General features: G+C 40.4%; 3 protein-coding genes across 8 annotated transcripts; 2 read left to right on the top strand and 1 right to left on the bottom strand.

Moving 5' to 3' along the window:
- Positions 1-11,955: 11,955 nt before the first annotated feature.
- ca8 (carbonic anhydrase VIII) lies at positions 11,956-56,930 on the top strand. Of its 3 annotated transcripts, none has more exons than XM_062404702.1 (9): positions 11,956-12,242; positions 15,976-16,167; positions 16,442-16,566; positions 19,744-19,839; positions 20,519-20,581; positions 20,668-20,716; positions 21,061-21,173; positions 55,599-55,652; positions 55,977-56,930. In XM_062404702.1, the coding sequence occupies exons 1-8, from the start codon at positions 12,101-12,103 to the stop codon at positions 55,644-55,646; spliced, it is 828 nt and encodes a 275-aa protein (XP_062260686.1). In that variant the 5' UTR covers positions 11,956-12,100; the 3' UTR covers positions 55,647-55,652; positions 55,977-56,930. The 3 variants fall into 3 exon arrangements, with proteins under 3 accessions (XP_062260686.1, XP_062260685.1, XP_062260684.1); XM_062404701.1 differs by lacking the exons at positions 55,599-55,652; positions 55,977-56,930 and adding exons at positions 30,202-30,394; positions 32,343-33,813 and having other exon boundaries at positions 15,982-16,167; XM_062404700.1 differs by lacking the exons at positions 55,599-55,652; positions 55,977-56,930 and adding exons at positions 30,202-30,394; positions 32,343-33,813.
- Positions 39,739-44,406, top strand: LOC133968571 (uncharacterized). Of its 4 annotated transcripts, XM_062404696.1 has the most exons (8): positions 39,739-40,104; positions 41,407-41,440; positions 41,793-42,478; positions 42,574-42,619; positions 42,701-42,792; positions 43,103-43,213; positions 43,516-43,789; positions 43,992-44,406. In XM_062404696.1, the coding sequence occupies exons 2-8, from the start codon at positions 41,408-41,410 to the stop codon at positions 44,379-44,381; spliced, it is 1,632 nt and encodes a 543-aa protein (XP_062260680.1). In that variant the 5' UTR covers positions 39,739-40,104; position 41,407; the 3' UTR covers positions 44,382-44,406. The 4 variants fall into 4 exon arrangements, with proteins under 4 accessions (XP_062260680.1, XP_062260681.1, XP_062260682.1 ...); XM_062404697.1 differs by lacking the exon at positions 39,739-40,104 and having other exon boundaries at positions 40,700-41,440; positions 41,793-42,469; XM_062404695.1 differs by lacking the exon at positions 39,739-40,104 and having other exon boundaries at positions 40,702-41,440.
- On the bottom strand, positions 52,225-55,262 carry LOC133968572 (zinc finger MYM-type protein 1-like). The gene is made up of 3 exons (XM_062404699.1): positions 54,065-55,262; positions 53,480-53,579; positions 52,225-53,231 (listed from the first exon to the last, which is right to left on the bottom strand). Exons 1-3 carry the CDS (start codon positions 54,886-54,888, stop codon positions 52,776-52,778), a joined length of 1,380 nt encoding a protein of 459 aa, XP_062260683.1. The 5' UTR covers positions 54,889-55,262; the 3' UTR covers positions 52,225-52,775.
- Positions 56,931-59,406: the final 2,476 nt, after the last annotated feature.

Raw genomic sequence — 59,406 nt, 5'->3', positions numbered from 1 at the left:
CAACTTGGAAAATCCCCGCTGGATATGAAGGGGTTAATATGCAGCGCCGACTGACAGCTGGAGGAATCCCTCCTCAGAGCGTTACCTGGGAAATCCGCGTCATTGCGTCACCTGACCGGAAAGGACAGAAAGGGGAAGAGAGACTCTTTCAGGAAACGCCAGGGGCAAACAAATCAGACAGCGTTCTGTCCAGCAGCAGCAAAGCTGCGCTAGAAAACGTGGAAAAAGCAGCGCTGGTACAGCCATAAAAAGTCTGGAGAAACGGCCGGTAAGAGAAAGATTTTGTTAGCGTAAGGATTGTAAAGTTGCGCAATCGCTTGTAGCGCACGTTAAAACGTGTGTTTAAGCGTGGACAATTGTTTGGTGTTTGATGCCACATGATTGTTTGACTGCAAATTGTTTGAAAACAAATGGGGTTTATATTTTGATCTGTAGATGGATAGAAATGATCTGAATACTGCTAAAGTTATTTCTATTTGACTTTATTGATCTATTTATATTTACATTTCAAATGAGTGATTATATATATAAAAAAAACCCAGTTAAGATGAATTTGTGCATTTAAAAATGAATTGATATTTAAAGCAGTTAAAAATGGTTTCATATATTTAGAACAGAATTCATGAAAATATGCTCAGACATTGAAAAGTATTAATAATATTTATATTTATATTTATGTATTTATATTTATAAGTATTTAAATGCGTATATGAAAAACATTTTTGTATTTACTATTTCATTCTGCACTGCATTTACTGTAGTTATTTTTGGTTTCTTTAAAGGTTTTTTACCTTGCAGTATACCTAGCAGTTTACCACTTGCAACCCACTTACAACTGTACCCACAATACCTACCTGCTACAACTTACCTGTACCTGTGAAAATACAAAAAGAAAAGTAAAGAGGAGTTAAAGAAGGAAAACGGTGTGGTCATTGCATGAGTGGAACCCAGTTAAACCTCCTACGGTCTGTACCAATCCCTTTCAAGCAGGGAAGCTGCACAAACACTATATAGCTTGACAGTAAAAAACCGCTGTAAGCTGGAACAGCAAGACAGTGGGAAAAAAAAACGGGACTGTAAGCTGGAACAGTGAAAACAGTGACCTGGAAAAAATAAAAGCACCCTGCAAACAGCAGGTGGACCCAAAACATCCAACATGGCTGAAACCATTGAGCAGCTCAAAAGTGAGCGGACAGTAGCCAAACGATCCTTCACACGACTAAGGAACAATATCATCAGAACTCACGACAGCATGTCAGAAGACCAGCTCCGAGATAGCTTCAGTAAAATCACCATTGCAGCCGAGAAAGTCATGGAAACCAATGACGAAGTCATGGCAGGTGTCATTGAAGAAGAGGAGGTAAAGCTGGATGAAGGAGGATCAGTTAAGCTGACCGAACAGCAAAGCGCTGACGTAGCTAAGACCATCAGTGAATGTAATCAGAAGCTGAAGGAAGTTAAAGAGCTACTTGGAAAAGCACTCTGGACAAAGTTTGGAGATGAACTGCGCACAGCTGTAGAACTAGCAGAAGCTGAAGCTGAGCGTGTTGGAAGAGTACACTCACCTGAAAACACTTGTGGTTTCCGCAAAGAAAGCGCACTGCAAATGGCAGCAGTGGGTTCCGGTGGAAGACCAACGAGAGTTCTGTGGTCGGCTGAAAGAGCTGGAACACCAGTCAACCAGGCTGGTCTCTAGAAAGGCTGACTTCATAACGGCAAGACTACCGGAAAACACAACTGACACTGCCAGCAATCACAACTTTACTCCAACCATTAGGCTGAAACCCACAGCTCTCCCGAGATTCTCTGGCTACAAGCGTGATTTTCACAGGTGGAGAAAGGACTGGGAGTCGCTCCAAAAACAGGGAGAAGTAACCGGCTCCAAAGAAGTGAAAAAGATACAGTTACTCGACAGTCTCGATGACAAGTTCAAAAAAGACTTTCGCCTGACCACCTAAAACACTGCAGATGACATTCTCCGCGTCTTGGAGAACCGCTATGGAAATCGAACGGCTATCGCCATTGAAATAGTGGAAGACCTACAGAAGATGCCATCTGTCAAAAGTAGTCAACCAAGGAAAATTGTGGAGTTGATTCAAGCCGTGGAGAAAGCACTCGGGGACCTGAGTGACCTCGGAGACACAGGCGCCATAAAGAATCCCCTTGTAACAAAAGCAATCGAGAGTAAACTCCCTGATTCCCTCAAAAAAGAGTGGCTTGTCTATGTAGCCGATCCAAATAATTGAGTAACGCTAGACAAACGGTTTGATCATCTCTTGGCATTCCTCCAGAAGCAAGAAGCTATCTATGAGGAGCTTGAGCAGCTACGAGATGAGGAGCCAAGTAAGCCAAGTTGGAGAGACAACAGGATTGAGCAGAAAAGTGCAAGAACCAAGTCTACAAAGTCAGCTGATGACCAAGGCTGTGTAGTCTGTGGTGATGCCAAACACAAGACAAAACTCTACTTCTGCAAGCAATTCAAGGCTCTGACTGCAGCCGAAAGGAAGTCTTCAGTAAAGAAGTTGGGAGCGTGTACAAGATGCCTTGAGGTTCACGATGACCGGTCATCCTGCAAATCCTGGCTTTCTATGCAAAAATCAAGACTGCAGAGAAGAACAGGCTGAGCATCACTTCTACCTCTGTCCTAAATCTATGTCAAAGAAGTCTGACAAGTCGGAAAAGGATAAAGGCAGAAGGAAGTACACAGAGGGTCAAGAGGATTTCATCAAAAATCTCCCACCCGACCTAGCAAAGCAGTTCAGGGAGGTCTTCTCAAACGTTGCCTCCAAAGTCTTCACAACTTCAAATGACCAGCAAGGTCTACTTGAAAAAAACGGGATGCAGGAGCTTCCAGTGATCATGATGCTACTCGTCGTCACAGCTAACGCCGGAGAGAAAGTCGGAACACTCATCGACTTAGCATCTGACACCAATTACATCACTCACAGAGCAGCAAGCCGTCTGAATCTGAAGAGTGAAGACATCATACTCATTGTCCATGGAGTAGCCGGAATGAAGGGCCAAGTAAAGACAAAGCGCTATCTCCTCAAAATCTGTGTATCCACTTCCAAGGACACACTGAGAGCACATCAATTGGTTTGCTATGGGCTTGAGAACATCGCAGATGTCCACAAAAGTGTAACACCTGGACAACTGCAGCCATTCTTCCCAGATGTACCTCTTGATGAGCTTGTGAGGCCCAAAGAGGTGGAGCTTCTCATTAGCCACAGAGAAGGCCGGCTAGCTCCACAGAGAGTCAAAGTTGTGGGATGGACCCCTCGGGAAAACGGTTGGAGGAACCCACCCCAAACTGTGCGAGGAGGTTGAAGTGTCAGCCCACATGTCAAAGACGCATTTTGCAAGATCAATGAGAGCGGCAGCTGTGAAATATGAAGAGCTCACTTACAGTCCAGAACAGAACATCTCAAACAAAGAAGTATTCGAAACACAAGGATCAACCGCTTCAACCAGCAAACAAAGCTTCCTGGAGTGGTGGAACTGGGATAGCATTGGCGCCGCATGCGAGCCCAGATGCGGCGGCTGCCGTTGCGGAAATTGCCAGCCCGGTGGCAAAGAAATGACCCTTGCAGAAGAAAGGGAGCTTGAGGTGGTAAAAGAAGGACTCACGTATGTCATGAGCGATGATCACAGCAGACAACCACATTGGCACGCAAAGTATCCCTGGCTAGAGGATCCAGCCTCACTGCCGAACAACAGAGGAGCAGTGGAAGCAACATTCCTGAGGACAGAGAAGCAGCTAGCCAAAGCACCAGAGTGGAAGTCTGCTTACAAAGCTCAGGTGCATGACATGGTGGAAAGAGGAGCTGCAGTCAAGTTGACTGAAGAACAGATCAATACCTGGAAGGGACCAGTATGGTTTGTAAGTCACCTTATAGCACCAAACCCACACTCTGTAACAACCCCGGTAAGACTCGTCTGGAATAGCAGTCAAAAGTTCAAAGGATCCAGCATGAACGACCTACTGATGAAGGGGCCAGACGTCCTCAACCAGATACGTGCTGTCCTCCTGAGGTTCAGAGGGGGAACCAAAGCTGCCTTAGGGGACATCACAAAAATGTACAACTCAGTATGGTTGGAAGACCGTGAGATGCACCTCCACAGGTTCCTCTGGCGAGACTCAGAAGAGGAGGAGATGGAGGAGTACGCTATCACCAGAGTCATCATTGGTGATAAACCGGCAGGCTGCATTGCACAGCTCGCCATGTGAGAAACAGCCAACCTACCTTCCTTTGCCCACCTCGAAGAGGAGCGAGGAGTACTTCAGAATGACAGCTATGTCGACGACATCCTAACATCTCACAATGACCTTGAGAAACTGAAAACCATCACAGCGAATGTGGAGCTAATCCTGAAAGCTGGAGGTTTCCTGTTGAAGCCTTGGGTCTTCTCAGGCCAAAGTGGGAGGAAGGTGAAAGACGATGCGAGCAAGACCAAAGGTAACAACATGGTTCTCCCGAATCAAATGAGGGATGACGAGAACAAAGCACTTGGTCTCGGTTACCTCGTAGAAGAGGATAAGCTCCATGTCATGTCATCCATAAACTTCTAAAAGAGAAAGTAGAAGATGCGACTTGGCCAAGACCTTCGACTAGACCAAGTAAGAGCGCAGACCCCCAACCCTTTGACAAGAAGGGACCTCCTGAGTCAAGTCTCAGGGTTATATGATCCAGTTGGCCTGGTGACTCCTGCCAAGCAAAAGGGTGCCATCCTTGTGCGGAGAGCATTCCAGGAGGCAAAGAGTGTCAACTGCCCTGTCAAAGACACCTGGGACACAGCATTGTCAGACAGCCTCAGAGAAGATGCAGTCCGGCTCTTCGAAGAGTATGTGCAACTCGGGTGGATTACATTCACCAGGGCCATAATGCCTCCAAGCTTCAGTGGAGAACCTTGGGCAATAACATTCTCAGATGGAAGCGAGCAGGCCTACGGCGCAGTGATGTACCTCCGGTGGAACACTGAGCAGGGCCCAGTCGTCACTCTAGTGGAGTCCAAGGCAAAGCTAACTCCTTTAGACCACAAAGGTGATGCTGTCAAAGCAGAGATGTGCGGAGCAGTGTTTGCCTCACGGCTCAAAAAGTACTTCGAACAGCACATCAAGAGCCGAGTTGACAAGTGGTTCCATATCATTGACAGCCAAACAGTTCTCGGTGCAATCCAAAGAGAGAGCTATGGTTATCAAACCCTCTTTGCAAACAGGATCGGCGAGATCCAGAACACAACAGCAACCCGAGATTGGTGGTGGATTCCTGGTCCTCTCAATATTGCTGATATCATAACCAGAGGGGCCAGTCCTCAAGACCTGGATGAAAGTTCAGAATGGCAGAACGGACCAACATTCTTGAAGCTACCAGTGGATGAGTGGCCAGTTAAATCTGCCAAAGAGTTGGTGATGGCTGCCAGAGACGGTGTCAACAGATTACAGAAGAAAGCGTTTGTTGCTGCACTGACCCGAGCACAAGCCAAGGCACAACTGCTGCCGGATCCAAAGGATACTGACACGCAGAAGCCTTCTGAACTAAAGCAAGACCAGGAACCAACTCAGACCCAAACACAACAAAAGAGGCCACCAGCAGGATCAACTGTCCAAGAACTGGTGGATGTCAAGCGGTTCAGTAACCTAAGCCGACTTGTCAAAACAGTCGCCTGGATCCGGAGAGCAGCAAGGATGTTCATGAAAGGGAACAAGCGAACTGCAAACAATCCAAAGTGGGAGGCAGTGTTGTTTTCAAAAGTCATCTCAGTGACAGAGAGGGAAGACGCCCTAAAAGACATCTTCCTTGCGGCACAGCAAAGTGCATCCTTCCCAAGCACAACCACAGACAGGCTGGTGGTGTACAGAGACCAAGAGACTGGATTGTTGGTCTGTGGGGGTCGTGTGCAGATCTTCAATGAAGATAAAGTTGCTGTCCCCATCTTGCCTTACAAAGCCTGGGTGTCGACACTGTTAGCACGAGAAGCCCACGAGGAGAACCACGATGGAGTGGCCGGGACCTTGCTCAAGATAAGAAGAAGAGCATGGGTCGTGAAAGGTCGGAGAATTGCTCAAAAAGCGGTCGAAAACTGCATGTTCTGCAGGAAAACTAAAGCAAAAAGATGCCAGCAAATAATGGGTGATCTACCTCCAGAGAGGACAGAACCAGCTGCCCCATTCCACTACACAACAGTCGACCTCTTCGGACCCTACCAAGTCAGGGATGATGTAAAGAAAAGAGTGTCACTGAAGGTTTGGGGAATTGTGTTTTGTTGCATGGCCTCCAGAGCTATTCACACCGAGCTGGTGAACTCTCAGTCCACAGAGAGTTTTTTGTTTGCCTACCAGAGGTTCACAGCACTAAGAGGTCATCCAAAGAAAATCTGGTCAGATCCTGGGACCAACTTCATTGGGGCTAAGCCAGTCCTAGAAGAACAGTACCGATTCCTTGCCAATCTTGACAAAGCTACCCTGGAGGAGAGAGCTGCCAAGGATGGCACAGAATGGTCATGGAAGATTCATCCAGCCGATTCTCCACACCGGAATGGTGCCGCAGAAGCTGCTGTGCGCATTGTCAAGAGAGCACTGCAGAGTCTTGGAGGAGAGTCCGGCCTAAGTTGGAGTGAATTCCAAACAACTCTCTACATGGCTGCCAATCTTGCAAATGAAAGACCAATTGACGCCAGGACACAGAGCCGAGAAGACAGCGTCCAGTTCATCACTCCTAACTGTCTCCTGCTCGGACGAGCATCACAGGGTGGAGATGTCAGAACATTCGACTTCGGTGACTATCCCTACAAAAGGCTTAAAGAAATGCAAGCGCAAGTTAACAAGTTCTGGAGGAACTGGAGTCAACTTGCTGGTCCTAACTTATTCGTAAGAAACAAATGGCATACCGCCAAGAGAAATGTCGCAGTCGGGGACATCGTCTGGATGGCGGACCAAAACGCCCTTAGGGGTCAGTTCAGGATTGCAAGAGTGGTTAGCGTCAACTCGGACAGCAAAGGAGTTGTGAGGGACGTCAATGTCAGAACCTTCCCAAGCTTCCCCGTTCCTGTCACAAGGCCTACCGGGGCAAAAGTAAATCACCGAACATCTAAGAAATTCAAAGAAAAAATCCCAGCAGTAGTTCTTCACAGAGACGTAAGGCGACTAGTGGTCTTGCTTCCCACAGAAGAACAGAACTAAACATCTGACCCAAGCTGCACCTGTAACATGCGACCTCCCAGGTGTCTCCACTGGAAGGTCGAGTGGGAGGTGTGAAGTCAACTTGGAAAATCCCCGCTGGATATGAAGGGGTTAATATGCAGCGCCGACTGACAGCTGGGGGAATCCCTCCTCAGAGCGTTACCTGGGAAATCCGCGTCATTGCGTCACCTGACCGGAAAGGACAGAAAGGGGAAGAGAGACTCTTTCAGGAAACGCCAGGGGCAAACAAATCAGACAGCGTTCTGTCCAGCAGCAGCAAAGCTGCGCTAGAAAACATGGAAAAAGCAGCGCTGGTACAGCCATAAAAAGTCTGGAGAAACGGCCGGTAAGAGAAAGATTTTGTTAGCGTAAGGATTGTAAAGTTGCGCAATCGCTTGTAGCGCACGTTAAAACGTGCGTTTAAGCGTGGACAATTGTTTGGTGTTTGATGCCACATGATTATTTGACTGCAAATTGTTTGAAAACAAATGGGGTTTATATTTTGATCTGTAGATGGATAGAAATGATTTGAATACTGCTAAAGTTATTTCTATTTGACTTTATTGATCTATTTATATTTACATTTCAAATGAGTGATTATATATATAAAAAAAACCCAGTTAAGATGAATTTGTGCATTTAAAAATGAATTGATATTTAAAGCAGTTAAAAATGGTTTCATATATTTAGAACAGAATTCATGAAAATATGCTCAGACATTGAAAAGTATTAATAATATTTATATTTATATTTATGTATTTATATTTATAAGTATTTAAATGCATATATTAAAAACATGTTTGTATTTACTATTTCATTCTGCACTGCATTTACTGTAGTTATTTTTGGTTTCTTTAAAGGTTTTTTACCTTGCAGTATACCTAGCAGTTTACCACTTGCAACCCACTTACAACTGTACCCACAATACCTACCTGCTACAACTTACCTGTACCTGTGAAAATACAAAAAGAAAAGTAAAGAGGAGTTAAAGAAGGAAAACGGTGTGGTCATTGCATGAGTGGAACCCAGTTAAACCTCCTACAGTCTGTACCAATCCCTTTCAAGCAGGGAAGCTGCACAAACACTAGATAGCTTGACAGTGCGTTCATTGAGGTAGGAAGAGAGCAGGGAGAGAGCAGAGCCTGAGACACCGAGGTCCTGAAGGGAGGTTATGTCCGATTAGTGAGGGATGGATAAAATGTTATGTAGATAGGCTCAACTAAACAGTGTTTGGAGTTGGGATTTCAACAGTCCAATGTTTGCGGTTGCATTACTGTAAGCATGGAACATCTTATCAAGTACTTTGAAAAAATGAATAGGATAACTGGTTAGGCCTAGCAATGAGAGCAAAAACCAATAAGATAAGATACATTTATTGATCCCAAACACATGCACAATCACACGACATGCAGATTAGGGAAATTTGTCTTCTGCTTTTGTCCCATCTGGTGAACATCACAGGAAACACAGAGCAGTGGGCAGCCATGCACAGCACCCGGGGAGCAGATGTTGGGGGAGTAAGGTGCCTTGCTCAGGGGCACTTAGACAGTGGGGGTAGGGAGAGGGCTCTTTGGACTTTGGAACAGATCCAGGTGTTGTCCTGGCAGGTATGTTGTATTGTCACCGCAAGGAGTCGAACCAGCGACCTTCCAGTGCTAAATTGTCTGCCCATAGTCCAATTATTCAAGCATTTAATTATACCTAACAATTCCCCTGCCCTGAGGAGACCAACAATGACATTATCCTGCTGACAGGTTTAGTCTCTGTTCAGTTTGAGGTGAAATACTTGCTGACAACATGTGATTGAAAGCTTAACAAGGTTCTCTTACTGGTGTTTGCATAGTTGACCTTCATCTTCCCTGGCCAGTTGCCATGGTTACAGCACTGGACAAACCTTGCCTTTAATTTCATGTGTCGATCCCTCATCAAGACGGTTTAAGTTATGAAGACGGTTAGTTTTGTTTTGCAACCTGAGCAAATGTCTCTAAACCAACTGTTACTGTAACTGCTGAGCCAGATGTGACATTAGAAGAGACTTTAACGTAATCAGTGTGCAAATAGATGAACATATATAGGTTCCTCAAACAATAACTCATTTCACTCTACTCTATGATTTCTATGGCATGCATTAGATATTCTGAATTATGAAAAGTGACCTTGTTAATGTATATTTAATAAAGGTGTAAAACAGCATGCATTTGCTTTGTATATAAAATATTTTCTTCAATGCCACTTGACAGCAGAAAATATAGGTAAATATATATATAGAAGTGTTAGTCATGGTGACAGAAAGTGTCAGTAAAGTAGAAACAAATTAAACTTCTCATAGAGATAAGCAAACAGAAATAATGCTTAAGGCACTGATGGAGCTGTAGTAGCTCATTGTTTCCTAAAGGGGGCAGCAAAGTGGCACATTTTGTTAGATAGGGTGTTCTGTGATGACAGTAGCCCACACCCAAATCACTGGCCATTCTAATGCAAAAAGTTAAAAAGACGATAGATATGCTGTATGTGTCATATTCAGAGTTAGTACACGATGCAAAACATGTATCTAATCTGGTTACTAAATCTAATACTTCATAGACAAGACAAGGGACAATTGCCCTTGTCACAAATTATACACTGCTTCATTGTGCCAAGGTATAATCAATGTATCTGTAATATCCATTCATATAGAAGTCATTGTATATTGTATGTTGCTTATTCTTTGAATGATCACTGGGGGAGAGCGTGGCCTAGCGGTGCAACAAGAAGGTCGCTGGTTCGAATCCCACTCTATCCCATCTGCATGCCTAAGTGTCCTTGGCAAGATACTGAACCCCTAGATGGCCCCTCATAAAATGATGAGTGTTCTAAAAATGTAAGTCGCTTTGGATAAAAGCGTCAGCTAAATGACATGTAATGTAATGTAATGAGACATTTGGGTTAAAGCCTGGACACGTCACCAGTCGGTTGCAGGCTGTTCCAGAGACACCATCCAGTGATATTACCTGATCAGCCTTCATTAAACATACCGAACACAAATAAATGACTCTATGGATACGTCAGCTGGTTGGTGTAGCTTTTGATCCAGAGAGAGATAACTTCACTCAATTGTTGCCATGACCTTTGTCCTTCTTCAGGACGAATTGTAATACCTATGGTGACACTGAAACGTTTCATCTAGCACCATTATGAGGTCACTGACCACCTGCTGAGGTAGTCAGCTTTGTTTCCATGCCTGCATTATCAAACTCCAAAAACTATTACAGACTTTACTCCTCACAAAACACTTCTATTATCAAACTTATTTTAACTTAAATCAATCAATCAATCAAATTTTATTTGTATAGCCCATATTCACAAATCACAATTTGTCTCATAGGGCTTTAACAGGGTGTGACATCCTCTGTCCTTAACCCTCAGCAAGAGTAAGGAAAAACTACTAAAAACCCTTTAAAAGGGTAAAAATATGTGGAAACCTCAGAGAGAGCCACATGTGAAGGATCCCTCTCCCAGGACGGACAGAAGTGCAATAGATGCCACATGTAGGAAAACATCATCAAGATTAAAGTTTTTAGCAGCATTGATGAGGGTAAACATTTTGAAGGATAACTTCAATACTATATGTCAAGCAGTCCAGGGACAATCATAGTCTAAATAACACCTGGCATTGGTTACATTTCAATCAAAGATTACTGAAGAACACATAGTATATGTAGAAAAGCACAATCTCAGTTTGGCACTACCTATCTGAACATACATGTGATCAGTTGTAATCATTTGACTTGACTTTTACCTTTTTAATACTGTTAAGTTGTACTTTGGTGCTCTCTGACGGAGGGTTGATGAATCTTGGCCCTGTTCTCTGTGTGACTTGCTCAGATGTGGATCACAGACACTGCAGTCCATGTTCTGCTTTTAGATCCACAGTGTGGAAACAGGGGAGCTCACCTGAATTTAGACGGCTCCGAGGACAGTTTCCTGATAAAGCATGTAGGTCAATTAACATAAGCTGCCTGGAGGATAGAAATTGTCAAAGAGAAAAAAAAGAGTGAAGGAAGAATAATAGGGACTGTGAACTATTTGTCCCCCTCGATGTTTTCCTGCACATGCTTTTCTACAAAATAGCAAAATACATCTTGTCTTGTTTAATTCAGCCCATGTGGAAGTTGAAGAATGTGAAAGTGTAACAGTGCCTACAGCTTTATAGTCCTCTCAGTGTGTTTTATATACAGTACAATGTTTGAGAGTTTCGCTGTCCATCTTGAAGTAATCAAGGTCGTAGAACAGTTTGGCCTTTCGCTCTGTTGTCCCGCTGTTTCATGGCTGTTTTCTCAACCTCTGCTGTTTCCTACATCCAAGGGTGGATCTGTGGCCTCCAAAAGAAACACTGGCATGATTTCCATGCCAGCATTCCAGCCAACGGGCTACCAAAAACAACCAAGGGAGAAAATAACATACAGCTAAGAAAAAATATTAATAATATAGTAGAGACGAAAAAAAATAATTAAAGCTGAATCATTTGAAAGTTAATTGTCAGTCATGAGCAGGGGCAGCGTGCAGGTGAGGGCGATGAAAACGAAACACTGATCTGTCATTATTTGGAAGATAACCACTGTGAGCAAGTACACCTGCAGGCTGCAGAGAAAAGAGAGAGAGAGAAAGAAAGAAAGACAGAGAGGAAGAGAGAGAGAGGAGGAGAGATAACAGTGTAGAGAGAGAGAGAAAGGAGGAGCAACTTAGAGAAAAGAGCACTACAGAGGCTGAGAGCTGCACACACAGCAGTGAGTAGTTTCAGGAGAGGACACAGGCAGAGGACAGGAAACAAGAAGAAAAGTAAGAGAGAGGGAAAAAAAGAGGTAAAGAAGACAAAAACACTCTTGGCTGGGAATCCATCCATCCCATCCGGCCGACTGCAAAAGCTCCAGTCTGCAGTGAATGGTCAAAACCAGTGTGACTGGGCGCCTACTGGGAGAACTGACCACAGTGAGCAGACTGCAGAACAGCATGGCTGACGGCGTGAGCGAGGAGTTAGAGCATAACCTGGAGAAAGATGAGCTGAGCTGGGGCTACGAGGAAGGTAGGCTGCTCTTCAGCAACATGGAGGGATGCTGGGAAAAAATGTCAAAAGCTACTTTAGGCAGCATGAGTGGAAATTACTAACTGTGTCAGCATGTTTGTTATTTAAAAGGAGTTTTGCGCTGACATATGGTTCACAACCTGGTTGTCTGTTGGTGAAGTGTAAGACAATAATTTATCAGAAATCACTGTATTTTTTGCCAAGGATTGGTTGGGTTTAGTTGGAGCATTTGCTGTAAACACTGATGCTGTTTCCTCTTAAAATGTCTTTAATTGGGCGTTTCTTGCTGTGATGCATGCTGTATTTGAAACCTGACATGCATGTATACCATCTTTTATCCTCCATTATTTTTAACCCTAACCCGAACAATCTCGGCGTCATTCTCTAACACATTGTGAATGCTTGGAAGTGATAAATCAGCCCACACCAAAGACATGTAAGATTATATATAAAAAACAACTACTGGGGTTTTCTGTCTGGAACCAGGGGCCACTTCCACCTTGTTACCTCTACTATTAGATATAGTTTCTCATGCTGGATGTTCATTTTAAACAGCTGTAGCCTAAGGAAAGATGACACTAATAACTACTAAAAACACACCTGTTCTCCCAGGCTTTCTCCTCGAGTTGAGTATGGTTCATCGCAGCTGATTTTATTTTTCTTATTGTATTTCTTAAATTTTATTTTTATTATTTTTTATTTTACATTAATAATTGTATTTGATCTGTATTACTTGCACTATAATGTATTAAGTTTTTACTGTCCTTTGGTTGTACCAATTAACCTGTAAAGCACTTTGGTCAACCAAGTTGTTTTTAAATGTGCTATATAAATAAAATTGACATTGACATTGACTAATACAATGCAAATGATACAAATAACTAATCATAATACAATAATAACATTATGAGTGTTATTTTTGTGATGTCGACATGATCAAAAGACCACAGATGACTCAGACTGGTATAGGCTTAGCTAAGGTCAGTCAGCACATGTCAGACTCAACTACATAATTTTGTGAAAAGTGAAAGCATCCAGCAGTGGTGGGAGCTGATTGGTTGTTAGCAACAATTCAAACCTTTTAAAGAAAAATCGTCATCATTTTCTGCACTCTATGTCAGTTTACTGATACTTTTCCAAGACATTTACAGACATATGGAAATATTATAATAATATATCATAACTGTCACTCGTTTCATATATGTATATACGTTTTCTCACTGTGTTTTCCTTTTATTGCTGCCTTTACTGAGCACTGAGGGATGTGCTGTGTTACTGAACTGTAAAATCCTTACTGTAAGTATACTGATGGTGTGAAACTGTGTGTAAGCATCGATTAGATGCTGATCAATAGCAAATACCTGAACAGTAAGTTGTTGAGAGGCTAAGCAGAGTCAACTGCGTTTGTTGTTACCATCCGACAAACAGGCAGCACCATGGTAACAATGTGTAGACCAGCTGCTTGTGACCATGGGCAGGGCAACGCAAACGTTGTGATTCAGTGCTGTATGAAGTTATCGTAAGAATAATTTCTGCTCCATAATAATCCATTGCAATATATCACTTTACACAAGGATAGCATCGACACCAAATGGATTACTTATTGTAACATGATATTCAGAAAATGAACGTCAACACAGAGTGAGGAGACAACATGACTAAGAAATATGGATAGAGCGATACAAATAACTGTGTGTGAGAAAAATGCAGGCTGACATGGATGTGGGCAACATTTCCACCAATTGTCCAAAAGTGAAGCCAAAATATCCCAGATATGGATGCTACCATGTTGTGATGGAGTAGAGTGGTCCCACTAATACAATTGCACAACCAATCCTGAGTCAGTCTCCTCTGTCAGTCATGAAATCTCACTCCATTTTTAAGCATCAAATAAGGAATTGGAATCCGAAACATGAAAAGTGAACTACTTAAGATCAGTGGTGTAGTGGGGCCTAGAGAAGTGGGTAAACTCTTACTTTCTATTTTTTTTTAAGTAGTACGCTCAGGAAAGGATAAACGTTGTGTATTATAAACAGTAACAAGTCAAACTAAATTAACATTTAACTTAATTATTAGTTCACCCAATACTGGCCCACAGGTGATTCAACCACATGATTATACCTTTTGAGTCAACTACATATGGGCCTGTAGGGTCTTTTGTACACTGTTGATTTTGCAACAGACAGCGTGCCACCATTATAAATTAACATTACTTGTCATGGTACAGGGAAATATTAATATATCATAGTGTGCAAATAGGCCTATCACTAGATAAATATCTTCACTGCATGTTATTAACATAATTTACAAGGTTCTACCATTAAAAAGTAGTCAGCTTGGTTGATGTCTTCACTTTAAATTGTTATACAAGAGGTAGAATCTTTGATGCAGCCAGCCAACAGAGGGCAACGAAGGTGTATTCACTATATCATTGCTCTCAACAATATCACAAGCTAATTGCTAGCTTTGAGATTGTTTTTCTAAATGCAGAGTAAGATTATGGCTTACTGTGCACAGTCACCAGAGAGCTATGAAACACAGACACAGTTTGCCTTTATGTTGTTGTATAACTGCAGTCAAGCACTCTCTGCCTTTAGTAAATCGTTGTCAAGGTTATAGTTGCTGAGGAAAAAGGGAATGCGATCAGGCCCCTCACTTCTCTTTGCCATGGAGTGAACAGTCAGCCAGTGTGGTGTGTGTGTGTGTGTGTGTGTGTGATGTGCAAGCAGTATAAGGACAGACTGTGAGCACTGGAGTTGGTTTTCTTGGAGGGATATATGGGTACTGGACTTTCCAGAACATGATACTCAACAAATGTGTTGCTTTCCTCCTTTAAAACACACATTGGGTGCCACACATCTTACAATGTTTGCATTCTACCATTGGAGTGACTTTGGTCAGCAAAAAGCTGAAATGAATCCAGATTTGTGTGCCACTTTTATCCCGCTAAGTATCACTTTCAATAGACTGAGATAGTTCTCTCTCTGCTGTCGTTCAACCAAAAATTAAAATTATAATCTCTTACAAATACACACGCTGCTTATATTCTGATTCTGTATCCCCCTGATGTCGTATGTTATGCTGATCCTTTCCCTACAACATCAACCTGCTTAAAAATGACTAGATAAATAAATGTGATTATTATTATTGATAATAATAATAATAAGAATCTTGTCTTCTTCCCTTCTCTTCTCCCCTCATTGTTGCAGTCACATTCAAACAAAACACTGAACAATGACTAGATTTATACGAATACCAATAATCTGAATGTCGATTTGATTCTGACTACAATGTTAATTTGATTATGATGTTTAACTGAGCTGCTAATAGAATATTCCATTCACATTCCCATTAACATGTTGCAGAGCATAGACTGGGTTTGACTCGTAACGTATGGGACTAATTGCGATTAGTGAATACGGGCTATACAAATAAAATTTGATTGATTGATTGATGTTTGAAAAGTATGTCCACATCATATGTCCGACATTGTCACCTGAACCCCAACCTGAAATAGTTAAATGTTAATGTAAAGTGTTTGAAAATGGAAATCTATTTTATTGTGATTCAGCTATACTTCACATCATATTTTAATTTGTACGTCTATATATGTTTTTGTGTGTGTTTAATATTGTTAAATCATCACATTGCACATGCACAGATCAATAACAGTACAGACATGTACAGTGTATGTAATGTGAATTTTTGTGTCCCTGTCCCTATTATCACTCAGGTGTAGAGTGGGGACTCCATTTCCCAGCAGCCAATGGCGAGTATCAGTCTCCAATTAACTTAAACTCCAGGGAGGCCCAGTATGACCCGTCCCTCCTAGACGTAGGCTTATCACCAAACTACGTGGTGTGTCGAGACTGTGAGGTCATCAACGAGGGACACACTGTCCGCATCCTTCTCAAGTCCAAGTCAGGTGACTCTCAGTAGACATGACATCATGTCAACACACACACACACACTACTCGCTGATTTGGGAAGTGCTAAAAAAGCAGGATGTGTGTTTGGTTTTTGATGTTAGTCACTGAGGTCTATAGTAGTTAGTGACATATTCATTCTTAATAAAAACATGTAAAATCAATTATAAATCTAACTCACTCACTTTTGGTCTTGACATCTTTGATTTGTCCTCTGTTTCCTGTGTTGAGCTTGCTAACAATACCCCGGGGTTTCCCACTCTGTGTTGCCAGTGGTTACCGGGGGGCCGCTGCCCAGTGATCACGAGTTTGAGCTTCATGAGGTTCGATTCCACTGGGGCAAAGAGAACCAGAGAGGATCAGAGCACACTGTCAACTTCAAGGCTTTCCCTATGGAGGTACACAGGCAGTCATGCACGCCCACACACACACGCACGCACGATTGCACGATTTTTGAACAAAAATCTGGGGATGAGAAGCAGAGTATTAAGTACTGGAATGACGAATGGAAGGCAGACTGGGCGGAGTTGCTGAGCTGATCACAGGGAGGAAAGAATTATGACTATGAAGCCCGAGAATGGAGACCATGTCTGCTAACACACACACACACACACACACACACACACACACACTCACACACACAGACACACACACACACACACACACACACACACACACACACACACACACACACACACACACACACACACACAGCCCATTAACCATTAAGGCCATGGCCATGGAGTGTGGGGGGGTGGTTGTTACCAGACCAACAGTGATGATATTTAGACTTCTGGCACTGTTGTCCTTCAGCAAGAGAAAGAACATAGCTTTTTGAGTTCTTGAATACCTGTTTTTTCTTCTCTGACAAGTAACACTTCTATACAAATGAGTATTAGGATCAGGTATAATGGGTACACAAATGTAAGACAGAGTTCTTGAGGCATTTAAGTGTTAGAGTTGGATAATAAACTTAAGAATAATGCTAAACTCTTTAAATCCCCCAATTAGATTAAGTTATAAGAGTGAATGACAGCTCTGTGAGTTACCATATTTCATGCTTTTTCAGTCTGCATGAATGTGGCCACATGTTGCAAGCTTGTGTGGTGGCTCATCTGGATGGAGAAAGATTGTATAGTAATTAAAATGATAATAATAATATTAATTGAATTGAAACTAGTGATTGAGACTATAAACTCCTTAGGAAAATGTTGATAATGATGTTATAATTAAAGTGAGAAGTGCAATCATTTTCTCTTAGACCTCTAGAGAAACTGACTTCTTCAATGGGGTCACCTTCTGCCGGTCATTCACGTTTTGTTGATTAAGATCATTTACAGTCTATGAGAATGAGTCGGATATAAGTAGGTCACCAGGCGAGTGGAGATACTTGTCAGATTGATCTCAGACATGCAGGTAGATTAAAAGCCACTCTCCACAAAAAGCACATACAGGCACACTCAGACAGTACCAGGGACACATTAGGAAGAAGCAGCTTTAGAATGAGGAGGTTCAAACTGACGCTCGGGATATTTGACAGCTGTACCTGTTTATCTGAGTGTTGATAAAACAAGGGCAAAACTTGCAAAAATCTGCACATGAAGATCTAAAACCCTCAAATGAATGACCTCACTCATGAATAAAGATAGGAGAGAAACTACATAGTTTCATTGTCTGACATCAGAAATAGAAAAAATATGAGAACAAGTTGCTGCCACAAAATTATTAGGTGTACTTCAAGATTACAGACTATAGCGATGCTAAAATATGTGTTTTTGAAACTGAAGAAAGACAATGGAGATTTTAGACTTCGGCCTCCAGCATTTGAGTCAAGCAAAGTTGCTTCTTACCTCCAGCTCTGCACTGAAAGTACAGACAAGACAATGGTGTCTACCTTCTCATCTGTCTTTCTCCCGCTCATAAGGGACCTAAATGAGTGTGTTTCCTGTTGTTGAACCATTTCTGTTCATAGTCTGGCCCTATCATCTGGCATTTAGTTGATATTATATGCTAAAAGCGAAACGTTGGAAATGGTAAAACTGCCTCAGCAGCACACTGACTTTGATGATAATCAGTGCTTCACTCTTCATTGGTTCATTCGTGGGTCATCATTTTGCACTCTTAATTATATTTTTGCTTAGATACATTATTTTTGAAGGGAGGCTATAACTTAGCGTAACTTATCATCTTCCCAGTTCTTAATATTGAATCAAGACTATAAATTACCCAATTGTTTCTATAATCCTAGACAGAAGTTTGAATACTAAACTTTCGTTAACCCTCACTCAATACTCAGGTTTGGTAACTGATTGGTACTATTTGAAGGTGGCTTATATTAGCGTGTTCAAATTTCCAATACTATTCTTTTAAGTTACCAGTTGTGGGCATCGACTGTGGAACCAGCACCTCCTGTTAGAGGTACTGTGCTATTTAAACAGCAAGGTGGACAGTAACGGAGCAGTCATGTGCTTCTACATGGAGAAACACACGCCGTGTTGGACGCATCAATCACCTTGCTCATTCACCTTGAATGTGGTGAGGTCATGTGGTGCGTAACTTCCAATCAGTTGTCTTGTTTTACTGCCAGCGGTAGAAAAGAGAAAAGCTCAACTTTGAACGTTCATTTGATCAAATACCAAAGTGCAGGCCCTATAGCCAATCAAATCATATTAATGGACATACAGGTCCTGCCTGACATGAGAATGAGCTTTAAAGGGATAGTTCACCCAAAAATGTGCGGCACATATGTGAGTGATCAGTAAAGACGAGGTCAGGGTGGTTGACCAAAATCATTTAGAAGAATTGTTCTTGCTACAAAGTTAGGTTGTGACATGTTTCTCTCTCAACAATTGGTGTTGGAGTTCTTTTGAGCACAACTGCGATCTTCTTCTAAACTCAAACAAATACTTTTACATTTCAACATTGTAAGCACACCTTGAGGTGGAAGATCACAATTATTTTCATATATGCTTTTTTGTAACTCGGTTGAAGGGCAATAACGAACTAAAAGTATTTTATTTTTTAGTTAGGAGAACATATTAGGCACATATAGCTTAAAGTATAAGCCTGGTGGTTCTTATTGTTAATTGTTAAGACTAACTATTGTTACTGTTGTTAACAGATGCCAAATAAAAACATCTGTGGTTGATAGTACCCTCTTCCTCTCTTCAGAACATATCAATGAGCTACTGAGTGATGGGCTTCATCTGTAAGACATACAGTGAACTGTTAATTTGAATCAGTCATACATACTTTGATCTGTTACAAGAGACCATCAATCAATCCACAGCTGATTGAGGGACTTTTGCTTAAAACTACAATACGATTTTTTACCAGTAAAATATTAACCTTTAAATAGGAGAAATACACTCTAGATCTGTTTGGAGTTGAGTACCACAGGCAACTTGCTCTCTCCTCCCTCTGTTCACATTAACTTGACTTAAGAGCCCATAGAGAAAACCTTCAGTCACCACCAGCTGCTGGTTTCTTAAACTCTGACTTACCACTGCTCCCTACACCTGTTTACAACAATGGCCTTTCAAATACAAGTTGTGTTCTGTTGTGTTTTCATGCAGCTCCATCTCATTCACTGGAACAGCACTCTGTTTAACACTGTGGAGGACGCCCTGGGGAAGAAGAATGGAGTCCTCATCATAGCTTTGTTTGTGCAGGTAAACTTTAACTAAGTCAAGACATAACAGCATCAAAGGCTCCATGGAGTCTCCATGGTTCGAAGGCTGGCATCAACGTTATATATTCATGTGCTAAAAAATAAAATCACACATGACGATCGAAAAATAGTCCCTTAACACAAAGATAATAGCCCTTAAAGGTTCTTGTTGAGGTCCAGACATCTCGTTGTGCTATGGAGCTATTTTTAGAGGGTCCTTGATACTTTTTTGTTGTTGACACACATTAGGAAAACACTACCAGCTGGTAAACAAGAATGTAACATTAGATAAAATATTTTATATATATTATATAACAACGCCTTATAGTGGCTTAAAAATTACCATTAAGCTGAATTAACTCATCAAAAAAACCTTGATGAAGAATTAATTGCAGGTTTTTTCTAGATGGTCTGAATAAACCATTAACTGAGTAGGATAAGCAGTGTGTGCTTCTCCCTTCGGGGCCCCAATTTATTAACATTGACTTTCTCAGCACGTCAGTGCTCATGCATCCTGTTTGTGACAGCCTCTTTAGTTTTGACCTCCGGTTAACTTCCTGTGAAGATACAGCAGATATAAAGTAAGATCTGCTGTCTTCCTTCACACAATCACTGACGACATTGTTTGTATCAGATTCATGGATCAGTCCTCGACTGACTGCTGACACTCTTTTTGTCAGATTGGGAAAGAGCACCTGGGTCTGAAGGCCATCACTGAAGTCCTGCAGGACCTACAGTACAAGGTGAGATTGAAAAACCTGGATGGATTTGATGATGTTAAACTGGAAACAAGATGAACATAATTAATGTTGTGTTGTGTTTCCATCAGGGGAAGAGCAAAATAATCCCATGCTTTAACCCCAATACTCTGTTACCTGGTGAGTAGGAAACAACTTGATTTCAAATACTTGAATACAAGCAGCTCTTGAAACTATCCTCAAAGAAATGATAAAAATTATATATTTATGTAATAGTGTTCTGTTTGGATTTTGGAGTGGTCATATGATCGTTGACTGCAGCACCTAGTTTACTCACAATTGAATTGCCTCTATTATCAGTAATGAGCACATGACAGTATTCTCACTGCATTCTGTGAATATCTTTATCCAGCTGTTTGTAATCGTATATTGTTCTGCAAGTACAGCACAGTCAGAATCAAAGCTGCCTTCACTCACACAATTTTTTTTATACTTTCTAAAGATAATGTTTGATCATCCCACAGACCCATTGTTGAGGGACTACTGGGTGTATGAAGGATCTCTGACCACCCCACCCTGTAATGAAAATGTGACCTGGATCCTCTACCGCTATCCTCTCACCATCTCACAGCTGCAGGTAAAACATGCACGTAAAAAAAAATCAAAAGCATTTAAATTGCTTTCTTCCAAAGGAATTGAAATTGTTATTACTATTCTGTTTCTATCTTATCAATATATTACATTAATCTACCCATTTTGTTGATGACATGCAATGTATGAAAAAATATGTGGTAAATCTTTCAAAGTTATATATAAATCACACTCGTGAACAGTAATAAAGGAAATTTAGTTTAATTTAATAAAAAAAACCTTAACTATAAAATCAGGTAGGATGAACACAAAATTCACTCAGCACAATAAACTGTTTATGAAAAAGCTCTGGATGCAACGTCCAGCAAACAAACAATAAAAAAGTTATAGTATATTATCATAGCTATATACTAGTATATATAATAGTGACAGTAAAATGTTGGCCTGTTTGAAGAGGACTCACAAATAAAAAGCGTAGTAATTGTGAAGTTGCCACGTAGCATTACCACAGGCCAAGAGAACAGCCCATTCCAAACAGGCAGGTATAGAAAGGGATGGGAACAACAAAGGGAGCAATGGATGGTGATATATAATGGTTGTATTTAAAGTGATAATTCTGTTTGTCTATCGTGACAGACAAACAGAATTATACCAGAACGCTTCACTTCACCTCAGCCTGACTGAGTGTTTTAGCATCTTTCAACTCACTATTTGGCCTGTCAAGCCTACAAACACTGCAGGCAGCAGTTCACAGTGAGCATTAGAAACTGACACAACCTGTCCAGCAACAACTGTGTCACAGTGTTGGTGACATAGTGGAGCAGTTAGCTGCTGAAGAGCTGGGTTCTTCTCTTAGATACTTGTGGAGGGCAAAACAAGGATCAAAGGAGAGTGGTGTTGGACTTCATCTGTTTATAAACAAGGATTAGTTAACTCGTTCACTCTATCTGTTTAGTGCAGTTTGTTCAGCTGTACCTAGGTCGCCACAAACAAAAAAAGAACAGAAACTGTGAACATGGAGTGGTTTATTTAGAAAATCATTTTAGATTTTCATCTAATTTATGTGAGGAAACAAGCACATCTTGTTGCTCCTTCACAATAAAAGCTTTGCAATGGTGCATTGTTGAAAAGTATATACAGAGCAACCAGTCAAAGCACACACACATTCATACAGTACTTCTCTCATCCAATCACACCCCATCGGCACAGCTGCCAGGGGCTATTTGGCACTTGTTATCTTGCCCAAGCACACCTGGGAATGTAGACTGGAGAAGCCAGGGACCAAACTGCTGACCCTCTAGTTAGTGGACGACCCTCTCTGTCATACCCTCTTCTAAAATCTAGCTCTCAGCTGCTCACGATAGAAAGAAGCTGAAAGGGAATTTAAAAATGTCATGCTTTAATAATGCTTGGCAACAGACCCTTCCTCATTGTTATTTATTTTTTACCGCTGAAAGTTCTACTTATGTAGTAGTTAAACCACATGGATAACTAATACCATTAATGATGGCTGCATTCCATTCAGGTGTATTCCATTCTCATGGTATTGTGCTTGCTACAAACCATAGCAACAATAAGATCATCAATTAATAGAAAATAAGTACATGTTAAGCATGGTCATCCTGTAAGATGCAGATGGCTTGTAAGTTTGTATAACTGAAGAAGAACAATCAAATTCATGTTGCATATATTTGTATTTAAAACATCTTCATCACTCCAGAGTTGATGATACTTCTAGCATGCATCAGAAAAAAGAAAAACATGATGAAAGAGAAGACACCGAACAATGATGTCAAGAGAGTTTGTGATGACAACAGACGCGTTGATGTGCCGTAAACAAAAAGACATGAACTCCCCAGCAAAATGAATATGCCTTTAAATAACAGGGAGGGCTCATTAGCCTCTGCTAATATATCTATATATCTATATATCTATATATATATATATATAGATATATATATATCTATATATATCTATATATAGATATATATATTTATATTTATGGTCCTCATGATCTTTTGCACCTCTGGCCCTATCATCTGTGCTGGTACTGGCGATAGGGTCCTCATGATATGCTGGGCCCGTGTCTCACTCCCTGGATCTAAAAACTATACTCCTAGAACTGAAATAAGTTTTTTTTCCGTACTTATAACAACACAATTCACTAATGTCTTTACAATTTACAAGTCTTAATACAAGAGCGCGTTTACATCATAATTCTGAGACAAAAACTAGCAAATTTACCTGTGAGTATATGCCTCTGTCTGATTGTCCCTGCCTGTCTGTGCTCAGCTCATCTCTCTGAATTGCCTTTCCTTGATGAGCTCATTTGTGAAACATTTCCATAAGCACTTTATTACTTTCTTATATCAACTTGCATTTGATATCACCGGTGTCCTTACACTTACTTGTTGTTTTGGTGCAGTGAAAAAATATTTGTTATCTTTTTCTTCAAAGGTTATTTACAGTTACAAAAGAGAAGCAACACACATCAACCAAGCTAGAGCTAATATTATGCCTAATTAGATTTAATTTTTTATCTGAAGAAGCCGATCTCTAAACTTTTGCGGTCACTGTGTAAAAGTCCACAACATAATGAAGCTATAGACATTGAACTTTTATAATAGTGATCGTTGAGTCAATGAATTGAGAATTCCTTTACTTCCAAAATGATACAGAAAATCTACAGTGTCAGCCCTTTTGCATGCAGTAAGAAAAAACAATGCACTTACAACCTTACTCTTTTGGGTAAATTTATCTTAAATATCATAAAAATATTACTACAAATGATCACATATTTTTGTATCAAACTTTAATAGTTAATGTAACCGAGCATTCTGTTATACGACATAAACATTTATACATGTCCGACATCTGTAACAAAGGAAACAGCTTCAAAATGGGTAGAGAATTCACTGAGTTATGAACATTTTAGTTGTGGATACACCTCCTGCCTCACATGTACTTTAGAAGACGCAGCAGCACATATCAAGGTGACAGATGCGGTTCAGTTTAATGTTAAATTTAAAAAAAATCAACGTGTCTGACTCATCATTTGTTTTTACTATTGCAACTAACTATTGCAGAGCTGTGACTGACAGGAAGTCAGTAAAAACTGAGATCATATCGCTCTGAGAGAGAAATAGAGAGAGGAGAGTGGTGAACAGTGGACCAAACCACCGGGAGGCAAGGAGAGGGAGTGCAATCTGTCGAAGCTTAAGAAGGTTTTATTTTGCATTTATAATTACATGCATTCAGTGCATATTGTGTTTCTATTTAAAGGTAGGTCTGCAATATCATAGCTTATATTTGCACTGATGTCGCTGGGGACAGGGTGTTCCGGACCCCCGTCAAGACAGTCATCCCACTCGGTAGCCTTCAAGTGGACCTCTGGCTGGATCCACTTGAAGGCTACCGTGGACACCAACATCAAGAGACAGTGTTTACACCCGACAGAGGCAGTGAGACTCTTCCTACAAATTAATTCTATGAGGAGGAAGAAAAACCTCCTCTGAGGAGGGAACTCTGGATTTATAAGAGGGGGTTAATTATTATGTTTCAGGCATAAACACAGGATTTGGCCTCAGACTGGCAGGACTGTGTGGAGGCTTGGCTGTCATGCTCATGGAGAACCATGCACTGTGTGTTTACATGGGAAACAAACAGATCCACCTCTGCTCTCCTGTCCCACACAAAGTGATTGAGGGCAGCTCCGATGCCTCGGTCCAGCAGTGTTCTCACTCTGAGATGACGTTACTGTCTCCAGCACCCTGCGGATTGGAGTATATAACTTTATAATTTGTTCATGAAAATCTGCCACTCCCTCTTACACGACCAGATAAGCTGGGCCGAGCAACAGACTACGGGGGCAGTGAGTTGGGGACCACTAATCTGTGGTTCTCTAGCATTCACTGCAGTACAGGAAGTGCCCCATCTGCCTATGACAGATTTAAACTATAACTCATCCTTTTTCTGACTAATTTCTCTCTCTTGGAGCAGACTGCTGTGGAGAATGGGCACAGTAATCCTCTGACATTTATATCAGTCTTTCATCTGTGCCATCAAGCAACGTGCTGGCCCTTTTAAATGCTAACACAAACAAAGACCTCTGACTGTCCTCCTGCCTCAGGCCATGTCCATACACTGTTAAATTAGACAAGTTGACTTTAGTTTAAAAAACTGAGGAAACCTATTGCCACTAGCTTCTCCAAACGGTGCACCATCCACCAAATAATCAATATAAAGATGTTACCAACTTTAGGCCAAACAAAAGAACTATAAATAAAGTTTGCAGGTCTAAACCCCTAATCTCTGTCCCCATAGGCCCCTCTACTGGCCAGAGCATACCTGTGCGACTGGCCCTCCTCAATGTAAGCCATTTAAACTAAATGATCAAATTTTTTTTGATCCAATTTAGACTTTTATTCCTAACTGAGACCGATTTGTCTCCTTGCAACACACCCAACTGTTAGAGCTTTGCCCTTCGAACTTTGAATGTTTTATAACTCCCAGGGATAATGGCCCGGGGAGGTGGCCAAAATTAAACCAAAAGTTAATTTTGCCTCTGAATTCTCTGAACTTTAATCTATCTCTGTTTTATACTATGACATTCATTCATTTTAAGATCCACTTTGATGACCCAACCAAAGGTTTAGCAATGGAAGTTTGAAATATTACAGAATATTTTAATCTAGTTAAACATGTGAATGGTCCAACTCATAACCGCGGCCACACATTGGATCTAGTCTTCACCCTCATGCTTAGCATCAATTCCTTGATCTTAGAGAACTTATTCGTCTTTGACCATCTCTGTGTTAAGTTTGACTCTCTGCTCCACGTTGCCCCGAAATACATCAAAAGTTCAAAACTCTCACGCATTTTAAATGAAAATTCTCATCTAACTTTTCTTGACCATATCCCTTACGAGTCATCCGATCCGAATACTTTACTCAATGGCTTCAAGAATACCTGTCAAACCACATATCATATGTATACCATACATACAAGATAACATAGCCCTTATTAAAACAAGAATGATCCACCTGTTAACACTTCTCCATGGGTTGATGACAGGCCTCAAAAGGCTGTGCAGAAAAAAACGAACGGAACTGGAAAAGACTTAACTGCATGACCACTCTTTTTATATGAAGGACCTCCTGAATTCCTATAATAAACAAATTAAACATGCTATGCAAAATATTACTCCAAACTACTCACCAGTAATCACCATAATCCAAGATTCCTTTTTAAAACCAACAATAGTCGTATAACCGGCTCCTTCTGCCCTTCCAGCCACTTCACATACTGAGTGTGAAAAGTTTTTATCCTTGTTTAGGCAAAAAATCCTTGACATTAGAACAAACAGTGAACCAGCGATCCCCATCATCCCAAATATCGCAGAGTATCTTGCCCGTCCCATTCTACTTAGCAATTTTCAGGAAGTGAAATTTCATCAAAACTGTGTTGCACATGCGCTCGTCCTCAAGCCCTCTCAACATCCTACCCAAATCACTCCTAAAATAAGTAATCACTACTGTTGGCCCCAGCCTACTTAGAATTATTAATTACTCCCTTTCTGCTGACCAAGTCCCCAATTATTTTAAGAAAGCTGCCATTCATTCTTATTGAAAAAGACAGATCTTGACAAATCAAAATTATAGGCCCATTACAAAACCCCCATTCATATACAAAATTCTTGAAAAGATGGTTCTGACCCAACTGCTAGATGTGTGTGAGAATAATACAATTTTCGACAAATTCCAGTCCGGATTCCGTAAACGACACAGTATGGAGACCGCTCTATTTAAAATAACTAATGGTTTACTAATGTCTGCCAATGCTGATGATTGCACTGTATTATGCGTCGGCATATCTGGCACTGCCTTTAGTTGGTTCTAGTCATATCTCTCAGATAGACAATTATCCGTTTCCATCAGAAATAACACCTCATACTTGGAGCCACTGATGTGTGGAGTGCCACAAGGTTCCATTCTTGGTCCCATACTATTTTCACTCTCGTGGTCCCATTAGGAAATTTCATCCGCCATTTTAATGGGATATCATACCTTTCCTATACCGATGACAACCAAAAATACTTCTCCTTCAAGCCAGACACGTCATGCTTGAAGGACACAGTGCCTATCCGCCATTAAGGAATGTATGTCACTTAACTTCCTTCAGTTATCTAGGTGTCACATTCGATTCCCATCTGAACTTCAAAACATGTTAACCAAATAATAATAATATCCTGGTACTCTCCGAAACATTTCTGAATATCCAATCGTTTCTATCTCTCTCTGACCTAGAAAAGTTAATAGATGCTTTTATTTTTTCCAGTCTGGATTATTGCAACGCCCTGTAAATATGCCATGTTCACACCATATGAACTCGTTTGCATCTTTTTCAAAACACTGCTGATCGTATTTTAACAAAAACCAACCGTAGGGCTCATATCACACAAATTCTTGCTTCCCTTCACTGGTTACATGTTAAACTCAGGATTGATTTTGAGATTCTTTTCATAACTTTTAAACTCAACATGGGCTGGCCCCCGCATACATTTCGTAGCTCTTAACTCCCTTTAATCCCGATTGTAACCTGGGATCGGACAGTCAGTCCCTTTTAGCCGTCCCTAGGTCAAGGCTGGCTATTCAAGGTACTTTCTCGATCAGGGCCATGAGGCTCTGGAACTCCCTGCCTGATGAGATTCGGCTCATCAACTCATTACAGATGTTTAAATCACTGCTCAAATGTATTTTTACGGGAAAGCATTTCTAACATGCGACTAGTAATTATTTTCATGTAACAATCAGTCTTAAAGAGTTGAAGTGTGATGTTCCTGATCTCCTTGCACCTCTGCACCTCTCTCCCACCCCCTACCCCGATCTCTCTCTCTTTTCTACCTCCTCTTTGCCACCCATCCCCCATTTTTCTCAGCTCACCCCAACCGGTCAAGGCAGATGGCCGCCCATCCTGAGTTTGGTTCTGCCAGTTAATGAGGGAGTTTTTTCTCTCCACAGATGCCACAGTGCTGCTCATTGTGGGAAGTTTTGGGTTTCTCTATAAACTTAAAGTCGCAAACTTATTATGTTGTGATTTGGGTCTTAAATTGCACTGAACAGAATATATTTGATTAGAATTGATTATTGATTAGGACTTTAACGTGAAGCACTTTGTAACCTCGTTTAGATAAGTGCAGAGAATGGAGAGTTTAGAAAAGTGACTGATAGAACTACAACACAATAACAACAAGACATTGACCACCACCGACAATATTATGCACTGTATGTATGACATAATGCTTTGAGTGTTGCAGGAGCCTGTTTTCAGCCATGGTGTGACTGCTGAATAGACACAGGATAAGTGCTATAAAACAGCAGGCACTGCTTACATAGAGTACATATCTCAAACATCCGCCTATTATTTAAAGCTGAACGACCTAGAGTGTGTGTGCACACTTAAACTGTGTGCATGCAAATATTCAAGTGTGTGCTTTATTCAACAGCTGCTATGGCTTGCAAGGCTGGACAGTGGGCTTTAAATCCTCCATCGCTAAGCTAATAGCACAAGAACTCTTATTGTGTTTGCTTTGGCGGATGTAGTGTACTCTACATCTGCCAAAGCAAACATGTGTTTAAATGGGGTAATATCTGCAGTGGCCAAATGTAAAGAAATTACCAGATCTGTCAAAACCCCATTCACAAGCCCATCTCCTATATGCTTACTGTTGGAATATACGGAAATACCGACTCAAATAATCACAAAATTAAAGCAAAGAACGCTTTTAAAATCCTCATAATCATTTAGTTTACACATCAATCAGGATTATATTTGATTCCCTCACTCTATCATTAGATGTTTTCGGACAGGACCTGCTGGTAAAATCCAGAGAATTGGTTATGGAGGTGCCTTTCACACATGCACAACACAGAGGGAGGTTTTCACAACAAAAGCGTCCGCTTCTGGCTCTTATGACCACAAACCCCTTAAGACATCTGTGTCACATTTTTTTTTTCACCGGGGGATATTTGTTTTCTTTTTCTTTAATTTTCGCGGCTATTGCATGTTAGCTGTTTCTTGGTCTGTGGTACTACTCCTTTAGAATTTATATATAAAACAAACTGTCATTTTTTGTTGTGTGCATAACTTTTAATAAACAGTCTAGATTTTACAGACAGTTTAATTTTTTCCATGAAATGAAACTGAATCTGCTTCAATTTTCACATGTTTATACTTATATATAGTTCACAGAACGGAGAGCAGGACCTCAATGCAGGAGTCAGAGGTTCAGGTGAAAAAACAAAGAGTGGCCTTTAATGCAGGCTGATTTCAATACAGAGGGAAATCAGTGCAGAACAAAAGCAGGGTCCATAAAGCAAAAATCAAAATAATCTAAACATGGAGAAACACAAGGAAAACCAAAAGAGCTGGAACACACAACCGATAAAGAACGAGATTAACTGACAAAGACCAAGCATAGCACAGAGACTTATATTCACAAGGCAGGGAAACGGGTGAAAAACATGAGGAGCCGTTGCAGACGATCACAAGGGCCAGAAACAGGACAAAGGAAGGAAATAAAGCTGGAGACACAGGAACAAAATTTCAAAATACAACAGATAACAGAACTCAGAATAACAACTAAACACAAATCTAAACACAAGGACACCGAGATAATTGTCCATAAACTAAGGAGTCCATAAACAGAACCAAGGCAGTCTTGTTCAATATAGTTCATAGGAGCCTGGGCAGAATCATGACACTCCCCCCACAGACTGCTACAGAGCACTTGTCGTCTTTTTATTGGATTTTATTAATATTGACTGTATCCCGCGTCCAACTCGCACCATGCTTGGCACAGCACTTCCCCGGGCCACTGACAATACACAAGCCAAGTGTGAAGCCGATTGCTGTACATGAGCGAGATATGGGTTCCACATACAGACAGATGTTTGTGAAGTGAGCAGGTAGATGTTACCATTTCAGACAAACTTGTGATGGTTGGAGCCTTTAGATATGAAGCCGTAACCCAGTTCAGCTTTTGAAATCACATCTTTCCTCTTCGGTCTCTGCAGATTGAGGAGTTTCGGAGGCTGCGGTCTCATGTCAAAGGGGCTGAGCTGCTGGAAGGGAATGACGGGATGTTGGGGGACAACTTCCGTCCCACCCAGCCGCTCAGTGACCGGATGGTTCGGGCTGCCTTCCAGTGACTCTCACGTTTCACTTCAACTCAGAAAACAATGGGTCCTTACCTTACGAGTATAGAAGGTAACGACAGTTCAGCTGTCTCCTGTTTTAGCATAAAGCACATTAGCTTGGTAAGCTGCTTATGAAGAAGTATACATCCAAACCTATGACTGGTCCAGTGTTCTGCATCAATAAACATCAAATTGCAATTTACAGCAAAAATCATTGTGTGAACCAAATAAGTGTGTATATGTATAATGGAGGAGCTCTTTATACAGAAGAGGTGGATAATGTATGTATGAATGGGTCATTGGATCATATTGTAAAGCTCCATATATATGCAGTCCATTTACCTTTCACCATTTGATTGTGGATGTTTTAAGCAGAAGTTTAGAATTTTTTGTTAGGAAACAGTTGATGAAAGGGAGACAGGTTAAATTAATATTCATTCTCTGCCATTTTGTCTCCACTTGGTGAATACATTTCCAATATTATACTATATTATATTTTGGTCTTCGCATACTCTTGTGATAAATAATAAGCTGCTTAATACTACACTTTACTATGTAGCTAGGTGAAAACTTTGATGTTCAGTGCCAAGCAGGTTGATATTTTTTTGTGAGTTTGTTAATAGAGCAGCAAAAAACTCTTTAATGAATGTGTGTTAAGGTATAAAAAAATTATTTTAATTTTCTCTACACATCCCCAAAACAGTTTTCTTTGTATTTTGAGTTGGTTCAGTGCATTTCATCACAAGGGACATTTTGGAAACAGGCTTTCCCTGAGGTATTTGTGTTCTCTGAAGCCTTAGTATAATGGATCAAGCCCTGGAAGAACTAACCCAGTTCAGCTATCCATCTGGGACCAGCCTATATATGTATGAAGGGATACCAGATTTAGCTCACCAGCAGTGCAGTAAGAAGACAGGAGGGAACTCTGGAATTCAGATGGAACATTGAGGTTGAAGAAAAGACAAATGAGACAATCAAAGTCCTAACTTTAAACTATTAAGGGCAAAAGACCCAGAAGACATTAGAATTTCTTGAAAGCAGTGGACAGAGAATTACAGCTTGGGGCACACCTCTCAAGGAGAACTCTAATCCGGAACTAATACAGCTGGTTACTTTAATGTTTATTATTTGAAATGAGTGCAGCAGTTAGTTTACTGTACACTTTTGCAGGCTGAGAGTTTTTATAATGCTTTGATTGTCAAAGACAATGTGAGAGGGCCTGAAAAGAGAGAGTAAAAGAAGTGGAGACTGAAATGAATTAACAGAGGAAGAAGTGTATTGGGAGGAGGGAGGTAGAGGGGGAGATAGGGTATTGCTGTGGTGGAGGGAGGTGATGGTGCCAATGGAATGAAAAAGGAGGACACAGGGGAAGGGCAGGGACCAGAGGCTAGGAGAACAGAGGACCATTGTTTACAGTGTAAACGGATACTGGTCTGGTCCCACCAGCAGAAACCCACCTGAGACGGGACCTGTAAGAGGTAGATAGGTGAGAGTGGGGGGGAGCACGAAAGAATAAGGGTGACATAAGGTAAAAGTCTGCAGGTGCCATAGGACACTGTCACTTTTTCACAGTGCTGGTGCCTTTCTAGAAATATTGTGGAGTTGATAGGCAGATGACATGAAGTACAAAAAATAAGTAATAACATGAAAGAAGAGGAGTGGCTTTCAGACCAAACCAGGTGGTACCGGGCACCTGCATGGATCTGTTGTGACCCGTTTATATATATGCGAATAGCAACCATCCATCTTATGAAAAATGGCGGTGTTTATCTCACTGAACCGTATGACTGTATGTGGCAATGCAGATGGACAGGTCATCAGAGGTCTTGAATGCCCCTCTCTTGAGTAGACTAGCTCTGTGGCGTTTTAACGTTTTACCTGATGATATGAGCCAAGATGACAAGACACGACTTGTCAAACTACAAGTACAACACAGGACATACACGTTTCTCTTTCCTCTCACTCATCTGCACTCTCTTTTGCTTTGCTTTTATCCTAATGCTTGTTTTTCTTTCCAGGAGAGAAGGAAGACGAGGGCTGAGGAGCGGAAACAGGAGGAGAGAGGGGAAGTTTATGTACTTATAGATCAGCTGCAGACTGGGGGTTGAGAAACTATTGATAACAATGTGTGTTTGTGTGTTTTTTGAACAACCTCTCACTCTCTCCCCCCAATTATGACTATATAAAGTGTGTGTATTAATGTATGTGTGCGTTTCCTGAGACATGTTAGGAAACTTGATAACCAGACCGTCTCAACTGTCAAAACAAGGAAACATAAACAACAGACACATACATACACACACACACACACACACACACACACACACACAAACACACACATGCACACACAAGAACACACACACAAACACACACACACACACACACAAACACACACACACACACACACACACACACACACACACACACAAACAAGAACACAGTACACACATGTGGTGGATACACCTTACGGGCATACACCTGCAGCTATGTTACAGACCATTACTGCCGCGGACCTACTGCACAAGTTTAACACACGGTCTACAGACTAACCTGACCAAATATTTCATTTGGAATCAGACAAAACTAAAAAGGATTAAACAATTACGAACTTTATATCGGCCTATAAGAGAATATAGATATGAGGATATTCACATTACATAAATTCTAGGCAATGACAATCAAAAAAACATCTTACTGATCATTCCTTGTTCAGCAATGCAGACATAACAATTTTTTTATTTAATAACATAAAGAACATAATTATTATAGAAAAACCATTAATATTGTGGGTTTTTTTCAAAGATTGGAAAGAGTGTGAATTTCTGTCACCTCTCTTTTTTCTTATATGAGTCAAAGGGTTGCTTTAGATTTTCATCATTCCCATTGTTGACACTCAAATACAGCCAGTCTTGGAAACTTGTGACATTTCATTTCTTGTTTATCCAGCAAACGGTCACCTGATATTGAGCCATTGAAAACCTATTTAAAGATACATACTCAAAGGTTAGTTTACACCACATTGAACATTTATATCTATATTTATACTGGATACATGCTATTGGAGCCCCCCAATTGATGCTAAAGGGTTGATCAACATCATGTTGGTTCACTAACACAGTATGTAGAGGCTACAATTTTGCATTCGTATCATCCTGTCTTTATTCTTTGATACATTTAATGTCCTTTCTTTGTTGACAGTGAATGTTGACTATTAACAGCTTTAATACAGAATATTGGTCTTTGCTGTTTGATATCAGAGCCTCCAATAAGATCAGGTGGAACACTTTACTGTCATTACTCGCTTCATTGTTTTTTTAGGAGGTGGGGATGATTACGAGCACTGCTGTGGTTTGTGTGTGTGTGTTTGTCTGTGTGTGTGTGTGTGTGCATGCCCGTGTCTTAAAGGTACTTTGTCTGATACAATGAGGTGAAGTAAACAGTGAGAACTGACTGTAAAGCTCAATAAAATACAACACTGACTCACTATTACACTGACGTTTGTGTTTCTACATGGAACCAAAAGTGAAAGTGACCTTTTGTGAACAATTCTGTCAGTACCCATCAGAGCACCAATCCAAACTACAGACTCAAACTAGGAATTAATGCCAACAAGATTGTCAGTGTATCCAAAGTGTATCCTATTTATTCATGATTCAATATCCTACTATTGACAAAAATGTGCCACCAGAGTGCAAAATGTGGATTAAATTAAGTATTCCCTACAAATGCTCCCTTCCCTTCTGCTTGACTAAGAAACACATTCCAAAGTTGTTATCCACGTCTTTTCTTGAGGTCAAGAAGTCGAAACGCAATTGGTCTTTTCATGGAATGACTTTCATGGTCCTGCATAATAACCTTAACCGAATCCTGAGAGTAAACATGCACGATCAGCTTAGTTCTGTTGGCCTTTGTCCTGCTTATTAAAACAAATGAAGGTAAGGCTTGTTCAAATATTTGAAGATGAACTGGAAGATTTATCAAGGTGTGGCTGTTTGTTGTCAGGTCGACGTCAGGTGACGTCACTGTTTCACTTACTTTGACGAATTTACAGTAACCTGTCCGATATCCTCTGCTCGGCTGCTGTCCATAGACTTCTTGATTCAGCTGTTACACATACATACAGAGACAATGACACAGAGTTAGTTGTGCCCATTCTCCAGTATGTTATGTATGAGGCAGTACCAGGAAAAAGGACGAAGATGTAGCAAGCTGCAGTACGCATGTGTCAGTTACATTTTTATAAAAAGTGTTTTAACAAATTACTTTTGTAAAACCACATTTCCAATAAGCCTTGTTGTTTGTTTGGGAATTTCTCCTTGATCTCATCTGATGCTCTTCTTCAGCTTTTTCCATCCTCAACCCTACAAGATGCATTATCCTCTAAGTTTTGTATTGGTTGAATTGGTTTATTGACACACCTAAATGACATCTAAACTAACCCAATTGGTTTAAAGGAATGTAAATTCTGCTAGTTATTCTTTAAAATAATTGACAGGGTCAATCTGAACTCAGTCTGTTTTGCTAGTACTTTCAAAACTTGCAAAGCTCCAATGATGAACAAAATAATGAATATGTAACTATGCTGCCCTCAGCTGTTAGAAATAAGGCATTGCAGTGTTTGAATGGGCATGCTCTCCTGTCATTTATAACCACAGCAACCTCCAGTTCTCTCTTGAGCTAGGGAAGATTTGCAACTTAAACTACAAATATATATTGCAAGATTTGGGGGTTTTGAGGGAATTAACTGTAGTTATGTCTCCATGAGGAAGGGAGGCAGCAATGCACTTAATAGTGCCAAGTCTTGCGGAAAGAAGAAGAAGAAGACTCTTTTGTGTGTGTGTGTGTGTGTGTTTGTGTGTGTGTGTGTGTGTGTGTGTGTGTGTGTGTGTGTGCTGTTACACATGTGCACTGTGGAATAAAATAGCTTAAAGCCTGGACCGAAAACTTTCCTCACTGGGTGCCTCGACCGCTCGTGCCAGCTTGTCAACAAAACCCCTAAACCAAAATAAAACTGGATCAAATTATACAACTGTGATATGTTTGCTAAATAAAAGCTTATCTGGGGCTTTTGTACGTAGGCCGTCTTGTTAATTCCCTAAATCAGAGCAGGATTCTATCTCTTGGAAACAGAAAATAATCTTTTTTCATGTGTGAATGCAATATACTTCCATGACAAACCAGTGTAAATGAAACAAACATGGGCACATGGTAAATTTGCATTTATAAACTTTGCTATACCACTCAAAATACTTAACAACAAAGATTCCCGAACCTACATCTGAGCCTGAGCCCAGAGACTGTAACCAGCAGTCACCAGTGACTTTATGAAACACTTCTTCTCCTACTTCGTCTCCAAACTTAAAACGGGACCTTAGCACTCATGTAGCACTCAGATGCTGTGGTTTCTATAGCAGCAGACCTTTCACGCACCAAGTTGGTTGTTGTTTACACAGCAACAGCATGTGACATCATCTGGTTACTGTGTGATCCCAAACCCTGTTCTGCATATTTATACTTATTAGGGCCCGAGCACCGAAATCGGTGGGAGGCCCTATTGAAATTGAAATGATTGTAGGCGCTACATAAGAGCGCCTACATTAACACATCACATCTGTGTAATAATCATAATTCCAAGACCTACTGCCAACATAACATACAATTACTTACTTATTTGTGGATTATTCATATATTATCCCAATACATTTCCTTACATCAAACTAACCATCTCGCTGGACTCAATAAATGCATTTAACTGACAGGTAATTCAACACTACATGTAAGGTCAACAATAGGTGTGAAACAGTTCAACAACATGTCTTTATTAGGGACTCCACATGAAGTTGGCGCTGTTGTGCAGAACGTTCATTACATCTGTCCTTTGTGTACTAATATATTTGATTTGCTTTTATATGCAAAGTACCATGAATGTTTGTTCGCATAACCTTGCCTCACAAGCATTATACTCTTGACTTGAAGTCACTTGATTTGCATGCATTTCTATCTGTGTTCTTGCTCTATGAAACGGGCCTCTCTCTTGCCATCCGTCTCTGCTCTGTCCCTCTCTACTCTGGGCTCAACTGCCCAAGCTTATACTGTTCACATGGACACACCACTTGCAAGTCACATTTGCATTTTACAAACAGCTGTTTCCAGTAGCACTACGTCTCCTAAACCTCTTTATTCACAGTATTGATGTTGACATTGACGTGAAGCTTTGTGTCTGTCTAATCTTTTCACTTTGTTGCAATCATTTTACTTTAATGCTGTATTATAGACAACATCTTTGTGTCGCGCTGACTCTAAAACATGTGCATTGTCAATGACATTGGATTTTTGCTCCCTGCTGGCACTCAAAATGCAGCCTATAGTGTATCTTACTGGTCTATATAGGCCTACTGCGTATAATAATCAGCTACCTCTATTTTTCTGATAGTGACATGATATCATACAAAATTCCCAAACCCGAAATTTCAGGGCAAAATCACCACTGAAGCAAATGCAACCAGCATCACGCGTCACATGTTCACAATCCAACATCTGAAATCATTGTTTGTTGTTACATCTATTGACAACATTAGGACTCACCATCAGAAACACTGCGATACAATGAATATGAGCGCAACAACACTGCTGTAATACCTCACTGCTTAAAACACTGCACTTATTGAACGACCAAAAAAATCACATAATACAGCTTGTCACACAAATTCAGCTTTAGAAGTTATTGTCATTTGTCTATTACAGACGAAAATGTGCTGCCTGCAAATGAAACTGATTGCCCCCAACCACTTGCCAACACAAGCATGATTTAATAAATGACATCAAGTTATCAAAAAAATCAACTTTTCGTCATACTGTCTCACCCTGGCGTGGCTTCAAAGTCTGATCACACTCCATCAATCACAACAACTGTATCTTTGACATATTTGGTCCAACCAACTCCAAACTAGACATGTAAGACAATACTTGCGACCTGATGACATCTACAAAGACACCATGGCTTAAAATCATAGCGCCACCTGCCGGCTACAGGAAGTGACGCGTTTATTCTTGCTGCACAGCTTAAAACGCACGCAAGGCAAAGACATGCACTTGTTCATCAATCGCTCTCTCTTCCCAGACCGCAACAGACTTGAAATTGCCTGTGCTCGGGCCCGTTAGTGCTACAACGTAGCCCTAGTTAGGGCCCGAGCACCAAAATCGGTGGGAGGCCCTATTGAAATTGAAATGATTATTATTATTATTAGGGCCCGAGCACCGAATGGTGAGAGGCCCTATTGAAATTGAAATGATTATTAGGGCCCGAGCACCGAAATCGGTGGGAGGCCCTATTGAAATTAAAATGATTATTATTATTAGGGCCCAAGCACCGAAATCGGTGGGAGGCCCTATTGAAATTGAAATGATTATTAGGGCCCGAGCACCGAAATCGGTGGGAGGCCCTATTGAAATTGAAATGATTATTATTATTAGGGCCCGAGCACCGAAATCGGTGGGAGGCCCTATTGAAATTGAAATGATTATTATTATTATTATTATTATTTTTCTCTGTTTAAACTCATTGGCTTTTTGAGGGCTTTAATGTGCTCAAAAAGTTGTAGGAGTTTGCAGCAAATTCGAAGGCGGCGTAAAATTACGTATTCTGGAGTATTTTGAAAAGGGCGTGGCAAAATGGCTCAAGAGCGCCACCTACGGAAAAGCCCCTCATTTAGCATTCACCGATCCTCAAAAAAAACATAGACTATTGTGTATCATGACAAGATACACAAAAAAGTCCATCAGTGCATTATGAATAACGCAACAGGAAGCCCGGCAGTTTGACTTTAGTGGCCATTTTGGTCATATTCCACATCGTACAGCTTTCATCAGATAACTTTCAAATTTAGACGATCATCATCACAACAAAATGGAGATCTAAAGTTATTGAAGGATTTAGTTTTTGCAAAACCGTCTGATCGTGGTGTGGCGTTAAAATTTGATGAAACGCCATGAAAACATAACCTTCCATATTTCAGACATATTTTGTCCAATTGAGTCCAAACTAGACACATACCACAAGAGTTGTGACCAGAAGACATCGGTGCATAAATTGTGACTTACAATCACAGCGCCCCCTGGTGGCAACAGGAAATGTCTTGTTTTTGGTACATGTTATATATTTATGTACTAGTCGGACAGCTTTCATCAGATCAACTTAAAATTTAGATGAGACTCTACAAAACAAGATGAAGATGTAAAGTTATCAGAATTTAAACTTTTCATCAATCCGTGTGACCGTAGTGAGGCTTCCAGTTTGAAGAATGAAAACACCTATAACTGGCAGATGTGCTGCAATATTTAGTCACTAGATGGCAGTGTCAGACAATGGTTTGTGTTATCTATGCATTAACAGACTGTGTTTACAGGGTGGCCAACTTCAGCGTATGGAGGACCATACATGACATAAGTAAAAATAAATAAATAAATAAATGTATAAATAAATACAGAAATAAATAAATAAATGAATAAATAAAAATGGAAATAAATAAATAAATACAGAAATAAATAAATAAATATGTTAATACCAAAAGAAATGTCAAAAGAAATGTCTTAAATATATTTTAACATTTATTTTTTCCCTGATACATTTCCTTTGCATTTGCAGTGTCCTTATGCTAATGAGAAAGGCGGGCCTAGCCGCAGTCTCATGCAGGATTGGTCACAGGAGTGTAATGATCCAGCCCTACTACTTCTGCCTTTCAATGCTGGTGTCCAGTAGCTGTTTGGGACGTTGAGCCAGTTCACACTTAAAATGAACTAGTTCAAGTTCAGAGGGTTAGTTAAGGTTATTTTTTATTGGGATGATTTAGCTGTCAGTAGTCCTGACTGTGAGCGTCACGTCTCGTGTTGTACTGAGCACAAGGAGCGAGCCGAGAGGAGGAGGAAACAGAAACTCCAGCTCGGTACAAACCACCTGCCGCCTCTGCTCTGAACATGAAGCCGCTGATCTCTGAGCAGATGTGACCAGAGAAGCTCTGTGTTTTCACTGTTTCCACTGTTCCAGAGTCACTAACTGCCTGCTTCACGGTGAAGAGCTCAATCTCAGTCACTGCCCGTGTCTCTGAGCGAGTGTGTGGCGGAGCGCAGGGGCTGTGTGTGTGTAGCTCAGTTGACCAATCCTGCTCGAGACTGAGGTTAGGCCCGCCTTTCTCATTAGCATAAGGACACTGAAATGTGGAAATAAATAAATGTGGAAATAAATAAAAGTTGCAATAAAAGTGGAAATAAATAAATAAATGTGGAAATAAGTTTAAGACATTGATTTATTTAATTCTGCATTTATTTCCATATTTATTTATTTATTTCCACATTTATTCCAACTTTTATTTTTCGATTTCAGTGTCCTTATTCTAATGAGAAAGGCGGGCCTGACATTACATATTTTACTTATGTCATGTATGGTCCTCCATATCAGCGGAGAATTAAACCTTTTACAGCATTGCTCAAACTTTGGTTTTAGTCTCAATCGCTAAGTTCTTCCTTCATGACAACTCTGAGGGGGGTGTATTTTTTTTAACTCCCTGGTTTAAGCGATATAGATGTTTGAAATTCACGTGACGTCACAGGGACGAGCGGTACTTCCTGGTGGCGTTCTGCGGTTTCAGCTCAATAGAGTGAGCAGCACACGCCTCATCAGACTGTGCGCGGCTTCCACTCCCATATCGTATGAGAAACACGGTTTGAAGTTCAGCTTGTTCTCCTGAGGGACACGTTAAAGACGTCTGCGCTGCTGTTGCTGTGGTAAGTCACGTAGAGTATTTTATTTCCATGTGTTCGCAGTGATTCGCAGGGTGCCTTTCAATCAGGCGTGCTAGCTTAGCAACGCTAATTCGTAAGCTATATACTATGGAGGTAGATTTGTGTCTTTATTATGCAATCAAAAAGAATAGGTTTGAGAGCAAAACTTTCCACACTGCAATCAAAAAATAGATTTGAGAGCAAAACTATCAACACTGCAATCAAAAAATGTTTTATTGCAAGTTAAATAAATGTGATTAAAAATGTATTAATGGGAATCCAAAAGTTTTGTTTGCAAATACAAAAGATTTGTTTGCGAATCCAAAGGTTTTGTTTGCGAATCCAAAAGTTTTGTTTGCGAATCCAAAAGTTTTGCTTGCGAATCCAAAAGCTTTGCTTGCTGTTGAGCTGAATCTCGTGGGCGGGACCTACGCCGAAAGATGTAAGACACGTCTCTATTGGCCAGTCTCGATCGGAGTGACAGCTTGGCAACACCCACAGTTAGTAACGAGATAGGGAGTTTTGAAGTCCATGATGAGAACGAGCAGGACTCGGGAGCCGAGAGGATAGAAAATCAATGCGTAGTAATAGCAAGAATGTTATGTTTCAACTGGTGCATGTAGATTGCTTTTGTTCAACGATATGTGGATGTTGTAATGGGTTAAAAAAATACATATTATTTTATCAGCCTGTAGCTGCTAGCTTAGCTCAATTAGCTAGTCATAGGTACGTTACGTGCCCAGGCTGCCTATTAGCCTGCATGACGTTGTGCATGTAGCTACTAGTTAACAGGACTATTTGTGTTCAACGATCTAACGTTAGCTTATGTTATATTTGTGATGTGCTGTATTATTTGATCAGCCTGTAGCCAGCTTAGTTAGCGTTAGTCACTTTCTCATCTTAGGTGTCGCGCTAGCTGAGCTGTCTGGGTTTCCATCCACATGTTTTTGTGTGCGTTTTCAATGTTAATAATAGCGGCAGACGAAAACATCAGATCTGTGTGGAGCGATGAGGAGACCGTAACCTTCCTCAAATGAATACATGAAACAAACATCAATGTCATATTTCCATCGTGTTTTCTACATTGTTTTTCAACGTTTGAGGTTTGATTGGCGCTGCGCCACCTACTGCTTATCTCGATGAACCAACTTTTGGGCCACCAACCAAAATTAACCTTTGGGAATATGGCTTTATGGTTACTTAGCTTTATAAGTATGGGAATGTGTAGTGACACGGTATTATTGGTGTTACTGGTGGTGAAAATGGCTTAAACACATAGCTAATAATACTTTCTCTGTTTCCCAGAATGGAAAACCAACCCGGCAGATCACAGGCCCAGGTAGGGTATTGGCTCATTTCTTCAAATTTATATTTGTTCATGGTGTTGTCATTGTGGGAAATAAGAGATCAAATATTACTTGTTTTCCAGTATTGTCCTGTAGTATTGTACAGCTTGTGCATTACCGGAATCAATTGTTAATAACATTTATGCTATGCTCTGTATGATCACATTACAATGTTATGCACCTTAATATAAGCATATTATGATTATAAAAATGATAGATGAAATTTCTTGCAGCAAAATCAAGTTTTATACTAATAAGTGCATGCTTAAAATTGTATGTGTGAAACCACTATCTTTTTGTTATCTTACTTTCATGTTATCTTAGGTTTGTTTTACCTTGTTGCAGGAACCCATGCGATGGCAGCTCCTGCAGAGAGTCAGGGATAGACTTACTTCTGTCATCAACAGGCAACCCATTGACTTTGAATACCTGCACTTTGTTTGCTCTCAGGAGTTGCAGTTTGTTCGAGCTGGGGCAGCCAATATTGACCTTCCTGAGTGTGTTGTAGACAGTCTACAACAGCTGTCTGAAGTTGTCAGCACTTATCTCTCACAGAGTATTGTCCCTCCACTATTGGATGATGTAGCTGTGGTTGAATGGACTGGGAGTGTGGGGCGACCCCGGCTAAACATAGAAAGTCAAACCCTCCTGAATCTACTCAGTTCTGGGTTACCACTGACTTCTTTGACTGACCTCCATGGCATTTCAAGGTCAACTCTGTATAGACGGATGCAAGAGCATAACCTCTCTGTCAGAAAATGCTATTCTGACATATCAGATGATGTGCTAGATCAGAAGGTTAGGTCTATAAAGGCAAGAATGCCCCATGCTGGCTACAGGCTAGTGAAAGGATCTCTACAAGCAATGGGGCATCGGATTTCGTGGAGAAGAGTAAAGATGTCATTGCAGCGTGTGGATGGTGCAGGAATAATTGCCAGGATGGTCCAGCTGTCTTGCATTGCAAGACGGACATACTCTGTTCCCGCTCCCTTGTCTCTTGTCCACATCGACACAAACCACAAGTTAATAAGGTGTTATTTCTCCTACTGAACAATTTCTAATCATTGGTGATTTTATGTCACCCAATTGTATTATCAGTGCTGTATAACTATTACCTTTTTGTTAGGTACAACATTGTGATTTTTGGAGCAATTGATGGCTTTTCAAGGAAGGTAATGTTTTTTTGTTTTTTTCAATCCCTCATTCACTATTTATCTTGTGAACTACTACACAAGTGTCCCACTTCGTTACAGATCTTTTACCTGGACACAGCTGGGAATAACAGAGCAGAGACGGCTTTTGGATTCTTCATGGATGGAGTTCGGAAAAATGGATGGCCATCAAGGCAAGCGCATTAAATTAGTGTTCAGAAGATGACAATAAAATGTCAACACACACAATTTTAGAAATGAAGTGAAATAAGTAATTTAAAAACAAACAAAATACCAATCCATGTTCCCAACAGCTGGGGTGACTGGTAATAAATGTTTGATCACTTCTCTGCTTCAATTCAATGACATTTTGGGGCTTACCTACACTCATTTAGTTATTCCAGTGGCATAGAAGAGACTGTTGTAATAAAAAAATAAGTGGAAATTATGCTTGTTTCTAACACAGTAAAATATATTATTTTGTACCTTGTCTTTCTCTTTCAGAGTACGAGCCGATCAAGGGGTTGAAAATGTAGACATCGCTAGATGCATGTTTACTGTGCGAGGAACAGCCCGTGGCAGCTTTATTGCTGGAAAAAGCGTCCATAACCAGAGGTAATTGATTACCAGAGCTCAACTGTTTCAGAAAATATTAGAATGCATATAACCAACCCCTCGGGTAAAAAGTATGAATGTTAATATTAAATCCCATCAGTTTTCAAAATCTTCTATGCCATAAAGTCATTTTGCAGTTCTAAATTTATCTAAAAATAAAGATGGGAAATGCTTTGAAGTTGATTGTAATAAGTTTTTCGGGTGTTGGTGCTTTTTAATAGTGGACATTTTCAGGTTTTAATTCAGTGTAGTGAAAGCCTTACACGGTCTTGTCTCATCTGTATCCCCTCGCTCGTTTTTAGAGTGGAACGCCTATGGAGAGATGTTTGGAGTGTAACGTGTCAGTACTACGACGTGCTCCACAGTTTGGAGGAAGAGGGCTTCATTGACCTGTCCATTGCTGTCCACCTCTTCTGTGTGGGCTATGTCTTCATACCACGACTACGATCAGATTTGCAGCATTTTACGGAGAGCTGGAATTGTCACCCCTTAAGCACAGAGGGAAATCTGACACCGAATCAGCTATGGATGATCGGGATGCTGCAAGCACCTGTGCCAGAGCCAGACCTGGTAGAGGTATGTATAAGGTCATACGAGACTAACCTGCAAAAAGGGTCCGATGCGGGAAGCAAAACTTAAATGAAAACACAGCATCTTAATATAAACAGGGCATGAAGACTGTTTCTGATCTCTGATCTGATATATGGGTGTAGAAGATAATTCTACTTTCCAGTAATCTGATGTCTGATGTATGGATGGCTTTTATTGGTCATTCCAGATCCAGCAAGCTGAGGAGCAACCCTCTCAGGAACAGCAAAGTGACAACACTGAGCATGGAGTTATAGTACCAGACATCCAATGTCCCCTGTCAGCTGAAAGACTTGCTGCACTACAGCACCTAGTGAACCCCACCACCGAGTCCTCATCCTTTGGTCGGACATCTACTTGCAGGCTCTTGGAACAGCTTTCGGACTCTAACATTCTGACATGCACACATGCATCTTTTCAACCTGCCATAATTACCTCAGATTCTAACAAAGGCAGTTCTAAGTTATTATCAAGAAGCAAGTTTTTTACTTTCTCAACCAGCATTTATGTGAATTATACACAAATAAAGCCCAATTTGAGTAAAAGTGTTGTAGTTTATATTAATTTGACTTGCCTGTAATTAAAAACAGCATTCTAAGGCCAAATTAAGGGATTTAGCAATTCACATATGTATTCATACAACTCAAATAGTTTAGTGCAAATATATATATATTTTTTTATTCAATCAGAACAGAACATTGTCAATATGTGTGCCATATTGTTTTGAACCACATTAATATACACTCTTCGCAATGACAATTGGACTTAACATTGACATTATTTAAAACGCTAAAACATTAGGTTTGGAGTCTGTTACGCACGCTTACTTAGAACAGGATTTAACACAAACACGAGGTGATGTCATGGCAAGGGGGGAGTGGCAGGAACTGAACTGACAAGAGAATTATTAGACATGGCTAGGAAAAGACTAGATGAACAAACTAAGTAGAACAGAGTAGACTAGAGCAGAGTAGCGTTTACTAGCTACAGTCTGTCAAAGCTTGCACCATATTTAATGGCAGTTTGCAAGTTGGTTTTAAAGGACTCGTAATCCCCCAGATGAGCTGTTGGAAGTGTAACAGTGTTGGTGCAAGCACTAACAACAGGATAACATACAGTGTGGCCTGGCATGTGCTCTAGACAGTTGTGGTCAAATACTATGGCTATTTTGAATTTCTGTCTCTCTGAGACAAGCAAATGCCTGTGTGCCTGCCCAGTCATCCATTGCATCACCATGGGCACAGAGGGTGTCTCTCCTTCAACCTCATTTTCTGGTTGTGTGTCTTTGAAAGAAAAGGGGATGTTAGAATCAATATCTTCTTCTGAAGTGACAAACTTTCAAAGCTTTTAAATATACCAACAAGGTAAGTGCAGAGCAATATTTTGTAACATAAAACTCTCGCTACACAAATCACTAACAAAATCCAACACTGATGAGCACGTCATATATATGGAACCAGTTCTTTGTTGCTGACTGTTTGATATCCAGATCATGAAAATGTGTTGCGCTACTGTCGAGATACTTTCTTTCAATAATCACTTGAAAACGTCGCAAAATTCCCTTTACCATTGTACTTAGTAGCCAAGATAACTTTTCAAATCTGGATATCATATAACTGTCGGGCATAAAATCCCCATTTCATACATCTATGACGTACATATCAGTGTAGGATCTCCTAAGCTATATCAAACTTTCTTAGGGGATCAGAACTTTTATGGAAGGTTTTACATACCCTCAATTTCAAGTAGGAAATCTTGGAAGTATTCCAAGATTTTTGACTCCTTCACGTGTTTAGTCGAACCATCTGGGCTCATTTCTGGGGCCAGGTGTGATAAAACATAATGCGAGTCCACCTAAGAACAAAAGGGAATTACAACCCAACAGATCCAGACTGATCCAACATCACTCATACACAGGTACTGACAGTAGCGATTTTACCGAGGGTGCATTTGTTCTGTTGGGACGTAAATATTACTGTTTTCAAATAAATGTCAAAAATTTAAAATAAAACTTTTTTGTACCCGTTTTAAACCCCTAAAATCGCCACTGGGTATTGATGATATGGAAATACCATTTAGCACTTGAGGAAAGGTTATTCAATTAAATGGCAAAAATTCAAGAAAATACCCAGAGCTGAATTACAACATACCTTGTCATCAGCCCCTACGACAAAGAGATTGCGACACTGCATGACCTTGATCAGGTTGTACACTTCAAGGCCTTCACGCATCTGTTGCAGCATTGGTGTGCGTTTTGTGGTCACATGCAGTACAATAGCCCTTACAAAAGAAAAAGAATACATTTTATGACAGCCATTTAAAATTATGTCAACTGTAAAATTAGCCATAACACTTATGTTTGTATAATATAATGATAAAACCCTTTCAAAGCCGTCAAAGATTTTGCAGCACAATAACTTGATTGGCTTCAAATTTCCTGCTTAATGAATGAACATTACTGCATGGCTTAAAATACTATTGACCCTGTACATAATTCATCAATAATGTAATATTACTCCTTACTAGTTAGGACATCAAAATGCAAAACAAACCTTAATATGCTTTCCTTATGGTCAATGTTGATTTGACCAGTGTAGCCACAATCCAGGATTTCTTCAATGTAGAGGGACAGGTCAGATGCATCTTCAATCTAAAATAATGATTTAGAAGCAACAAGAATTAAGCTTTCATTTGTTATGTATTCACAACTGTTATTTTATACATCTACACTGTCATACATATTCACACATCTCTTAACTTATTGATGAATTGGAATTTAGTAAACCTGAGGATATATTGAGATACTGCCTAACACAGCTGCAACATCGTTGGCAAAGTTTTAAACTTGGATCAGTTTACTTTGCACTTATTCTATGTACCATAAACATCAAAAGAGAGCAAACATTATGGAAAAATATTGGCCTCATTAAGATGGCTTGAAGCGATTTACCCAACGTACCGTTTTGATAAGTGGTGACAACTCCATGTCATGCACACCATCAGTTTTAAGGTTCTCAGTGACGAGGTAGTGGTAACACCACTCCTGCATAAACCGTGGTGCTGGTCCTCCTTGGGCAATGCTCACACAAAGTATTTCACCCGCAACTCTGGATGAAAGACAACAAAGAAATTGGCAATTATAAGTACTGATCTCGACATAACACCCCAGCTAGAAGACTTATCTCGGGTGCTTACTTTATTTTACGCATTACCTCTATCATCTATTGTCACACATACACTGAAGGAGATTAAACCTTTAAAATATGACAGAATATTTAAAATAGCTGGTACACTTCAAGCCCTTTCCTGAATGTTTTTCTAACAATTTGCCATGTACATGAAAGTTTGAAAGAAAAACAGATTGAGGCACTGACTTCCCCTCTAGGCAAACTGTAAAGGACCCCAAGTATCAATACATATTTTCACTCATGAAAATATTCTTGCCAAAGTGTCCATCAGATAATAATAATCAGTAATTATAAGTGCTAGAAATAAGAATAACATACTTGAACAGTTCATTGTCCAAATCGTTGAGGGAATACTTTGGTACTTTGCCCTTCTCACTTTCGCCTTCAAATAGTCGCTTCTCGATCCCAGCAACCATTGCTACAGCCAAAAACAAATGATAAAACAGCATTAGACTAGCTGGGGGCAAACATCTAAAAGACAAGAATTTAGCCTAATTTTTCTCAAGCTCTGGCCACTTTGATATTGTGTCCTGCAGAAGCACACAGGCAGTTATTTTTCTATTTTTGGGAAATGGATGGATGCAGCAAAAATACACCTAACAGCAGAGCTTTTGTTCCAGTTGTTTGACAATGGTATAGCAACGGTAAACTATTTAATTTGAGCTATTCTACAACATACTCTACATATCTACTAAATTAATGATGAATGCATGCTACTCACTGGACAGGAACTCTTTTTTTAGTGCTCCAGTGTCAACCCCTGGTTCTCCCAGGAAGGAGACTTTCAAAGGGTTCACTGGACCGCCATTCTTTCGACGCTTCCAGAGTTTAAGACCTCTTTCAACCATATTGTCTCTGGCCACACAGATTTCGAAGGTCTTGCTACAGTCTATCTGTGCCTTTACCCAATAAAGAACATCTTCCTCACTGTGGAAAGTTTCACATTTTCAAATTATTCAAATTAACTACACAATGCACTGTATTTTAACAAATTAATGAAATGGTACACGACCAGATTGGTTACCATGATATATGATCCAGATCGGAGCATGTCTTGACTGTGTCAAGCTGGCAAAGATCCTTTCCCATACTAATATAAAAACAAAAGGAATACATACAGTTCTAGATTATTGTCTATTACCTCACATCTGACCTGTGAGATAAATATAATTTTATGTTTATGTAAAAATCCATTATAACCATAATGAACACAGAGCCATCTTGGAACTGCCTAGGAATTCGAGCAACCCTAACAAAGATACGTAATGCAAGTTGACACACAATCACCTTTCACCGCAGAAGCTTGCATGTAGTTCTATGTCTGACCCTGGAAATGTTCTTGTGCATACTTGACATTGGACCTCACCTACCTATATGCAGGCACATTGAAAATGAGAACAGAATTGTTAAACCTGCAGTGTGGAAGATTACGTCAGCGTCGGAAGGAGGCGCAAATTTTCAAAATAATCAGTGGATTCAAACAAAGCTTTCCCAGCCCACTCCCTTCCCGCTCACTAAGTCCTAACTCATTTACATTCTTCTTAGACAAAATGTAAGTGTATTTTAACGAAAAAAAGTTCAACTATGCAGCTTTAAGGCATAGATATTGCGGGATCATTTTTAAGTGCAACAAAGACTGACAACTTTGTAAAGAACTTGATATGTATCCGTTATGTTTATGACTCATTTTTTTGCTGTTGCCCTCCATGCCATACTTATTGTTTTTTGACTCAGTTGCTGTACCTGCTGAAAGCAATGTTGCTCATTGGACCATGGTGCGTCTGTACAAGGTCCTAGGACTGGGTTAGGAGTTGCTGCTTCCAGGAACACCACATCTGCCTCCTGAGCAGAGAAGTAAAACATGTACATTTATGCCATTTTACTGATATGCTGAGGTTGGGAGTGGAATTCACAACAGATAACCCTGAAGTTAGAACTGGAAGCTGGACTTTTACAGCTTTGATCTCACATGCCTAAGTGACATAGGAAAAAATGTACCTCAGTTTCCGAGCTTGATGTCTTGTTGCAGTGGTCAATGTGCAGAGCCAACACCTGCAATGGCATCACTGTCTTGCATTGTTTGCATGTTGCTGTTGGCATACGAGCAAATTCCGGTGCATCTGCTGGTAGTGGTGTTAAATCTAGCTCATCTTGGAGGGGCACTATATATAACATCTGTTTTCCTCCACCTGAGGCTCTTTTGATGACAGAACCAGTGTATCCCTCTGCCTCTAATGCGATTGCAGACAGTTTTCTCCTTCCATTTCCGCCTTTTAAAGCAAGTAACACAACAATTAAAATGGTGCATAACCCTAAAGCATAGTGAATTTATTTTTTCTCTATTGGATGAATAACTTGCTGTTGGGAAATAAAGTGCACCTGCTGCTTTGAAAAGAAGCCATCTGTCTTGAAGATCATTCATCTTCAGATATGTTGTCCTTAGTGAACTGGATAACTAATAAAAAAAAGGAAAGAAAAAAGTCAACAGCTTGAATTTAGACAGTATAGCTCTATTGCCACACAATCAATACTGTTGATACACTTTGGGAACAAAATATGTGCACTTAAGTTCATCAGACATCCCACCTCTGAATGCGTTAAGTCAGATGTGATAGACAACGCCCTCTTTCCCAGCCCTGCTTGCATGAGCTCCAGCTCGGCAGATATGGATGGGGATGTGTCAGTTTTTGAATCAAGTAAGAAAAATGATACATCAAGTGGCTTCCACGTCGTCACAAATTTTGCTGGTCTTCTGAAGGGGTGACTTCGGTTTTTTCCATTGCGTTTGAAATATCCAGGGAAGGATCTATATGATTTTTAGAACAATCTTAATGTTACAAATCAATTAAAATCAGTCACTAGGCCTAATAGATGTGTCAACTATGCAAACAGCCCAGGTCATTTTTCAAAGACAAACAATTCAGCTCTTTAAAAATAAATCAGAACAGAAATCAGATTAAGAACTGAATCTGAACAAAAATTGCACTGAATTGCTGAAGCAATAGCACTACAATAACACTTTGTGACATACTATATATGATAGCACTAGTGCTAACAGGGATGATTAGGTCATTCAATTTAATGAATTAATTTACTTTAATTCAATTAGCAAATCATAGGAATAAGTAGAAACTCTGTGTATGGTTATTTTTGGAAGAAAATAAAACATATTTGCAAGTGCCTTGAATCACAATGGCATATGGAAATGTTTAGCAACATTGTGTAACACCTGAACTGGCCCTTTTGCTTTACTACCTGGCCATCTCAGACGCAACAGTAGGTCTCTCCATACTCGTACTCGGACCCTGTCTTTGATCTTCAGGAATTGCTCTGGTGAGCAAGGACATGAAATGCTGGGCAGCTTCATTTGCTGAAGACTGGTCATACTGGAATGGGAGTTAAGGTGCATAACATTGTAATGTGATCATACAGAGCATAGCATAAATGTTATTAACAATTGATTCCGGTAATGCACAAGCTGTACAATACTACAGGACAATACTGGAAAACAAGTAATATTTGATCCCTTATTTCCCACAATGACAACACCATGAACAAATATAAATTTGAAGAAATGAGCCAATACCCTACCTTGGCCTGTGATCTGCCGGGTTGGTTTTCCATTCTGGGAAACAGAGAAAGTATTATTAGCTATGTGTTTAAGCCATTTTCACCACCAGTAACACCAATAATACCGTGTCACTACACATTCCCATACTTATAAAGATAAGTAACCATAAAGCCATATTCCCAAAGGTTAATTTTGGTTGGTGGCCCAAAAGTTGGTTCATCGAGATAAGCAGTAGGTGCCGCTATTATTAACATTGAAAACGCACACAAAAACATGTGGATGGAAACCCAGACAGCTCAGCTAGCGCGACACCTAAGATGAGAAAGTGACTAACGCTAACTAAGCTGGCTACAGGCTGATCAAATAATACAGCACATCACAAATATAACATAAGATAACGTTAGATCGTTGAACACAAATAGTCCTGTTAACTAGTAGCTACATGCACAACGTCATGCAGGCTAATAGGCAGCCTGGGCACGTAACGTACCTATGACTAGCTAATTGAGCTAAGCTAGCAGCTACAGGCTGATAAAATAATATGTATTTTTTTAACCCATTACAACATCCACATATCGTTAAACAAAAGCAATCTACATGCACCAGTTGAAACATAACATTCTTGCTATTACTATGACGGAAGACATACCTGCGCATTGATTTTCTATCCTCTCGGCTCCCGAGTCCTGCTCGTTCTCATCATGGACTTCAAAACTCCCTCTCTCGTTACTAACTGTGGGTGTTGCCAAGCTGTCACTCCGATCGAGACTGGCCAATAGAGACGTGTCTTACATCTTTCGGCGTAGGTCCCGCCCACGAGATTCAGCTCAACAGCAAGCAAAGCTTTTGGATTCGCAAGCAAAACTTTTGGATTCGCAAACAAAACTTTTGGATTCGCAAACAAAACCTTTGGATTCGCAAACAAATCTTTTGTATTTGCAAACAAAACTTTTGGATTCCCATTAATACATTTTTAATCACATTTATTTAACTTGCAATAAAACATTTTTTGATTGCAGTGTTGATAGTTTTGCTCTCAAATCTATTTTTTGATTGCAGTGTGGAAAGTTTTGCTCTCAAACCTATTATTTTTGATTGCATAATAAAGACACAAATCTACCTCCATAATATACCAGCTGCGATCGTGTTAGATGCAAATGGCAGCTGTCACTGACACACCACCATGAACGCAGGTCAACAAAGCAGAGACAAGCGTAAGTTTATAAGGATGAATCTGAGATAGGAGACTGTATGTCGGTTTGTTAGTTAGCTTAGCCCGGAGGCTAAATAGTTTCCGGGCTGAAACCTGAATCTGCCACCTACACTCTTTAAATCGTTAATCTCAGACAGACTTCACTGAATTCTTTTGTGAAATATGAGTAAATCATAGCCTTGTAACCAGTGGCGGCTCCTGACAAATTTCTCAGGGGGGGCAATTGTTGCGATGATGGCTAAGATCCACGGTACAATCAGATTGTTTTCTGCTTACCTCATCGACATGGCAGACATGTCGATGTCTGCCATTAGACATCGACTAATGTTCGATGCCATTAGACATCGAACATTAGTCGATGTCTAATGGCAACATTAGACATCGACTGCATGTTCTATATGATTTTTTGATACAGCTAAATCATGTTCATAGTGAATGTTAACATGCTTTTGGCTGATGAATGAACTATCCCACTGTGGTCATCTAACGGTACATTTTCATCTACCATTTTGCCTCCTTAAATACCTCGGAAAGTTAAAAGAGACTGCTTTACAATAAATCACAATACTCTTTCTCCATCTGATAACATTTATTTTAAGTGCAGCAGTTGTGTTCTGATTTAACAAAAAAATGGATGTTAGCATAGCCTAGTAATTATAATATTTACAGTTCTCATCACACAACTTGATGACAGCATATATAAAAACTAGTGGCATAGCCTACTCATTGCAATATTTACAGTATTCCTAAAACAAGAATGATCCAAGGTGATAATCAAAACATTGGGTGCTATTTAACAAGAATTTACCCATAAGACACATGTACATTACAAAGCAAACAAAAAAATTGGCTAATGATATGCAATTAATACAGCTATTTCCAATTCAACATTTGAGTAGTGCAACAACACAACAACATTAAAACAACATTTCTCACTTGTATTGAAATTTTGCTCGTCTCTCTTTCAAAGCAGCAAAGTGATCAATGACCCTCTCATTAAAATCAGGCATGTTCCTGACTAGTTCCCTCTCCATGGAAAGCATGGCCAGAGCATTGAGACGATCCTGTCCCATTGAGTTTCGCAGGAATGTCTTGATTCTCTTTAAGGTCGAGAAACACCTCAGCTTCAGCAGTTGTCATGGGAGTGGTTATGAGGCTGTTCAACAGAGCCACAGTCTCAGATAGGGTCTCGTGGAGGTTGTTCCTCTGTAGAACCTGGTAGAGTGCCAATGCACCACTGCAGCCCTTGAAATCTGGACTCTCGTAGATAAGGGACAGTTCAGGCTTGAGCTTCGCCTTATTCAGCATGGGGTATGCCTTGGCAGTGGTGTTCAGAGCCTCATCAGGGAACACATGGCAGTACTGCTCAAACAGGTCTCCTTGTAGCAGCGTTGCACTCACAAGGTGGCTTGTGAAAGAGAACCTCTCGTTTGCATGGCCCAAGATGGTGTCACAGACCTGTCAAAATAAAGAGAGTATATCACAAATTGGAAGTACACTATGAGTTAAAAACACTGCCACCATCCATCCTTGAATGTAACTGTAAATACAGAAGGGGTGATTTTTTAACACTAGGTTCCAGAGGCCTTAAAAAGGAGGTCTGCATGACTTTAGAATACAATACAGTAAGGTATGCAATGAAGTGAAGTGAGAGAAAGATAGAACAAAAAAAGAAAATAAACAAACAAAACTACAAAATCATCTACCTCCTTAGACAGCCTCTGCTTGTCTTGCTCTCCCAAGGCCCTCCTTTTTCCTGTAGTTCCTGCTGCTACTTGCTGCTGCTCTGGAGATGAGCTCTGGTCCCTGAAACAGACAGACAAGGAGAGTGTGTGTTAGTATATGAACGTATACAGTATGTCAATGCAATTACCTACAGTTCCTGTCTTAGAAAACCAGTAATAATAGTATGTTTTGTCCTGTTTTAAGATATCCTATACGAGCCATTACAGAGCCTATATTAAAAGGCAGTTAGGAAAAAGGCAAATAATATAGTTTCCCTGAATATGAAACGCTGCCATCAGGCAGAAGAATGTGTATTAAGATGCAAATCAAATCGCTTAAAATGATCATTTGTTCTGGCCTCCATTAAGCTGATGCAATAGAACGTGCAATAGAATAATGTGCAATAAATAGGTAAGTACTTAACTTTAGCACTCATACTTTAGCACCTGCACCTTATTCCCAAGTTCTAGTGCAATAGTTATAGTTAATAGTTTTTAATGACTCAATCATTCACTGTGCCCAAGACAAATTTCCCCATGGTGACAATAAAGTGTAACTTATCTTACCGTATGGCTTGAACACTGCTTGTGAAGCTCTGCAGAGCTCGTTTGATGAAGACTGCATCAATGTCCTTCTTCTGCAGCTGTTGGTACATAATGTCAACGTGAGGCATGATTTGATGAAATAGATGCAGGAAAAACTTGAAGTCAGCGTCCTGCAGCATCCTCAGGTAGCCAGATGCCTCCCTCACTGTGGTGCAGTCAAATGAGCCGTCTGTGCTGATGGCTTCAAAACACTCTATGAGGTCATCTAGGTTCTCATAGACTGTGTTCACGACCCTGCTGTTGAAGTTCCATCTTGTGGCCGATGCCCTTGGCAGCCTCCGTGCAACAACCTGGTCGAGGATGGTGGTGCGTTTGGGTGACCGACTAAAAAAGCTAGAAATGCCATTCAGATCCGAGAAAAAAACCCTCACTGCTGGGACCTGAGAAGTGGCTTGCTGCATGATCAAATTCAGCTGGTGTGCATAGCAATGTAAATAATGTGCATTTTTGTAATGCTCTCGCACTTTTTGCTGCACACCAGCCTTCTCTCCTCTCATCACATTGGCCCCGTCATATGCTTGCGCGATGAGTTTACCCCTCTCTTCCTCGGTGAATAGACTGTTCAGTCTCTCCATAATAGCAGTGGCAATTGAGTCAGCCGTTGAAGACGAGAGGGGGACAAACTCAAAAAAACGCTCTTGAACAGCATGGCTCCCATCAATGTATCGCAATACCATGACCATCTGAGTCTGAGTCGAGACGTCCGTTGTTTCGTCAGCTTGTATCGCAACGAAGCTGGCCGACTTCACCTCCTCCGTAATGCGTGCCCTAATGACAGCTGCCATGCAGTCGAGCAGCTCATTTTGGACGTCTTGGATGTGCCTTTAAAGACGTGGCCGTTTTTAAATGCTCCTCAAAAACTTCATCTAGGGATGCAATTAACTGTACCAATCCTCGAAAAATTCCGGGGTTGCTGGATCCCTCGCTCTCGTCTCGGCCTCGCAAGGCCAACTCGAATACAATGCAGAACTTAACACCGTCGATCAGGCGGCCCAGAATGTGGCGATTTTTTCCCACCTCATCATTGTGCCGACGCAGCCTGTAGCCATCGTCCAACTGCGTAGCAATGTTGACGCTCCCAAACGCTGACAGTTTTAAGCAGCTGTCAATGTGGAAGCTCGATGTTTCATCTTAATTTTTTACAAAATGTATTGGTTAGCATCATTATCACTTAAAAAATATATACATATGATATATTATTAAAAAAAAATATTAGGCATATTATCTTTTTTTTTTTTTTTTTTTTTTTTTTTTTGACTCAAGGAGGGCGGCGCCCTATCGCCCTCTATTGGCCGGCCGCCCCTGCTTGTAACTTTACTAGAACAGACAGTGTCATACAGAATTTTAGGCTAATATGCACTACCTATTTCCTAAGCTGAATTGATTTAACTTTGAAGTAATATTTTATTTTTACCATGTAAAAGTCTGTTAAGCAGTTGACCTGGCACATGTATGACTTTACATATCTGTGTATTTGTGTTCAATGTTCCTCTAGGGTGTTCAGCCTGAGACACAACTTGAATCCAACCAGTTTGAACATTGACTCCAGGTACAGACCTGTTTCATTACTTACAAACAATCAAAGTATTGCACATAATACATAATGTATTTAATTATAATCAATCAATCAAATTTTATTTGTATAGCCCATATTCACAAATTACAATTCATCTCATAGGGCTTTAATGCAATACTTTTAATGTGAAATAACTCCATACTGTCCATTCATTGTCATGCAAGTGCACATTCTAATCCAAAAGCATATTCAAATACATAGTTGAATATCCACAGAAAATGAGAATACGCACTTGTTCAAAAGTAACACTTCCTGTACAATAATGATATATTTTGTGTTTCCTATCATTTTTATTAGGGACAGACGAGCCTGAAGGACACAGCTGTGATGACCATGTTGTGTCTCTTATGGCAAAGCAGAAATATTAAACACAGGGTTCTTTTCGAAAGTGTATGAAATCAGAAAGCAAAAAATACACATTGTTCTAATAAATGTTTATTTTTTTAACCAACCATAATGAAGATAGACATTAACTCTTATACATGACACTTTGCAATGACCACCACCATTAAACAGTTGCAGGTCATATTTAGTTAAGGGAGGAATTTAGAAGTGTTGTGTAGATGACGATGCAGTCGTCCACGTGTTGACCAGCATGACGCTGCAGATCTCCACCATGTTGCTGCTGAGGACATCAGGTGCTGCAGTTCTTCATCCATGAAGACAAAAACAGCACTGTTAAAGAATGTTTTGTGTTGTGTATGAAGCACAACAGATCTGTGGTCTTGGTTTGTATCGTCATGGTTAAATGTACATATTTGAAGTCACTTTTGATAAAAGTAGGGAAAGAAATACAACATTGTACAAATAGAGAAAATGTATTTTTACCTCATCTGTAATATTCAAGGTGATAATTTCCCACAGAGCTATTGATAACAGTCCACATCAAGTCTCTCCACTTCCCTCAGTATGAAAACAGAATTATACAATTAATTGAAGAACTGTGTTTACACTGGTTGTCACATTAGTTATTTGTGGGATATTAAAATATTATCCCAATATATGTACAAAAATCAAACTAACCATGTCATTTGTCTAAATGGTTGCATTTAATGGACAAGTACTTCAACATTACATATGTAGTCTGCGATTGGTATGAATTAGTTCAGTGGTGTTTCTACATTTGGAACACCAGATGTAGATGGCGCTGTTGTGAAGAAAGTCCAATACATCTGTCCTTTGTGGAAAACTATATTTATTGGATTTTATATGGAATATAGCATGAATGTGTGTGTGAATAAACTTGACTTACAAGCTTTACAGTCTTGTTTTGGAGTCTAATATTTTGTGTGGTTTCAATCAGTGTTCTTGCTCTGGGAAATGAGCATCTCTCTTGCCGTCCGTCTCTGCTCTGTCCCTCTATTCTGGGCGCAACTGCACAAACTCAAGCGTTTTGTCATGTAACCACAACTAGGCATGAATCACATTGTCCAAAGTGAACTTTGGCTTAGGGGGCAGAGCTGAGACACCTTCAAATTGCCGCATGAAATCTGCCTAGCAACTAGTGCCATGATGGAAATGGGACTCCATCTGCGAGCCTATTGACTGCTGGGTTTCATCTGTGTCAACAGGCTAACACCAGTGAACAGTCAGATGGTGTCATCATAATGTCCACTTCATTAAGATGGCACTGAGTCCTGACATCAGAAGTTGTCAGATCCATTGACAACATCAGGAGCCACTATCAGGATGTATGCCATACACAAATATGAGAGCAAGGACAACGCTGTATTGTTTTAATGCATAAAACATTTCATTTGAAGAGATTACATATATGACATTGTAGGCACTTTGTATTTGCAATAATAAAAATCAGATGACACATGTCTTCGGATGTTGTAGTGAATGGACAAACGATTAATATGTCTATGTAATATCATGGTGCTTGTTTATTGAAAAGCCATTTATGTCTATAGAAATCAATTACATTTACTTGAATAACAGTGTGATTGAAATGATATGACCGGTACACTGGGGTCATCATCATCAAGTCCTCTACAGTAAAATGCCATTGCGTTACCACAACATTGTAAGATCCACTGTCGGCATCTGAGAACACCATCTTGACAAGACAAAGAATATATGGTTAAAAAACACTTCAATATAGTTATTGATCGTACAGAGTTATTTTGCAATGCATAGAATTACAACATTGTACAGTGTTGTGTAGTAATTAACTACTATGCCAGTTGAGTGACCGTGGTGAGGCTTATAAGTTTGATAAACAAAATGAAAACACCATGTCTGTATTTCATTGTGTTACATTCTCAAAACTGTCTCGTTACTTGAGCAGCACAGGTTGGCGCAACGCGAGCCTGTATGCACGGCGCACCTCTCTCTCTTGCTCACTCGCGTGCCCGCTGCCTCGGGAGATGTGCAGGTCCAACGGCGTGGGGGGGCGCGAGACCCCCCTCACGCGAGACCCCAGCGTCCACAGGTTGGTCGTGCTGCCTTGGTCGACTGGGGTCAAGCAGGCTGTACCGGTCATGATCCCTCCGCAGGTTCATCATCAGGAACCCTGTTACGAGATTGACTTCCTCTAGATTCCAGTTTGATCGTCTTCTCGACGCTCCGACTCTGGCAGGGCCGATCCGAGGACCTCACTAAACCATCCAATGAGGAATACATTACATTACATTACATTACATTTCATTTAGCTGACGCTTTTATCCAAAGCGACTTACAATAAGTGCATTCAAACCCGAGGGTACATACGACAAGGACGACAAGAATCAAGAAAATACAATATCTTCAAATAAAGCAAAACTACAAAGTGCTATAAGTAAGTGCCATTTAAGTGCTAGTAAAGTGTTAGTTTCAAAAAGTTGTTAGTGTTTTTTTTTTTTTTTTTTCATTCAAGGTAAAGTCGGAAGAGGTATGTTTTTAGTTTTCGGCGGAAGATGTGTAGACTTTCTGATGTCCGGATGTCATTGGGGAGCTCATTCCACCATTTAGGAGCCAGGACGGAAAACAGTCGTGTTTTTGATGATTGTTTAGCTCGCAGTGAGGGAGCAACGAGCTGATTGGCCGAAGCAGAGCGGAGTGAACGGGGTGGGGTGTAACGTTTGACCATGTCCTGGATGTAGACTGGACCGGATCCGTTCACAGCATGGTACGCAAGTACTAGTGTTTTGAACCGGATGCGAGCAGCCACTGGTAACCAGTGAAGGGAGCGGAGGAGAGGAGTAGTGTGAGTGAATTTAGGTTGGTTAAAAACCAGTCGAGCTGCTGCATTCTGGATGAGCTGCGATGTGTGTACAAAGAGGAGGGACTTAATCAACACCAGCACATTCCCCATCCATTTATTCCCTTTATAATGATTCAGGTTCTCCTGCAGGAGCTCGGTTCAGTTCAGCTTTTATTATTCGGTCTGAAATTTGGCAGCAAAACGAGACTGTCCAGTGAGTTTTTCTTATTTGTACTAGCAAAGTGCAGCTGTTAACAAAAGAGAAACTATCTTAATTTGTGTGCCTAGAACTTGTTTCCGGTTACTGAGTTATCAGAAGGGGCATTGTGTATCACTCCTGCTACTGATGAAAGATCCAGGTTTTGTGATATTTACAGAATGTTTTAGTTGTTATACTGTGGTTTATTAATGTTCTTAGGCAGACACAAGAGGCACTTGTTTATTCTGTTGTGTTGATTCTTTGTTGTCTCTAGAAGTTCAGATGCACTGGTCCATTACTATTTGAACCTCAGTATCTAGGGTTCAAAATTTGTAAAATTA

Source organism: Platichthys flesus, chromosome 14 (assembly GCF_949316205.1).
Source record: "Platichthys flesus chromosome 14, fPlaFle2.1, whole genome shotgun sequence".
Lineage (NCBI taxonomy): Eukaryota > Metazoa > Chordata > Actinopteri > Pleuronectiformes > Pleuronectidae > Platichthys > Platichthys flesus.
This window is presented reverse-complemented; position numbering and strand designations above follow the sequence as displayed.

Excerpts from the sequence above, each read along its gene's own strand:
- ca8 (XM_062404700.1), top strand. The coding sequence starts at position 12,101 with ATGGTCAAAACCAGTGTGACTGGGCGCCTACTGGGAGAACTGACCACA. Across the intron at positions 16,168-16,441 it reads CCTTCTCAAGTCCAAGTCAG|TGGTTACCGGGGGGCCGCTG; the intron begins GTGACTCTCAGT and ends CTGTGTTGCCAG. Across the intron at positions 20,717-21,060 it reads CCCCAATACTCTGTTACCTG|ACCCATTGTTGAGGGACTAC; the intron begins GTGAGTAGGAAA and ends ATCATCCCACAG.
- LOC133968571 (XM_062404696.1), top strand. The coding sequence starts at position 41,408 with ATGGAAAACCAACCCGGCAGATCACAGGCCCAG. Across the intron at positions 42,620-42,700 it reads TTGATGGCTTTTCAAGGAAG|ATCTTTTACCTGGACACAGC; the intron begins GTAATGTTTTTT and ends ACTTCGTTACAG. Across the intron at positions 42,793-43,102 it reads AAAAATGGATGGCCATCAAG|AGTACGAGCCGATCAAGGGG; the intron begins GCAAGCGCATTA and ends TTTCTCTTTCAG.
- LOC133968572 (XM_062404699.1), bottom strand. The coding sequence starts at position 54,888 with ATGGCAGCTGTCATTAGGGCACGCATTACGGAGGAGGTGAAGTCGGCC. Across the intron at positions 53,580-54,064 it reads AGCAGTGTTCAAGCCATACG|GGACCAGAGCTCATCTCCAG; the intron begins GTAAGATAAGTT and ends TGTCTGTTTCAG. Across the intron at positions 53,232-53,479 it reads AGCAGAGGCTGTCTAAGGAG|GTCTGTGACACCATCTTGGG; the intron begins GTAGATGATTTT and ends TTATTTTGACAG.